General features: G+C 43.4%; 1 protein-coding gene and 1 pseudogene across 1 annotated transcript; one reads left to right on the top strand and one right to left on the bottom strand.

The window, feature by feature from the left end:
• Window positions 1-23,466: 23,466 nt before the first annotated feature.
• Window positions 23,467-43,522, bottom strand: LOC129403287 (GTPase IMAP family member 8-like). Its single transcript, XM_055129963.1, has 6 exons — window positions 43,461-43,522; window positions 38,827-39,460; window positions 37,700-37,733; window positions 31,551-31,721; window positions 30,194-30,814; window positions 23,467-24,260 (listed from the first exon to the last, which is right to left on the bottom strand). The coding sequence occupies exons 1-6, from the start codon at window positions 43,520-43,522 to the stop codon at window positions 23,467-23,469; spliced, it is 2,316 nt and encodes a 771-aa protein (XP_054985938.1).
• A 3,603-nt stretch (window positions 43,523-47,125) lies between these two features.
• LOC129403286 (uncharacterized) lies at window positions 47,126-64,760 on the top strand (annotated as a pseudogene).
• The last annotated feature ends 7,329 nt before the right edge of the window (window positions 64,761-72,089 follow it).

The raw sequence follows: 72,089 nt of genomic DNA, 5'->3' as shown, positions 1-72,089 counted from the left end.
GGGTAAACAAGTTGGCTTTCCCAGTTTGCTTTCTATTACAAGATAGGAGGGGAACAAGCAAGGGGTTACATACAAGCAAGCCAAGTATTGTTGGGGCCCAGTATAGGGATTCTTCTAGCTAACCTGTAGTATACATGCTGGGAGGCCACTGTTTAGTTCTAGTTACAGTAGGCTCAATAGGTCCCTGATCAAACACACATCCCAACATAGGTCATAACTGGCAAAGACCAAGGTTAATTTTACATGCCTCAATATCAAAAACTACCCAGTGCCAAAACTGGGTCAGGTAAGGAGCTCGCTCTACAGCTTCCACTACGAGTATACAGAAACAGAGAATTACCCATGTCCTTCCCATGGTTCCTTTAAGTCACTTTCATCAGTCTTATCTTGAGGGGGTCGTCTCCTGTTGTCTGGTCATGCCACTAGTCGATGTCATTCTGATTCCAAGAGGGGAGGCAGCCTTTTTGATTCCATCCTCCTTCAAAGCAGATGGTGTGTTCAGGATCACAGTGTGAAGACCTCTCCACTGAGGTTCTCGGGTGGCAGTTTTTATCACCTGATTCAAACCAGATGTCTCAATGCATACGGACGAGAGGTTCACTCTGGCAGTGTGATCCGAGCCACGCATGGAGCTGGACCTTGATACCTGTAAAGGCTAGTAATAACTGGAAATGAGAGAGATCATACATTTTGGCCTACACTTCCATTTCAAGGCTAAGTTGGAACAGTGGCAGTTGACCCAAAAGAATTCCAAAGGGAGCAGAATTCCTCCATTAATGGGGTTCACACTCACAACAGGGCAGTTGGGATTTTCAAGGCGGGACGGGCTTCCTTATTCTATCTTTCACATTACCCCAGAGATTCCACCACCTTTAATCCTTTAAGGGAAAATGGTCAAAGGTCCATCTTCTGGAACTGCTTCCTGCTGACACAGGGATGCTGACCCTGCCTGCACAAGGGGTGGAATCTCAGGCCGCCTTAGTTTTTAGTGGGCCCCAGGCAATGAATTTGAAAAATCACATCACTTAGTCTAGGAAATGCTACTTTGAAATGACCAAATCTTGGAGGCAGAAGAACAAATGACAAATGCTCAAGCACTCAGGGCACAGGAACCAATTATCAATGGCATAGGAGGCACGGTTCTGAGTTACTTACTTCTTACTGCCCTGTTCATCTCTTCAGTATTTCACCTTCTTAGTCTAGGGGTCTGTAATTTTCAGCGTCCCTTTGGAAGCCTTGCTCCAATACCTATTCTTCCTCTTCTGCAGGGTGTTCTGGCTTAGGGGAGCTATTCTGTAATGGGCTATCAACCCCATGATGAAACAAGAATTGAGAGCTGTTATGTATTAACTAAGAATGAATACTTAGAACTGATTTAGATCACCACTCTCAGTTCTTTAATCAATTTACAGGTTGGGAGAGGCAATTGATACTTTAAGCTGAAGTTCCCCCAGTTTGGTAAAGCTCTGGCTCCTGCTTTTCTGGCCAGACTGGTGACAGCATGCACAACATTGAGTATCTTTATAGACTAGACATCTTACTTACTAAATTACCCAATTATTCAATCACCTTTGTATAACTAGAATCTGATTCTCACGAAGGAGGCAAATTGCAGAAGCATGGTTTTCTCTCCTCCTCCATTTTAAATTTGCCAGACAGCTTAATAAATCTGGCTTGCTCTTTTGCATAAGCACAGCAAGATTTGAGAACTCTCCACTTGGGGTACCCCATTGCTTACTGAGAAGTCCTAGGAACTGGTCAAAGACAGAGCAGGAAACACACCAATAATGGCGTTTAATGTTCTTAACTCACGTCAGGGATACCCCAGGCTTGGCCATAAGATGTGAAGATCAGGTCCCACGATGAACTCAAAGGTAGAGCCTTCAGATTGAACAGAATGTGGCCTCAGGCCTCTCACCCTCCATAGGAGTATCCGGCAGTCAGGAGCTCATCCCATACATGGAGGGTGGGGCTCAGGCTGAGTCAGTCATTGCAGATATCCAGCTTCCTCATTTTCCATGGCACAGGGATGTCCAGTCCTTCCTTGAGCCAGCCTGCCATTAGGGTCTCCCTGAGGTTAGTAGAGCACTTGAAACAATAACTGTTAAATACCTGCTCCAGTCATTTAGACCAATCCCCTGACTCCTTCCCTGAAGGAGGGTTTTTGGGGTCCCATAGCTGGTTTTCCTGTCTGCTCCAGGATAGACCCTATTGCAGAGAGGAAAAACTCTTGTCTGGGTTTATGCAAACATAATACCTTAATGTTTCATGGCACTGAGGAGAGAAAAGCAAACATTTCCCTTACTCACGATGAGATCTATCCATTTACTATGGGTCCCAGTCAAATGAATGTTCTGTAGAGATAGAATATACAGTTTAACAACATCAGATATAACTTATTTAGTCCCAAATTAAAAGCCTTGATTTTCAATTATCTAAGAGCACTGTAACAGGAGTCTTATACTAGAACTATCCTTCAGATAATTTAAGTAATTTCTTATAACAGTATAGTTTGATTACAGTCTTCTTTCTTAAAACACAACCTCAAACCTACACACATATTTCTTCACGTACTCAAGCCTTCTACACATTCCTTTACATTCATTCTGTCCTGTTCCTCAAAACCAGTTTCACTTTTACAGGATTCCTTCCCCCCCTTTTTTTGTTTCTGTCCACTAATGATATCTCCATCCATCATCCTTTTTACTTTGAATACACACTTACATTCCTTCCTTGTTGTCATATCTCTCCGGTTTTAACCTTATTTTTATTGAACTTAATATAGTTAGATCTACCAAGAAATTTGGAAACAAGTTGCTAATCATTACTCCAATTACCATGACTAAGCTATACTCTGCAGTAATCTTTTAAAAGCATTCCATCAATCCCATAGATATTCAAAAGGTTCATAATTAAAGATCTTATAACATAGGATCCCAAATTCTTAAAATACAAGATTCATATATTTCATTAACCTAGATACTCCTTCAACCTTTGCCCACTTCATCACTTCCAGTGGGCTGCATTTTGTATTTCATTTTCTTTTAAATGACTCTAACCTCAATTTTTACTCTCTTTCCAGTACACAATTCAAATAGTCACATATGCAGTTTAAGCTTGTATTTTTAAACAATCCTTGAAAATTACAAAAATTTAGAGTAAGGGAACAAAATTTTAAATCATCTATATTTTTCTTAGTATGAAGGTCAAATATTCCTTTTCATAATTTTTGAGACAAAATTCTTCTGCCAGAATGCTTTAAAACTTAAATTCTTTCTTGCCACAAATACATATATATATACATATTTTGGATATTCCCAATTCAAAAAGCATTCAAAATTTTTAGCACTTAGATATTAACTTCCTAATTTCAAGACTGGAATCAGCATAATATTGTGATACATCACCATTCTCAGCTCTCACTTGCCTCAGCTGAGAAGGGGGAGGATCGGGGGCAGCCGCTTGGATTCACGTGAAAGCCTAATATCTTTAAACTTTGATAGGATAAAAATTTTGCAACCAATTTTGTAACTTTAGAAACTCACATTTTAAACTCATTACTCTTTAAACTTGTTTTAGTATACCACAATAATTTCTAGTCACATTCTGATAATACAGTATAAATACAAACAAATATATATACATTAACACACTAGCATAACAAAACCCTTAAACCATCATTTTTTATGAAGCATAGGAAAACCTTCTTTGGCTTAAGTTTAATAGTTCTTATACCTTAGTTACTTCAAATCATGAGCTTTCTAACTTTAACAATTCCACAATAGAAACATGCTTTTAGACACAGAAAGAGCCCGTTAGTTTTTTTTTTCTTAACCAAATACTTGGGCTGTCAATTTTTATGGAAACATAAGAAAACTGTTTATTTTGATGGCTTCTGTACCTCTGTTGATTGTAAAACAGCTAAATTCCTCCTTAAAATTGGCCGAGGCTTGAAAGATAAAGCCTTATATCCTCTGAACTCTTACTTCACTTTAGTTTTAGGCACTACTTCCACTACTTCTGCAGCTCTTCCTAGATAGTACAGATTCTTAATTTCAAAAGAATTACAACTGCTAATAGCCATTAATGTTCTTCCAATAAGAAATCTAGATTGAGAATTTTGCTTTCTTTCTAGGCTCCACATTCTGATAAGAAATCTTTGTTTAAACCTGGTCTAACAGGTTCCAAAATCACATAGATCCTTTAAATTGCTGAACTGCATATCACTCTGATCTCTTGAGATGATCCTGCTTTCCCCAGGCCTAATTTTTTCTACTGATTTTCACTCTGGCTCCAGCACTCAAGTGTTCCACATAGAGAGACAGACAGACAATGGACTGACTAAAAACACCACTACATGTGCACACATCTGCAGTTGATCCACCCATCTGACACTTCAAAAATGGCAGGGAAAAAACTGATAGACTGAGAAAGGAAGGAACAAGTCCCCAGGGCAAAGTTAAGCCCTGTCGGCCGATTGGGAACATTGCTCCCCGTTTCTCTGCCTCACCAGCCAGTTTCCTGCTTGTTAAAAATGGGTCAAGAAAGCGCTTTTGTTGATAGAAGCCGGCAAAACAATCCATGACAAAGTTGTTGAAACCTAAGTTGTCAGATGTTACAATTTTAAGGTCAAGACTACTTCTGAGGCAGGGAGCTAGTATCTTCTTATCAACCATGAGGATAGACCACCTTAGCGACACACATTTTCATTCCTGATATTATTAAACACTCAACCACATGATCTTGCATTTCCTGCCTTCTCTGCTCTGATAATAATAAGCAGAACTAAGAGAAAGATAATGAGACAAATATACACACACAAAGGGCACACGCACAAATCACACTCCTGCACTCGCTCGGACCGGTCCTCTTTCACTCGGGTGCGCACCCCACTCACCATGTTCACACTGAGACTCCCAAACCGCCCGATGGGCGTCCACGTGGTCCGAATGTTCAGTGGAGTCAGCCTTTCCAAATCAGCACCTGGCGCCAGGTTACCAAAACCAAATGAGGACCCAAATACCATCTGTCCTCTCAATCAGGGTTGGCCACTTCCCTGCCGCAGTCCAAATGGGGGCATCTTCCCCCGAAACCAAATGGAATATTCCCCAAAATTTAAGGACTCTTTCTGACCAGCTCTCTGGGCCCGTTTGCCGTTGGGAGATCTCGCTGGGGCCTCCAAATGTTAGGGCGCGGATCGAGATCTCCCTATAACGACAAAGAGACTCCAGAGACTGCAAACAGCAAGCAGGGTTTATTGTAAGACTGGCTAGCCAGGGTCCAGCCACCTACACAGACACGCAGGTCCAGCAGGTTGGGCAAAAGACCCCGAGCTTCTCCAAAGGAGATCTTATATAGGCCTCCCCCGGCCGTTACAGCAGAGCCCGCGCATTTCATAGCCAATAGATTTGTAATATTGCAAACTTTCTTAACCAATCCATTTAAAAGGACATCACTCCTTAGCCTATGGTTTTAGAGATCAGTATTCGTGCCAATATTCAGGAATGTCCCGGTTCTGGGGGCAGTCCTGGGTCTTGTGATACGGGTCATGTGATATGGGTCTGGTTATCTGGTCTGACCACCACCCTTCTTGCGAACCGGGGTGCCTGTATCTGAATTCCTTGCTCAGGGGCAGAAAATCAAGTTATTCTAGAATGCGGGCTCCTGTAAAAAGAGTCTTAAGAAAGCTAAATAGATTCCTGTGGTCTGTCCTGGGCTAGATCCCCACAACAATAAAGGTGTTGAGTGGCCATTGTGTTCAGACTCTACATTCAGCATGCTTCACCCTTCCCCCGCATGGCTTCCAACCACATTTTACTGGTGTTCCCTTCTCTATCTGAGTTGCCCTCTCCCCAGAACGTGAGGCCAGCTTCCAAGCCATGGAGTCAACCTCCTGGTACTTATTTCTACTATTCTTGGGTGTTAGTCTCCTACTCTGTTATTCTATATTCCACAGATGAGTGCAATCTTTCTATGTCTGTCTCTTTCTGGCTCATTTCACTTAGCATGATACTTTCCATGCTGATCCACTTATATGCAAAGTTCATGACCTCATTTTTTTTCTAACAGCTGCATAGTATTCCATTGTATAGATGTACCAAAATTTCTTCAACTAGTCGTCTGTTCTAGGGCACTCGGGTTTTTTTCAGATTCTGGCTATTGTAAATAGTGCAGCGATGAAAATATAAGTGCAAATGTCATTTCAACTATACTTTTTTGCTTCTCTGGGATATATTCCCAGCAGTAGTATTGCTGGGTCAAATGAGAGCTCAATTTCTAATTTTTTGAGAATCGTCTGTAAAAAACTAAAGAACGCCGAGGGGGCACGTGCACTCGCGGGCTCTCCGGGCAGCTCTGTCTCACCACCCGCGTTCGGTGCTCTGGAACCGCAGTGTGTGGACTGGATCGGGATGGCCGGTGGTCAAGGACAGTCGAAGGAAGAACGAGGACCAAGCTGGTTGCTGATTAGTTACCGTTTATTCAGTCTTCAAACTTTCTCATCTCCCGCACTCCCAGCTCCGGCCTCTCTCTGGATCTACTGCTCAACTGCTGCCTCTCCCTGGCTTCTCTCTCTCCTCCTCCTTGTCTCTCCTGGTGGATCTGCCCTGTGGATCCAGCCCCTGGAAAGAAGATACAAAACCAAAACCGAAGCCCTCTTTGGGCTGAAAGCACTCAGATTTACATCCCAAAGACCAGGCTGGGCTGCAGCAAGAAATCTACATGTCAATTACAAACTAGACAGCACCTGAAATTTACATCCCAAAGACTAGGCTGGGCCAGAGCCTGGAATCAATGTCAAGTCAAGCTGGCTAGCACCTTAGATCTGCAGGTCAAAGATCAGCTAGGTTTCTGTGACAAAAGGTTTCTGACAAAACTCCAGATGGCAGCTGGAAAAGGGGAAATATTCCAACAATCGTCCAAATTGTTTTCCAAAAGAACAGCCCTGAGATTTTAGCAGCTTCTTCTTACTCCTCTTTCCCAATGATTGGAGGCTCTTTCAGGGTCAGGCAAATGAGACCTGTGTTACTGTTTTTGGAATATCAAATACGCCACGGGTAGCTTGCCAGGTTCTGCTGTGCGGGCAGGATACTCTTGGTAGCTTTCCGGACACTCCGAGGGTATGTATATATGTGTTACTATATTTGAGATATAAATACTTCAGGGGGAGCTTGCTAGGCTCTCCCGTGGGGGTAGTAGACTCATGGTAGCTTGTCAGGTTCTCCAAGAGGGAGAACAAAGATATTAGCTTGGTCTTATAGTCTCTGGATATTGGCCATTGGTGGGATTACAGGGCGCCGGGGAGCAGTTGGTGGGTGTGGCGGCCAAGCTACTGGAAAATGGGGGGTCTGGGAGGAGAAGGCCCAGTCCCAATCCAAGCAGGCTTGGAGATCTCAGCCCCGGGTCCCACACACCTGGGTTCCTCTCCAGTCCCTTCATGCATGAGGCTCATCTGAACGTGTGGAGAGTGGCATTGGGCATGGCTGTGGCTGGGTTCCGGAGGTCTTCAACTGTCAAGGCTCTGCTTGGGGTGGGGAGGGAAAGGCTACCTGGCCCCTCCGAGGGGTCCCGGTGAAGACAGCAGGCACAGGGGGCAAGAGACTCTGGGTCTGTGTTAAGTATTTAAATGTTGAAGTCAGATTGAAGTCAGAAGTGGAAATCCTTGTAACTGGGCAAAAAGCCCCATCACAAAAGTAATCCAGGAAATATTAAAAGTTTGGGTGTTTTTGGAACTTTTTAGACAAAGATTTAAACAAAGATTAGATCGTGTCGCTTACAGGGAAATTGATATTCTCAATCTAAAATATTTTATTGAAATACGCTGCTATGAAGAAAGAATTATAAAGTTAGAGCATGAAACTAAGGTAAAAATTGTTAAAAATTGGTGTAGAAAGCTTATGACTTGAAATATCTAAGGTATAAGAACTATTAAAATTAAGTAAAAAGACATTTTTCTCATGCTTTGTAAAAGTGGTACAAGTTTTTATTATGCTAGTACATTTTTCTCTCTAAATATTTACATTATATTTTTTGTTTGTATCTGTATTGTATTGAGTTGTTAAAAAGAGAATTGAAATAATTGTATATAAAAACAGGTTCAAAAGGTACTGGTTTAGTTCAAAACCTGTTTTAAGATATAACAGGTTTATTATATAAGATTGGATAATATTCCATGCATATTTTATTGGAACATCTATGAAGTTTGAGAAGGAGGAAGTTTCTATTTTTACTTAAGGATGCCGGTGATTCTTCTTTGGTCATGAGAGAAGAATCTGACGTTATCAGGAATCGGGAGTGCTCCGGCAGTTACTGATTCTGGAAAAATCTGGACAGTGGAGATTATCCAGAAATGGCATGAAAGTGTTATTTTTGTTTAGAGACGAATTGCTCTTCATTGACAAATGTCTCTGAACCAGGACTAGAACTGGAATATTACTTAATATGTGTAAACTCTGGGGGCTGGAGCAATATCACAGCAGGTAGGGCATTTGCCTTGCACTTGGTCGACCTGGGTTCGAATCCCAACATTCCATATGTTCCCCCGAGCACAACCTGGAGTAATTCCTGAGTGCATGAGCCAGGAATAACCCCTGTGCATCGCCAAGTGTGACCCAAAAACAAAAACAAAAAATGTGTAAACTCTGTATTGTAAACTCTGTATTATAAAAGGAAAAATGAATTTCTGTAGAAAAAGGTCAGATTTTCTTAAAACGGCATTGAGGTATTGCTGGAAAGATTTGTGAGAATGTCCGTGTTGTTTGTTACTGGCCATTTTTAACAAAAAAAGGGGGAAATGTTGATGTTCAACATCTCACATCTTAGGCTTAGCTAGGCTTGGATATAAAAATTGTTTTTCCAGGGACGCTCCTTCACTGTTGGTGGGAATGCCAACTAGTCCAGCCTTTCTGGAAAACAATATGGGCAGTCCTTCAAAAACTAGAAATTGAGCTTCCATATGACCCCACATGCCACTTCTTGGAATATATTCCGGGGATATAAAAAAGCACAGTAGAAATGACATCTATACCTATATGTTCATTGCAGCACAGTTCACAATAGCCAAAATATGGAAATAACCCGAGTGCCCTAAAACAGATGACTGGTTAAAGAAACTTTGGTACATCTACACAATGGAATACTATGCAGCTGTTAGAAGAGATAAAGTCATGAAATTTGCTTATAAATGGATAGACATGGAGAGTATCATGCTAAGTGAAATGAATCAGAAAGAAAGGGACAGAAGTAAGGACTGCACTCATTTGTGGAGTATACAATAACATCACATGAGGCTGACAGCCAAGGACAGTAGATACAAGGGCCATGAGGATTGCACCATAGCTGGAAGCTTGCTTCATGAGCAGAGGGGAGAAGGCAGACGGAATAGAGAAGAGATCACGAAGAAAATGACGGCTGGAAGAACCAGTTGGGATGGGAGATGCATGCCGAAAGTAGATAATGGACCAAACATGATGACCTCTCAGTGTCTGTGTTGCAAGCCACAATGCCCAAAAGTAGAGAGAGTATGGGGAATATTACCTGCCATAGAGGCAGGGGGAGGGTGGGAAAGGGGAGAGTATACCCGGGATATTGGTGGTGGGGAATGTGCACTGGATGAGGAATGGGTGTTTGATCATTGTGAGATTGTAACCCGAACATGAAAGCTTGTAACTATCTCACGGTGATTCAATAAAATTAAAAAAAAAATAAGACTATGATCTGAGAGGTCTTCAAACCTATGTTGGCACCCAGAGTGGCTTCTGACAGAAATGCATCTGGACTGTGAGCTGTGCTACAACCCTGTGCCACGCGGGGAGGGATCTTCCCTGTCTGCCCTGTTTTTCTGCTCGGAAAATGGCGGCGGCGGCAACATCCACGTGGCAAGAGCCACCTCCTAAGACCCCCAACCCAGAGGTAGAACTTTTCAGTGATGTAGCTTGTAGGCGGTCCTGGGGGGAGGGGGGCGTTACTGGCACGCCTTCCGTCCAGATAAGATCCATAGCTGCGGTGCGAGAAACGGACCCTCTGCTCCTAAAGACTATGATCCAAGAGGTCTTCTAACCCATTTTGGCACCCAGAGCGGCTTCTTACAGAAATGCATCTAGACTGTGAACTGAGCTAAAATACCAGAAATCCAAAACCGCACAGCCGAGACATAGAGTCTTCACTCTCAGTAATGAAAAGAAATTATTAAATAATGGCTTTTCAGCAGGCTTAATCGTTGGGGGAAAATTCCAAACAATAATAGTGAGTTCTCGATTGAAATATTGAATGTATTCAAAGCATAGAGAAAATAAAGTAAAGATCATTAGCTACTTAGGTGGGGGTGGGTGGGAGGGGGTATATTGGGGTTCTTGTTGGTGGAACATGGGCACTGGTGAAGGGATGGGGGGTTAATCATTATATGACTGAGACTTAAACCTGAAACCTTTGTATTTTTTTCACGGTGATTCAATAAATTAAAAACTTAAAATATATACCTATATATAAAATTTAATTTGTTTTTACGGTACTGTAACTATGTTTCCATTTATATAACTGACTTTGATTCTGTTTCTGCTAAGTTAATTTACATACTCTGCCAATGTGGCTGAATATCATTGGTTAGAATATTAAACTGGTTAATAAAAAGGGGCTGAACAGGCTGCTCTGGATCACAACACCAGAGATAGTTTGTGATCCTCTGTAAATTATTTTTTTCACGTGCATATCTCAATGCCTCAGACCGCCCAACTAAATCATTAATTTACTCTAATTAGAGTAAACTTAGCCCTCCAAATGTTAGATATTTTAAACTCATATTTATCTTAATTTTTATAAATTTTTAGAGCATTACAAAGCAATTCATGATTGGATTTTAGTTATAGAGTACTCCAACACCTATTCCTTCACCAGTGTACGTTTCCCACACCAGTGTTCCCCAGTTCCCTCCCATTACCCCCCATCCAGCCCCTGCCTGCCTCTATGGCAGGCGCTTTTCTTCTCGCTCTCTCTCTCGCTCTCTCTCGCTCTCTCCTTTTGGGCATTTGGTTTGCAATATTGATACTGAAAGGTTATCAAGAATATCCCATATCGACTTTTTTTTTTTTGCTTTTTGGGTCACACCTAGCAATGCACAAAGGTTACTCCTAGCTCAGCACTCAGAAATCATCCCTAAGGGTGCTCAGGGTTCCATATGGGATGCTGGGAATCTAACCTGGGTCAGCCGCCTGAAAGGCAAGCACCCTACCTGCTGTGCTATCGCTCCAGCACCCCGTACCTACTTTTAACCCTCAGATCGTGTCCAGTGTGATCATTCCCAGCTGTTATTGACATAACAGTCTATTCTCCATCTTACCTACCCTCCAAGTCTTAGATTTTTTGTGTGATGGTAAAACTGTTTCTTCCTTTTATTAGTGCATTCTTTTAGATGTTTATACCATTTCCCTTGACAAACAATATTTTATATTGTAGGATATCAATATAAAATATTGACATTGATATTGATATCAATATCAATTAAAAACTAGTAGGACCATTCTGTTGTACAAGAAGGGAGACATCCACGACATCAGCAACTATCGCCCAATCTGCCTGCTGTCTGTCATCTACAAGTTGTTCACTAGTGTCATCCTGAATTGAATAGGCAGAACACTAGACGAAGGACAACCATGCGAGAAAGCTGGGTTCTGAAGGGGATTCAGCACAATAGACCATGTCCACACAGTGACCAAACTCATTGAAGTTTTGAGAGAGTTCAAGATGCCGCTCTGTCTAACGTTCATCAACTTAAAGAAGGCCTTCGATTCTGTTGAGACTGAGGCAGTCATCGAAGCCCTGGCCAAACAGGGCTTTCAAACTCAGTATATCAAAATCCTCCGTGAGCTGTATTGTGGATTCACCACCAGAATCTCACCATTCTACAAGGAAATGATCATTGATGTAAAGAGAGGGGTGCGGTAGGGTAACACCATTTCACTGAAACTCTTCAGTACCGCCCTTGAGAACATCATGTGATGACTGGAATGAGAAGGAATGGGAGTGAAGGTAGATGGTCAGCAATTACACCACCTCTGCTTCGCTGATGACAGCGTTCTCATAACACCAAACACTAGCCAAGCAGCACAAATGCTGACTGACTTCGACCACGAGTGTGGAAAGGTCGGATTGCAGCTAAATCTCAACAAGACGATGATCATGAAAAATGATCTGGTCCCTGAAGCTCCATTTGCTCTCATTGGAATGAACATACCCAAATGCAGCAACTTTGTATACCTGGGTCAAGAAATGAACATGAGGAACGACTTGGTGCCAGAACTGTGCAGGAGGAAGAGAGCAGCATGGAATGCATTCAAGAGTGTTGAAGAGGTGGTTAAGAGAAGGATGAACCTCCGACTCCGCACACATCTTTTCTATTCCGCCATTCTTCCTGCACTAACATATGCCTCAGAAACCTGGGCGCTACGCAAACAGAATGAGAGTGCTATTAGGGTATCCCAAAGAGGAATCGAAAGAGCTATGCTGGGAATATCATGTCTCACTCAAGTGAGAGAAGGAATCCGGAGTTCTGACCTCCATCGACGGTCAAAAATCATGGATTCTGTCTCATTTGCCAAGGCATCAAAAATCAGATGGGCCAGTTATGTAATGCAATTCAGAGACGACCGCTGGACTAGAGCTGTTACAGACTGGATTCCATGGGAGGTCAGAAGATCATGTGGCCGCCCACCAACTAGATGGTCAGATTTCTCCATCAAATCCCTGAATGAACAATTTGAGGCTCTTCCTATTCCTGGAGCAAGCAGTTATCATTGGGCTGCACTAGCTCAAAATAGAGCTAAATGGAGACATTACTGGTGCCCGCTCGAGCAAATCAAAGATCAACAGGACTACAAGTGATACAAGGATATCATTGGTTTGTCCTTCTCCCTTGTCACAAAGAGCTTATGTTTATCTGGTAATAATCTCTAAACGTTTTTTTTTGGCTTTTTTTGTTCACACCCAGCGATGCTCAGGGGTTACTCCTGGCTTTACACTCAGGAATTACTCCTGGCGGTGCTTGGGGGACCATATGGGATGCCGGGGATCGAACCCGGGTCGGCCGTATGCAAGGCAAACGCCCTACCCGCTGTGCTATCGCTCCGGCCCCTCTAAACGTTTTTTGACAACATTGGTATGTCCTGTTCTCCTTCCCACAAGGAACTTAAATATATCAGGTCACGCCTATCAAAGTGCTCCCGAGTCACTCCTATTCCTTTGTCTATCTGTAAACACTTCTCTATGCTCTCTTCCCCAACCTGTTAATCAGCTTTTCCCCCTAATCAGACTCTGTTAATTTGTAAGGTCAGACCTTTCTAGGACATTGAACTTGTAGTATTGTAAGTTAATATTGCCTTTCTCCTCTCCTTGTGTCTTTTGGATAGTTTACTTTAAAGCAATGTCTTTTCTTTTTTTTTTGCTTTTGGGTCATATCTAGCAATGCTCAGGGGTCACTCCTGGCTCTGCACTCAGGAATTACCCCTGGCCGTGCTCAGGGGACCATAAGAGATGCTGGGAATCAAACCCCGGTTGGCCGTGTGCAAGGCAAACGCCCTACCCGCTGTGCTATCACTCCAGCCCCAGCAATGTCCTTTTTGTATGGACAAAGAAAAACAGTTGTTAATATGCTTTTATGACATGGGATTTAATTGGCTTCGAATATTATTCACTCCCGGGCATCTGTTTTCTCAACTTAAGCCTCAGCTGCCCTTACTTCTTAGCACCCCAAAGGCAGGGTCCTGAAGAGGGACAGGACGGACCCAGGGCAAGCGGTGAGTTATGTGCTACCCTGGCATCGAGATGGGCCTGGCCAAAGTTCCTGATGCTTAACTATAAGTTAAGAGCTTGGCCATGGACAAATGCTGTCATGATCCAAAAGCAACGATGAGACTAGGACCCTGCTAGGGATAGGAAAGACTAATCTGCTGAGCACTGTAGTCTGAGATTGAGATGACCCCGAGAGAGCAATTCCATAAGCTTAATGCATTTCTTGCTGTGTCCATACAAAATGATTAGTATTATGAATACATATATGTTAGTTGGACAAGGAGAGGAGAAACACACCCATGGGATTCCGATCTTGGGTGGGTGTCCTGCGGAAAGAGAATCTGTCCTAGAAGAAGCATCCCCTGAGGCATATAACTTTAACCCTATTGATTGTGACCACACCTATGTGTAAGCCCCAACCCTTCATTCTTGCGGATTTAACTAGGCTGAAAGAGTGGGCTGGGGGCCAGTCCCAGGGCCAGATCTAGAGAAGCCAGATGGAGATCCAGATCCAGGGGCGAAGGAGAATGAAGTAGCCTGGGGGAGGAAGAAGCAGGAGGAGGATCAGAGGAGAATGGAGATGGGAATGGAATAAACTGCAACTGAGACCAACCAGCCTGGCCCTCGTTCCTTCCTTCTCCTGCCTCATCGCCATCAACCTCCCCGGGGTGGGGGAAAGTGGCTGGAGACTATCGAATGCGGGCGGCGGGAGAGATAGAACGCCGCTGCCCTGTGCCTGGAATGGTGCCCCCTTCCTTTTTATGTATTTACACACATACAATCTTATTGGAAATTTTATACTCTATACATGCACCTTATGGAAATAACATGATAAAAAACTCAAAGCCATTTAATTCTATGAATCAGTATGTTTTCCTTTCTGTCCAACTGAAATCATTCAGCACTGTTTTTTCCTATTCATAAGGAAAGACACCTGGTCCACAGGACAGCATTAAATTTCCCACTCTGTGTGTCTTGTATCTGTCTGTCTTGTGTCTAAAATGAGGACTGCACACATAGGCACTCAGAAGGGTTCTTCAGGGTGGGAGGAGTTCAGTGGAGATTGAAGAGGGGACAAATACTCGAGTTTTCTTTTGTTTCTATGTCTCTTCCTAGTTTGGAGTGGGTCAAAGAGTGGGTCTTGCTTTGGGGGACAGTAAACCCAATAAAGCACATCTATGAAAGTTCAATAATGATGATTTCTAGTTCCCAGATGCTTGGAAGTGAAGCTTATTTTATTTTTTCGAAGTAAACAGATTTTATTTAGAGGTTTATGAGGGAAGGAGTGATGTCAGTGGGCCCCACAGGTGACTTACATGAAGTGGGGAGGAGAAAGACGGTCACTTTCTCTCCAACCGCCTCTACCACCCGGGACCCAGGGTTACTGGGGTCTTGTCTCGCTCTCGGGAAAGAATTTCAGGAGTAGACAAGCAGTGAAGTAACAGGTTTTATTTTAGAGGGTTTTAGGGAAGGAAGAAGGGATAAGTGGAAAAGAAAAAAACAGCAGGAGTAACACGCTCAAGAAAGAACACGGGATCCTCCGAGGATGGAGAGAGCTCTACACACATCCTAGCACTGGACACGAAAGCACGAAAGTACACATCTCAAGGTGGGAGATGCGGGCGACACATGTGCTCGGGCACCACATGTGCTCGGCCACGTGGGCACAAGCAGCACATGGCTCAGGCAGCATATGCGCGCCAAAGAGACTTTCTTTCTTTTTTTTTTTTTTTGCTTTTTGGGTCATACCCAGCGTTGCTCAGGGGTTACTCTTGGCTTTGTACTCAGGAATTATTCCTGGCAGTGTTTGAGGGACCATATGGGATGCCGGGGATCTAACCCGGGTCGGCCGCGTGCAAGGCAAACACCCTACCCGCTGTGCTATCGCTCCGGCCGAAGCTTATTTTAAAGAACAACTTTTTTATGTTTGAAGGGAAACTATTTGGAGTGGCTGCCTGGGACTCAAGTAAAGCCAGTTCACTAGAAAAATTCATCTTATGAGCGACTTCAGTTTACATATTGCTGCAGGGTTTCTAGCATAAAACCAATGAAAAGGAACAGTTGCGGACCTGGCAGAATGGTCCCTCCCGCTGAGGTCACACACTTCCATGCCCACAGCTTAGGTGCAAGCTGCCAGGATTCAGGGAGAAAGTGTGAGAGGGAGATAAACCAGGGCTTCCCGCTCATAGGAAAGAGCAGATCACAAAATTCTTCACTGAGGAAGTCAGGTTGGAGGGGGGTGGGGATACAAAGTTACACAAATTTTAATGAGTTCAATCAGGCACATTTTTTAGACATGCACTAATATTTTAGAAACAATGTAAGAATAGTAAATGAATACAATGGTTAATTTTAGCAGACTGCAGAACAATCAAATGGCAAGGTGGGTCCAAGATACTCAGTGTTTGCTTTTTCATAATTACACTGTGGTAAAAATAGAGATGGTTTGAAATATTCTCACATAAATATTTTAATTTTTTGTTTTTGCTTTTTGAGTCACACCCAGCGATGCTGAGGGGTTACTCCTGACTCAGCACTCAGAAATTACTCCTGGAGGTTCTCAGGGGACCATATGGGATGCTAGGAATCGAACCTGGGTCGGCCGCGCACAAGGCAAACACCCTACCCGCTGTGTTATCACTCCAGCCCCTAAATATTTTAGAGAAAATTATAATACTGTTAACTATTAACAAATACTTTACACATCTCCAGAACCTCTTCATTATGTAGGACAAAATTCAGCACCCACCGAAAAGTAACTCCATATTTACCTCTTCCTTCCCTGGGACTCACCATTTTATTAACTGTTCCTATGCCTGACTACTATCAATGGTGATTTATTTACAATCCTGCAATAATTATCCTAAAAAACTGTCTTATTTCACTCACAATAATCTTCAAAGTTCACTGTATATTGTTGTGTGGGTCAGGATGTCCTTCTTTAATAAGCAAATAAGATTCCAATATGATGATATGTAGATATAGATAGATAGATGTGCATTTGCTTTATCCACTCATCTGTGAATAATCTTTTATGTTTTAACCTCTTGGTTATTGCAACCAATATGATTCAATGAACACAGGAGAACAGATATCCTGTGATTCTGATTTTGGTTCTTTTGGAACAGAGTGACTTTCATGATTGCTAAATAGGAAAGTGCTCCTCCTCTTATGAATTCCCCTTCAACAAAAATAAGTATCTGTCCATGGACAAAATCAGTTTTGTGTTAATTGTAGGACCGAAGAAAGAGATTGCGAACCACAAAGTAGTTGAAGATAGAGGAGGGTCACAAGGAAAAGTCAGACTCACACCCAGGCAGATGATTTAAAAACTGTGCTCTTAGTTACAAATTCAAAAATTTATCTGCTTGGTCCTGCCGGTTGTATCAAATGCAGAGAGATCTGGGAAGTTTCTCACTCACCTCTGAGTTGGGTGTTCGGAATACAGACCTGGGCCCCACCTGGAGTTACAGAATATCTCTGAAGTGTTGCATGCACCAGATCCAGTTCCTTTTGACCATTGTGAAAGACCCTGAGAAATATCAATCACTCACAAGGGCCAGAGATGGTATAGTGAGGATTCCTTGCACGTAGCTGACCCAGGCAGGTTCAATCCCTGACACCCCATATGGTCCCTAGAATTCACCAAGAGTGATTCCTGTGTCCAGAGTTCAAAGTAAGCTCTGAGTAGTGCCAGGTGTGTCCCCAAAACAACAACAGCAGTAACAAGAAAATCATTCACAGATGACCTTACTGCAAGAACAAGAATCCAGCTAAGTAAATTCAGCTCACTGGGAGAAAATTAAAATTTTTCTTTATTTTTCTGGAAATAAAAAAGGAACTGAGTAGGAGAGTAGGCGATTGGGTCTTAGTCCCCAGGAGAGGACATGAGAACAGGACCCTTCTTTCCAGGTCTTTCCTCACCCCCTCCCCATTTCTGGCCAAACAGCCAATCCAAGCTCTGTTTCCACCCTTGGGTGGGCCTCGGAGTTGTAAGGGTCAAGTTGCACTGGAAGCTTCAGCTTTGTGCCCAGTGTCGACCACTGGGGGAAGAAACCACCATGAATTTGAACCTGATGTGAATTGTGGTGTTGGTGGTGGTTGGCCTCAGCTCTGTGTGGATGAGGAACTTAGGACGTCCACTTGCTTTCGTACTATTCCTGATTGCATCCTGGTTGGCTTCGTGTCCAATCATGACCACCCACATAGTCACAGAGATTTTTTTGGAGATGCATTTTCCATAAACATAGAGACCACAAAATGACCGGAAGACTGTAGGATGGCATTACTAAGTCCTTGCTAATCAACAAATATTTTAAATATGAATGGGTGAAGTCCTCCAATAGAAAAGCAAAGAGTTATTGAGTAGATATGGGGAGTGGGGAAGACCAGACTATATAAGACCCTCATTTAAGCTTCAAGCACATAGATAGACTGAAGTGAAGAAATAAAAGTTTTAGTCCATGCAAAAGTTTTAAACAACGGAGCTGCCTATAATTGTAACAGATTTAATAGATTTTAACTTAAAATCTATAACAAGACATAATTGTTAGTGCTATTCTATTGTATTTTAATTATTGTATATTCCATTACCCCTTGTCATTTACCAAGAGTCAGTGCCAAAAGCCCTTTAAGTATAGGACATGGCTTTTGCCGCTACTATATTTAACAAGGACAAAAAATCTCAATAAAAAGATCTTTTTCGCATTCTGGCCACTTGTCCACTTCCCATGTAGAGCAGAGACTGAACAGCAACTTTGTATCCTATGGCCCCTGTCATCTCCGCAGCTTACCCCAAGTCCTAGGTCACAACTTGGACCCACCCAGGGGAAGGCTTAGTGTCCTGTCCTTCCAGCAGCGTTTTGAAGACTCAGGCCCTGGGCCATGTAAGTGAACAATGGTCTGAATTTCTCCCTGTCAGATGTTTATCTGCTCCTTGACTTAGAGAAACAAAACGCAGCACAGAGGTGACATAATAGTGGCTGCTGGGGCAGCTGGTGGGGAAGGAAGAGGCTGACTAGAAACAACCTAAGGATGGTGGTGGAGGGACTTTGACACTGGTGACAGTGAAGTGCAGTTTAGCAAAAGCATATTAACAATACGGTTAACAATATTGTAACCACATAACCTCAACCCAATACAATTTAAATTTATTCAAAGCTCACTAAATCCAGTTCAGTCATCCAATTCTGTCTCAACCCAATTCAAGAGCCACCAGACTGAGAAATTTTCCCACTAACATAAAGAACTATTTTTATAAATATCATCACTGTCATCACTGTTATCACTGTCATCCTACATCGATTTACTCGAGTGGGTGCCAGTAATGTCTCCATTCGTCCTGGCCTTGAGATTTTAGCAGCCTCTCCTTACTTGTGTTTCCTAATGCTGCCATATTGGAGGCTCTTTCAGGGTCAGGGGAATGAGACCCATTATGTTACTGTTTTTGGCATATCGGATACACCAGGAGCAGCTTGCCAGGCTCTCTGAGAGGCATATATATACATATATATATATATACATATATATACATGTGTGTGTATTTTCCTCTATATAGAATAGATATAAGTATAAATACAAGTAAATCAATTCATAGAAGGATATAATAGCAATCATTAATTTATGTGCCGCCAATATTGGAACAACCAAATCATTAAAACAATACTAACACATCAAAAGGTGTTAAAGGGGAGACTGAAAGAGAGGAATAAGAAGTTTCGTTCTTTAAAAGTTTATTTTGTTTGAGCTGACTTAACTGCGTCATTCCATAAATACATAGAACTTGCTGCAAGTGTCTGAAAGCCCGTCAGGGATAGCAAACAGGAACAATGGGCGGTGTCAAAGGGATATGGTTAAAGGTGACTAATTGTTTGCTTCATGTACTCCTGCCATACCCACTTTTTCTCACTTCTGTAACGCTTGAAAAGGATGTGGATGCTGGTGGGCAAAACAAGTTTTGCAGGTGCTTACAAAAGTGCTCGGGGGCCAGGATGAGGTTTTTTCTAATAAAGGGCCAGTGGTTCTGCTGTGAGGCTGCTGTTCCTGCCAACAGGACAGCCTGGTGTCAGTAAAGACTTCTCCAAATTTATCCCCACAACAAAGGGACAAAGAGATAACAGTACAACAACTGCAGGGAGGGGTTCCAAACCTGGAAACAGTCACCTAAACAATAAATGATACAGAAACATTGAAACGTAGAAATACTAGGAACATTTAGTCTGAGGTATGCTTCAATGTTTTGAAGCACATAACATATATTTTATATATTAATGTAATATATAAAATATATTAGCACTGTAGCACTGTCCTCCCATTGTTCATCAATTTGCTCGAGCAGGTACCAGTAACATCTCCATTGTGAGACTTGTTGTTACTGCTTTTGGCATATCAAATATGCCATGGGGAGCTTGCCAGGCTCTGCCATGCGGGTGGGATACTTGCCGGACTCTACAAGAGGGACGAAGGAATTGAACCCGGGTCGGTTGTGTGCAAGGCAACACTCTACCCACTGTGCTATCGATACAGCCTTTATATTTATAAAATATATTCATATATTTTGTACAATTAATTATATTAATTGTGTATATGAAATTCTACCCAATAGCAGCAAGACATTCTTCTCAAGCACACATAGTACATTCTCCAGGTCACATGCTGTGTCACAGGTAGATAGGGAAGGGCCCCATGGCAATGACATTCTTGGGAAGTAATAACCACTAGCCCTGAGGCTCTCAGGACCCACCTCATGTATACAAGATCTAATGCCTGATAAAACCTTTGTCTGGCACCAGCACAAACCCAGAGAAAGCTGCCCCCCCGCCCCCACTCTAAGAGAAACTGCAACAAAAAAGAAATTTCAAAGAAGATCATCAACTTCTCCCAATTCTACTCCCTTGACAACTACCCTAGCAACAGACTCTTACCTACATAGAAAGCCCCATGTGAAGAAGGTGGGGAGAAACCCTATACAAGCCAACTTGAACACAGGAAACATGTGCATATGCTGCCCGTGTTCACATGTTGTGGCCAAGCTCATGTCATACCCGCATCTCCCCTCTTGAGATGTACTGAGGCACTCTCCGCCTTTGGAGAAGCCCATGTTCTCTCTTGAATGCATTACTCTCTCTCCATTTCTTTCCCTCCTTCCCCTTCACTAAAAAACTCCAAATAAAATCTGTTTTTAGTTCAGTGCTCGTCTCCTCCTGAAATCTTTTCTGTGAGAAGGCGAAGGACCAAGCCAAGCTAGGCTAAGGCCTAGAACTGACTTTCCTTTCCTGCCAAGAGCAATGCCTAACCCCAGCCTGAGGCCACGGCTCCCTGAGAAAGCAGATGGTGGGGACTAACTCTTGTGCCCAGAAGACCCAGTGGACGCCAGGTGTGGCTTGAGCTACCCTGTGGGGCTGGTGGACTCAAAGTCCATCCCATGCAGGGGCTTATCACAGACTTTATCAGTCCTGGACTTCCCAGCCTGTCCTGAGATGGCAGGAGTGGGTCTGGAGAAGTGAAAATGGCATCTCTCCCCTCTCTGCTTCACATAAGTCATGGACGGGGGTGGGGCGGGGCAAGGGGGCACCAGCATCATTTTGAAATGAATAAAATGAAACATGAAGACATGAACTCTGAGCTTCATACCTCTTTATTTCTTCACTCAGCTGAATTTGTACATACATCCCTGAAGTCACCATATGAAGTGTTATGTAGAAACAAAAGTATTAATGGTGGAACTACATGTTCTTACAACTGGTTTAATCTTGAAGGGAACTTGATAGATTCTCCCAGAAAGAAGCAGATGACGTAGATCCTGTCCTCAACCAATGTGTAAAGTGTTCACACAGAAAACACCCGACACTCATCCTTGGGAGAAGATTTCAAGATTCCCTCTTCCACACCCCACCTGGAGGAGCTCTCCACGCAGTCTCCTTCAGCACGGAAACAGGACAGAGCTGGGAGCCCAGGGCCAACCCGCCCTTGACCACCTCGTCCTGGGCTCCCTTACATGAGAAAATGAGCTCCTGAGGAGGCCACACGTCATTATTGAGTTCTCTAAATCGTGACCTAATTTCTGGTTCTTAGGAATTTTTTTTTAAATGAAAGAGACAGTGTAGAGGAGAAATTTCATTTTTTTTCCAGAAGACCTAGACATGCACTTAGAATTTTTTGCATATGTATTTAATCTGGGCAATTTTACCATATTCTGATTTTTTTCCCTAGTCTATTCATGGTGGTGATGAGCAACAAAATCTTTCAAATACTCACAGACTCCTTTGTCCTTAACCCAAAAAAGGCAGGGTGGACTCCACTATCCCCTAGTCTTGGAATGAGAAGAGCGCTGGCTGAGGAGCAGCCATAAGAGCAACATGACCCTGCACCTGCCCGAGGCCAGAGGCGACTAGCCCTGGGTAGTAGGATGGCCACGGGAGTCAGGCTTCTTCCAGATGTCACTCTCAGCTCCTAGCTGGGTGTGGGCTACTTTCAAGCATTTATAAATGGCTTCCCCTGGTTATATGTAAATATCTTGTCCTTTGACACTTTGCCAACCTCTACTGGGTCATGGTGTCCACTGATTCCAACCTGCCCACATAACTGTTGTGACTCGTGCCTCTGATGACAAACCCTTGAACTCTGGTATGAAACAGATTACCCAGCAGTGGAGTGAGCGGGGAAAGAGAGAGAAAGAGACTAGAAATATCATAAGGACAGTGGTGAAGGGTCTTAGGCACTTTGATATTGGTGAGGTATTTTGTACATCAAAACTGTAAAAACTAACACTATTACCACTGTTACCTGAACTGCAAGAAAAATTAAAATTTAAAGGGGCTGGAGAGATAGCACAGCGGGTAGGGCGTTTGCCTTGCACGCGGCCGACCCAGGTTCAAATCCCAGCATCCCATATGGTCCCCTGAGCACCACCAGGGGTGATTCCTGAGTGCAGAGCCAGGAGTAACCCCTGTGCATTGCCGGGTGTGATCCAAAAAAGCAATAAAATAAAATAAAATAAAATTTAAGGCTGGAGAGATGGTCCAGGGGGTAAGGCAATTGCCTTACATGCAGGCACTTGCCCAGGGTTTGATTCCCAGAACCACAATGGTCACCTGAGCACCATCAAGAGTGATCCCTAGGCACAGAGCCAGGAGTAAGTCCCGAACACCACGAGTATAACCTAAATGCCAAAAACAGAAGACTGATTTTTCAGTTATGTAAACATAGGTCTATATAGCTTGGTTTCCGAAACATTTTTCTTGGTTTTTAAACCTTATTTCTTCCTTCCTTTCTGACCCCCTACTATCTGCCCTGCCTGCTCATTTATAACCCCCCAACAAACAGAAGGGTGATGAGGAGTGGGTGTCTGCCTCTCAAACTCTCCATGTCATAGACCTTCTTCCTTTCGCTACATTCTACCATGCCTGCCCCCAGCCTGAGGGTCTCTAAATTAAAGAGGCCCTGGCTATGATAGACACCTTTGGGAACTTCACGTTTTGTTTGTTTGTTTGTTACTTTATTTGGGGTGGCTACAACCATGATGCTCAGGAGCTACTCCAGGATGCTCCAGAAACCACGTGGTGGCAGGTATTGAAACTTGCCTGCTACCCACAAACATGTGCCCAACCCATTGGGTGATCTCTCCAGCCCCTGGTAACTGATTGGGGGTGGGATGGTCAGGGAGTCCCACGTGGCTATGCTCTGGGATCACTCCTGGCCATGCCCATTGGATTGAAATTTCCAGTTCTTGAGCTTACGAGGGTACCTGTAATTCGAACGTTCACCAAATATATTTGTGACCATCTTTTTGGGCCTATTTCTTGAATCTTGTTTCTGAGATTTGTTTTTGGACTTTTCCTGATCACTTCTCATGTCTTTAATTCTCTGGATGATCTCATCCAAAGTAAAAGAATATCCCCACCCGTTATGGCTCTTTATCAGTTCATTGGCCATTGTCAGCAGAGCTGTCACCTGGGTTTTCCCAGATTCACCTGACTCCCTGTTATTAAAGGCCCAAACTCGCCTTCCACACTTTTCAACAGTCTTCCTAAGAGCTTTGCAATCTACACTCTCAATGTAATCTTCGATGCTGTCACCCCCTAGATCTTCCTTCCGGGTGAACAGCACAATTGTGTATTCCTTAACTTTCTCTCCAAAGATGTTCTCTAACTGCACCAAAACACTTTGATCCACTTGAGTGAACCTTCCCAACTGGAACACCAGGACAAAGAGAATCTTGTTCCCTTCACAGTAATACAAACAGCGTTGGACCTCCTCTACTAGCTGGGATGGACCCTCAGTGTCGTTGGGTACCAGGAGGAGAGAGGGCGTGTCCACAACCACCACTTCCTGTTCCCCCCACTTCTCCTTGCCGCTCTGGCAGGTCTTGGTAACCGACTGAGCACTGAGATGTGAGGGGAACGCCGTCCTTCTGAGGATGGTGTTTCCAGTTGCACTCTTCCCAGTCCCGCCTCTCCCCACAAGGACAATGCTCAGGGTATCTGTAGAGAAGAAGAAGAAGAAAAAAAATATTTGAGCAAACTCCTCAAAGTATTATGCAGATTAAATGCTGTCCCTATAAGGATACCCATAACATTTTTCAAAGGAATAAACAAAACACTCCTGAAATTCATATGGAACTATAAACCCCCATGAATATCTAAAGCAGTCCTTGGGGAAAAGAAGACAGGCAGCACCACCTTCCCCAACTTCAAACTGTACTACAAAGCAGTAGTAAATAAAACAGCATGGTATTGGAATAGAAGCAGACCCGCAGAACAATGGAGCAGAGGACCCTCCGCGCCTATTGACTGTGATCCTGAGGTCTCCTAACCCATTTTGACACCAGAGCGGATGCTTGCAGCCATGCATTTTGACTGTGAACTGAGCTACAACCTCGTGCAGCCCGGGGGGGGGATTTTTTTCCCTCTCCACCCCATTTTTCTGAGCGAAAATGGTGGCAGCGGTAGCAGCCACGTGGTAAGAGCCACCCTCTAAGACCCCTCCACCAGGAGGTAGGACTTTCTTTAGTGACGTAGCCTGTAGGTGGTCCTGGGAGGGGGGGCGTTCCCGGCGCGCCTTCCGTCCAGAGATGAACCAGGAGCCGCGGCACGAGAAGCAGACCCTCCGCGCCTATTGACTGTGATCCTGAGGTCTCCTAATCCATTTTGGCACCAGAGCGGATGCTTGCAGCCATGCATTTTGACTGTGAACTGAGCTAAAATATTAGAAACCCAAAACCGCGCTGCCGCTATTGCTATTGCTATTGCGGCCGCGCGGACTTAAAGTCTTCACTCTTAGCAATGAAGAGAAATTAGATGATGCCTATTCAGCAGGCCTGATTGTTGGGATAAATTTCCAATCAATAATAGTGAGTTCTGTATGGAAATATGGAATGTACTCAATATATAGAGAGAATAATGGGAATATCATTAGCTACTTAGATGGGGGGTGGGGGGGAGGGGGTGCATTGGGGTTCTTGGTGGTGGAACGGGTGCACTGGTGAAGGGATGGTGGATTAATCAGTATTTGACTGTGACTTAAACCTGAAAGCTTTGTATTTTTTTTTCTTTTTTTCACGGTGGTTCAATAAAATATTTCTTAAAAAAATAGAAAAAAAATAGAACAATGGAGCAGAGTTGAATATTCTGACACAGACTCTCAAGCATATGATCATTTAATCTTTGATAAAGGAGCAAGAAATGTGAAGTGGAGCAAGAAAAGCCTCTTCAACATGAGGTGCTGGGAAAACTGGAAAACTACATACAAAAAAATGAACTCAGATCTCTGTCTAACACCAAGCACAAAAGTCAAATCCAGATGGATTAAAGAAATTAGTGTCAGATCTGAATCCACAAGGTACATGGAAGAAAATGTAGGTAGAACCCTCCATGATATTGAAGCTAAAGGCATCTTAAATGATGAAACACCACTGACCAAGCAGGTGGAAACAAACATAAACAAATAGGACTACATTAAACTAAGAAGCTTCTGCACCTCAAAAGAAACAGTGACCAAAATACAGAGAGAGCCCATGGAATGGGAAAAATTATTTACCCAGTACCCATAAGATAAAGGGTTAATATCCAGGATATACAACACACTGGTAGAACCTTTCTAGAAAAAAACTTCCAACCACATAGAAAAATAGGGAAAAGAAATGAAGATATACTTCCTCAAAAAATAAATACAAATGACCAAAAGGCACATGAAAAATTGTTCTACATCACTAATCATCAGGGAGATGTAAATCAAAACAACAATGAGGTAGCATCTCACACCACAGAAACTGGCACACATCCAAAAGAACGAGAACAACCAGTGCTGGTGCAGATGCAGGGAGAAAGAGACTCTCATTCATTGTAGGTGGATATGCTGACTGGTCCAGCTTTTCTGGAAAACAATATGGACATTCCTCAAAAAACTAGAAATTGAGCTTCCCTATGACCCAGCAATACACTTCTGGGAATATATCCCGAGTGTGCAAAAAAGAACAACAGAAATTACATTTGCACTTGTATGTTTATTGCAGCACTGTTCACAATAGCCAGAATCTGGAAACAACCCAAATGCCCAAGAACAGATGACTGGTTAAAGAAACTTTGGTACATCTACACAATGAAGCACTATGCAGCTATTATAAAAGATAAAGTCATGAAATTTGCATATAAGTGGATGGACATGGAGAGTATCATGCTAAGTGAAATGAGTCAGAAAGAGAGGGACAGACATAGAATAACTGCACTCATTTGTGGAATATAAAATAACATAATATAAGACTAACACCCACGGACAGTAGAGACAAGGGCCAGGAGGATCGCTTCAGTTTGGAGGCATGCCTCATGTGCTGGGGGAGAAGGCAGCTGGAATAGAGGAGGGATCACTAAGCCAATGATGGTTGGAGGGGTCACTCAGGAAGGGAGATGTTTGCTGAAAGTAGAGTAAGTACCAAACACAATGAACTCTCAGTATCTGTATTGCAAACCATGATGCCCAAAAGTAGAGAGAGAGTAATAAGGAAGGTCTCTGCCATGGGGGCAGGGGGTGGGATGGGATGGGGGTGGCGGGAGGAACACTGGGGACATTGGTGGTGGAAAATGTGCATCAGTAGAGGGATGGGTGTTCTATCATTAAATGACTGAAACTCAATCATGAAAGCTTTGTAACTGTATCTGACAGTGATTCAATTAAAAATGAAAATAAATAAATAAGAAATAAGAAAGGATAAAAGAAAAAAGAAAAAGTAGTTGACCTGAGTACACCTTTCCCAGTTAGGTCATGTATTACATAAGAGGATGCTCAGAACGCACAACCCCCCTCCCCCCTGGAAGCTCCAGCCCTACACATAGAAATGACTTGTATGTCAGAATGTTTATTAACTCAGAAGCAGGACGTGATACCCAGTCTCTGTCCAGTGTTAAGCCTGACAGGGAACTGTATCCCTTCTGCTTCTATTCTGGAATCTTCTCTGACTTCTTAGCATGCTGTGAGTGCTCTGGCTTTCTCATTCATCTCCTACTCATCCAGCTCCAGTCTAACATTTCATCTTTGTCCTCTCTTTTTTTATTACTTTGTCTTATTAAACTTTACATTTTTATTATAAAGCAAGTAAATTACACAGACTGTGGAAGGATTAATGCTTCCTTCAGCAGAATCATGCTAGCATGCATTTCTTATTTAAATCAACTTGGGGTCCAGGAGATAGCAGGCGGGTGAGGGCAAATACCTGGCCAGGCTTTCATCCCCAGCACTACATTGCCTCTGAGTACCAGGCATTACCCAGTGCAGCCCTGGAGGTCCCTGAGCACTGCCAGGGTGGCCACTGGGGTCCCTGGCACAGTAAGAACTTGACAGTACCATGTCCTTCCTATTGGTCAAGAATTTCTAAAAGAAGCCACAGGCCCCCTGAGCTCCACTTGGAAGGCAAGAAGAGCACTTCTTTAAAACTTGTGTTTAAAAATATGTTAAGTTAAAATTTCAACTTGTGTTTATTTGTGTCTTCACGATGAATCAAAAGCCATTCATGATCTTAATAAAGGATAATCCACTACCTTGGTTCTGTATGGTGTGGATGGAGAATAAATGTCCCTGTTAATAAAATGTGAGGTGAAAAGATCTTACAATATGTTTGTTAGGGGTCCCTGTGTCTTCGTGTCTGAGACAGACTGTGACCTGTACATCCATTAGACCTTTTTATGTATCTCCTCAGCCATAAAACCTTTGCCAAGGGACGAATATCCACCTCAACACATAAAGGAGAGACTTCTAACTAGGAGAAATTTTAAAATAGATTTTCCTAAACCTATAGTCTTATAATTATGTTTAGTGGATGAAAAGAAATAGACTGACCCTCTAACACCTCCATATTTGTCATGTAATTTAGTCTCTGCTTTCACATGAGGCTGACACCCAAGGACGGTAGCTACAAGGGCCAGGGGGATTGCCCCATAGCTGGAAGACTGCTTCATGAGCAGAGCGGAGAAGGCAGATGGAATAGAGAAGGGATCACTAAGAAAATGATGACTGGAGGAACCAGTTGGGATGGGAAATACATGCCGAAAGTAGATAATGGACCAAACATGATGGCCTGTTAGTGTCTGTATTGCAATCCATAATGCCCAAGAGTAGAGAGAGAGTATGGGGAATATTGTCTGCCATAGAGGCAGGAGGAGGGAGGGAAGGGGGGGATATACCCGGGATATTGATGGTAGGGAATGTGCACTGGCGGAGGAATGTGTTTGATCACTGTAAGATTGTAACCCAAACATGAAAGCTTGTAACTATCTCATGGTGATTCAATAAAATTAAAAAAAATTAATTTAGTCTCTGCTTTGTACCTTCAGGATGACATTCAAGGCTCTCTATCATTGATATCCCCTCTCATTGCCATTATCAAGAAGTGTGACACCTCCATCTACATAAAGATCGTCCCTTTTGTTCCCTACAAATGCTGTGCTCAGGCCACCACTTATATTCCAATTGAGTGTCCCAACAGGCACATTTCCAACTTCCCACACCTGCCCCCATACCCTACACATTCCCCGGACCCCACTGCAAGTAGTATTTTCTCCACGAAGGTTCTACTCACTTTCCCACATGTCCCTCCTTTAAGAGGCTCCCAGCGCCTGGCTCTCTCCATGAAGAACATGACAAGTCAATAAACAGATGTGTCTCAGACCCCGAGCCAATAGCAACCCTTTCTCCTCTGCTTCAAACATTCTCATCTGAATGAGGGAAAGGAATGTGTAAGGCTGAGTTGAAAGAATCTCCGACTGAGTGGTTAGAACACATAGGGAGAAGTATCTGAAGACTCCTGCCCAAGCAGTAGATATGACAGAGTGACGCGGATTCCAAAGCCCACCTAGTGCCATGTGACTCTTCCCATAAGAATGTTCAAGATCCCTGAGCTTATCAAGTCAAGAGATTTTCCTCCCCTCTCCGACAGAGAGAAAAACCAAGAGATTCTACAGAGAGTAATAAATGGATGGAGAGGCAGAGAGACAGAATAAGAGATTGAGAGAGAGACTGACATATGGGGAGAGAGAACTCAGTTCAAGAAAACAGTAGGAGGGGCTAGAGCAACTGTACAGCAGGGATAGCTCTTGCCTTGCATGCGGCTAACCCGGTTTCAATCCCTGCCATCCCATACGGTGCCCCAACCTACCAGGAGTGATCCCTGATTCCAGGGCTAAAAGTAAACCCTCAACATCACCAAGTATGGTCTAAACACCCCCCAAAAAGTAAGCCCTGAACATCACCAAGTATGGTCTAAACACCCCCCAAAAAAGAAAACACAGATTGCAGTGGGGAACACGAGGCTAAGTGTATGATTCAGACTATCTTCTCACCAGTGCTGAGTCCTCAGCAACAGACACACTGTGAGGAAAAGAAGGAATAAGGAAAGATCAACTCCTTCTCTCAAGACATTCGCACCCACTTGAGAGACGGGCTTATGGAAGTGACTAAACGCCAGGCCAGGATAGCACCTGCAATACAGACACTCCAGTAAATCGTGGGAAAGATGCATCGTCTCTGCTACTCACAGCACAACTTCTTGCTCGCTCTCTCTTTCTCATTCTCCTTACATTTTTTCTAAATAAAACTATTTTATTTTTAATTTTCCTGAACATCTGTCAATAGAATGAAATTGCCCTTATCTCTCTATGTCCTTCAGGAAATAAAAGTCCTTAATGTATTTTTTTTCTGCTCCTTTTTTATTCCTTTTTGGGTCACACCCGGCGATGCTCAGGAGTTACTCCTGGCTCTGCCCTCAGGAACCACTACTGGCGGTGCTCAGGGGACCATATGGGATGCTGGGAATTGAATCCGGGTTGGCCACGTGCAAGGCAAACGGCCTACCCTCTGTGCTATCACTCCAGCCCCATTTTCTGCTCCTTTTTAAAGAGTGTAGAAAGATTTTCTGTGCATTGCTTACCTTCCTTTACCATGGCACATGGCTTATTCGCATTCTGCTGTGTCAGGATCACGAGTTCTTGCAGGAGCTGATCCACCTGCTGCTGCTCCTCCTCCCCCACTGCTTTGTAGCTGGAGAATATGTATCGATTATTACACTCCTTGAGGAGCATACTGAGAGAATGATTTCTAGCCTTTAACGTTTCTGTACTCTGAGGTCTATCTTCTTCCCTGGTGAGGAGAATGAACATGTGCTCAAAGATTTTGTTTCCAAAACTTCTTCGAAGGGTTTCCAGCAGATCTTCATCTTTCTCGGAGTACGAGCCGACGGGAATCACCATCAGGATGACATGAGGGTCCCCAAGTGTGGGTCTCTGAAACTCCCACTTAAAACTATCCGGAGATGAGATATCTGGAGTATCGATGATCACAATTTTCCTCCTTTTCCAGACTCTACTCTGAGGCTGAAATTTTGTGGTCATGGGTTCTTCACTGAATCCGGTGTCAAAGGCCTGCTCCCCCAGAAGGCGATTTCCGACTGTGCTTTTTCCCGCGCCGTGCTTGCCCACCAGCAGGACCCTCAGTTCTGATGTCTCGGGGGCCAGCTCACTGCCGGCCGACTGCAGCTGCATCTCCTCGGACCCTGTAGTGCAAAACGGGCAGACTCAGAGTCTCTGCTTGCAGATGAATATGGAGATGACAGAGATTGATCCTCATTTTTGCCAATTTTTATAGACAGTGATAGCAGGACTGTGAACCCATAAATCTCTGACCTGGTCAGAAGATACCCAGTAGGTGGAAGCCGGGAAAGGGTGACAGGCAAATGCACCACTGCAGAAAGTGTGAGATTGCCCAGAAACATGACCATAATAGGCTTGGCCTTTGCTAGTCTCAAACCTTTAATTTCTCTCATTCCATTACTACATTTGATATGGAGCATGCTGGGAAATTCTACAGGTAAGGTTACAGATTCTCAAATCATGGTGATGCTGGTAACACTGTATTTATCAGAATGCTTGCCGGAAGAACTTAAACCTGATGCAGGAGGAGTACCCAGTTACAAGCCACAGAAAATCAGTTTCAAATAAATGGGCAGTGTTGGTTCATGGCAGCTTTTACATGAAAAACTCACAAATGCTTATACTCATTTGCAATTTGTAACTGATGTAACAAAGCCTGTGCAGATTGAAAACACCATTGATCAAGAGGTCCAGACATTGTCTGGTGGGGAACTGCAGCAAGTAGCTTCTAGCCCTGTGTCTGGGCAAACCTGCTGATGTCTATTTAATTGAGAAATCATCTGCCTATTTGAATTCTGCACAGAGACTAAGGGCTGCTCCAGTTGTCAAACGTGTCATCCTACAGGCAAGGAAAGCAACCTTTGTGGTGGAGCATGACTTGGTCATGTCCACAGACCTTGCCGATCCAATCATCATTTTTGATGGTGTTCCATCCAGGAACATACTCGCAAACAGTCCTCAAACTCTTTCGGCTAGCATAAATAAGTTTTTGTCTCAGCTTGAAATTACATTCAGAAGGGATCCAAACAACTATTGGCCAAGAATAAACAAACTGAACTCCACTAAGGATGTAGAACAAAAGAAGAGTGGAAACTATATTTTCTTGGAAGATTAGATTGCAAGAGCATTCATAAGCCATTTGTTAAAAAGAAACATTAGGACTCTGTTATCAAAGCAATCAGGTTTTATGCCTCACACTGTGGATCTTGAAGGATAATTAATGTAAATTTAGAAGCCAGTTGTGTTGCTAATTATAGTCTGAACATAAAAAATCCCACTTTTCCACTCTTAATGACTTCTTTTGTGTGTAACATTCTAAAATGAAGACATTTCCGCCTTTAAAACTTACCTCCAAGGTTCCATGATGTGAGAGAAGAATTTCAGTAGGTGTGTTATATTCACTTACCAAATCCTGACCAGCAATGCCCCTTTTTTAAAATCTTGGGAAAAAGTTTCTGTGCTTTTATGCTTCATCAATGATGCCAGATCATGAAACTGCCCTTATATTTTAAAATCCAGTTGAAGACACCATTGAAGAAGTTTGACAAATAAACACTAGGGTTATATTTGTTATTTGTTTTAAGCCTTTTGCACCACATGTGTTTTCAGTGTCTTTAACTTAAAAAGGAAGATTATTTATATAAATAACCACTGTTGGAAATGGCTATTTGTTACTAACATTAAGCATTCTTTTATAATGTATTTGGTGCTTTTGATTATCTTTCTCAGAAATCATTTCACCTCTATCTTCAGAAAATCCCTAGCTTGAATGCCCCGCCACAGAGTTGGGGCAGGGTGGAGGTGACGGGGTGGGGATGGTGGGAGGGATGCTGGGACCACTGGTGATGAAAAATGGGCACTGGTGGAGGGATGGGTACTCAAGCATTGTATGACTGAAACACAAGCACGAAAGTTTGAAAACCTGTAACTGTACTTCACGGTGATTCAGGAAGAAAGAAAGAAAGAAAGAAAGAAAGAAAGAAAGAAAGAAAGAAAGAAAGAAAGAAAGAAAGAAAGAAAGAAAGAAAGAAAGAAAGAAAGAAAGAAAGAAAGAAAGAAAGAAAGAAAGAAAGAAAGAAAGAAAGAAAGGAAAGAAAGAAAGAAAGAAAGAAAGAAAGAAAGAAAGAAAGAAAGAAAGAAAGAAAGAAAGAAAGAAAGAAAGAAAGAAAACATTTCTAAAGCTTATTTGCTTCCCTTAAAAGTACAAGTTCAGAATCTATAGTAAGTGCCCAGATGTCTATATTTTGTAAACTGCAAATTTCAGATGGGCAGCAAAGACTCTGAAACACTTCTCTGCAGACAACACTAATACAAACATGACCTCAGACAGCAGACTCTATCCCTTACTACCAAATGTCGACAGGAAACACACTATCTAAATCTATTTGACATTCTCAAGTTCTGTGTTAAGAGTTCCAAAACTTGGAGCTGGAGCGATAGCACAGCGGGTAGGGCATTTGCCCTGCACAGAGCCGACCCGGGTTTGAATCCCAGCATTCCATATGGTCCCCCGAGCACCGCCAGTAGTAATTCCTGAGTGAAGAGCCAAGAGTAACTCCTTTGCATCGCCGGGTATGACCCAAAAAGCAAAAAAAAAAAGAAAGAGTTCCAAAACTTGATCAAGTTCCTGAGTTGAAGCAGCAGGAGGTTAATAATGTGAGAACATCAATATTCTGACTAATGCCCTGAACTGGGACTCACATCTTCCCTGAGTGGGGCAAGCATGGTGGGGGATAGGAGGGGGAATTACAAATTAGACTGACTTTTAAGCTTTATGGAAATGATAGACAACAGTAATATGAAAATAATGGATAGAAGTATGGTTAAGTAGGTCTCAGTCCAAATATTTCCAAAAATAACCTAATCCATTAATGATTGAGGTTATTTTAATATATACAAAGTTTTCTTTTTCTCTTTTTTGCATTTTTTTTGCTTTTTTAGGTCACACCTGGCGATGTACAGAGGTTACTCCTGGCTCATTAACTCAATAATTACTCCTGGCGGTGCTCAGGGGACCATATAGGATTCTGGTAATCAAACCCAGGTCGGCCGCATGCAAAGCAAATGCCCTACCCGCTGTGCTATCACTCCAGCCCCTAAAGGGTTTTTTTGTACATAAGTGGGATTATACTAAAATAAACAGAGCCTATTTTTAAGGATAGTGTAAGTCTTTGAGTTATTTCAAATATATTGAATAAAATATGAAATATAATTAAAATGCTTTTTAGTGGTATATTCACGTAATAGTTCAGTGGTTAGGATGTTTCCCCTGCAGGTGGTCAACTCAGGTTTGATTCCCAGAACCCCATATGGTTCCCTGAGCTCTTCCATGGGTAATCCCCAAACACAGAGTCAGGAGAAAGTCCACAGAATGACCATATGTGGTCCCCCAAAATAAATAAAGAATAAATGATATGCAACATAATGAATCTCAAAAACATTTAAAAAAGAACGAAGTCAGACATAAGACCACAAGTTGTGTGAGTCCATTATAAGACATTTAATAATAGTCAGATTATACTCTATTGATAGAATTTGCAGGTACTTTTGAGAAGAAGCAGCAAGAATATCCAAGTGATAGAAATGAAACATCTTTATCTAAATGGTGGTCAAATATATAGACATGTCAAACTTCATCACACTTATCAAATGTGATCATACATTGTTAGATTATATTTCTAAGCTTTTTAAGAAGTAACATTGGTTTTTCCTCCCCCCACCCACAGGAAGCTTAGGTTTATTGACTTATACTCACCACAGTGCTCCCGAGGCATACCAAAACTCCTTGGGGCACTCCCAATTATCTGTATTCATTTTTCACCTCTCCTTTGTGCTCATCTTCCTGTCTGTTTATCACAAATATCCCCCAATCAGACCCTGTAATCTATAGGTCAAATCTTCTGAGGGCTCTAGGTTTTGTATATGCAAGTGAAATACCGCTTTTCTCTTTCTTTTATGTCCTTTGCATAGTTTATTTTAGAGCAACATCCTTTCTGTATAGACACAGGAAGACAATTAATGCTATGCTTTTGTAACATGGGAGTTAATTTACTCCAAATCATATTTACTCTTTAGTGGACATAAGCCTCAGTTGCCCTTAGTTTCTAACACTCCACAAAAGGGTCTCACCGATGGACATAGATAGACCAAGGGCAAATATGGCATCAAAAAGTGACAGGCTAAGCACTATAAGAAGTATAATAAGTTAAGAGCATGGTCAGGGAGCAAACTGACATAACCCAAAAAAAGTGATTGAATAAGGACCCTGCTGGGGTTAAGAAAAACTAACCTGGTCTGAGGACTGTAGTCTGGGATATATAGCGAGATGTCCCCAGGAAGAGCCACCTTTTAAGCTCAATATATCTCTTACTATGTCCATACAAAATGACTAGAAATATTGTTAAGAGGTAAAATTTATATGATTGTCTAAGTGGATTATTAGCAAAGGAATGGAGAAAACAATAGTCCTTAGATGAAATTCCACCCTTGGAGGATCTACTCATAGGAATCAAGAGCCCCTAAATGAGATTCTGTCCTTGGGTAAATATCCTAGAATAACTTCCCCCGAAGGAATAACTTCCCCCAAAGGGCTTTACATCTGTTCATAGTTTATGATAATGTTCAACCACACCTATGTGTAGTTGCTACCCCCAGCCCTTCATGATTTCTCTATAACTGATACTGTAAGACTTGGATAAATGGCCACTGATTACCAACCAAGCCCTGGCCCCATTCCTTCTTCCATCATCAGCTGGCTGGGGGACAGTGACTGGCCCTGGACATACCTGAGGATCCCCAGGTCACCAGGGGACAGTGACCCCCAAGCAATGACAATACATGCCAAAAATCTTCATACTTAATGGTGATTTTATCTAAATTGTAACTTTATCTAAATGTTTATCTAATACTTTCTCTAAATGGTGATCGGGTATATAGACATGTCAATGTCTTACTTATCAAAAGTCACCATACATGTCAAAAGCCATGATACTTAAGACTATCATAATATGCCATACTTAGGACTATCATGATATGAACATCTTATTCCATACAAATTACACCTCAGTGAATTACTGTGAAATCCAAACAATAGGGACCAGAGAGATTGCACAGGGCATAAGCAGTTTGCCTTGCATGAGGCCAACCCTAGTTCAATCTCCAGCACTGCCAAGTGTGATTTCTGAGCACAAAGCCGTGACTAAACCTTAAGTAAAGCTGAGTGTAGCCCCGAATCAAAAAAAAACATAGAATCACACATATATTTCTTGGGTCCAGAGAGAGTACAGGGGATAAGGGGATGTCTCGTACACAGGCAACACTGGTTTCATCTCTTGCATCTCATATGGTGCCCAAGCACAGCCAGGAGTGATCCCTCAGCCTAGTGCCAGGAGTAAGCCCCAAGCACTACTGGGTATGCTGAAACACACACACACACACACACACACACACACACACACACTTTCCATACATCTCCTGTCCCAACTACCTTTCCCAGGAGCTACAATCAACACCAAGTCAATAAGCTAAACAAAGTACAGGTAGCATCTCGATGTGGTCACTGAGTCTGAGTCCTTCAGGCCCTATCATGAGGGTCTTGTCTCTAGGTCTGGGAGAGGAAACAGATATGCACTTAAAGTATCAGCTGAGGAGCTGGTACAGCTGGTAGGGCATTTGCTCTACACGTGACTGACCGGGGTTTGATTCTCAGCATCCCATATGGTTCCCCGAGCACCACCAGGAGTAATTCCTGAGTGCAGAGTCAGGAGTAGTTCCTGTGCATCGCCGGGTGTGACCCACAAAGCAAAAACAAAAAACAATAAGTATCAGCTGGAAGGCTACTGATACCACAGAACCTATTGAACACAGTTCACACAAGCCCACATCCTACACACAGTCCTTTCTTTCACTCCCACTCTGAGACTTCCCATGGTATTCTATTGTCTTCTTGCCAATAGTCAATGAACCCAACTCTGTTCAATGATAACTTTGTATCTGGGGAGTGAGATTGAAGGGCATTAATGTTGTATGTTGGCAGAATTTGATTGTCCATATTTCTGGTTCAATTGGCTCATCTGGGGGCTGGAGTGATAGCACAGGAGGTAGAGCATTTGCCTTGCACACAGATGACCCAGGTTCGATTCCCAGCATCCTATGTGGTCCCCAAGCACTGCCAGGGGAGATTCCTGAGTGCAGAGCCAGGAGTAACCCCTGAGCATTGCCAGGTGTGACCCAAAAAGCTAAAAAAATGGCTCATCTGTAAAATGAGAACATTGGTAATACCATTTTTCTTATAAGGGTTATTATGAAGATATTTTATATACTCTAAGTATTTAATAGTATATAACACCCTATTGAGTGACATATTTAATTTCTCAGTACATAATGTCTCAGCTTAAATCACTATCATTATTTGGTTAATAACTTTGGTTATTATTAGGCATGAGGACAGAGAAGTTATCTATTTTTTTCACCATTAAATATTTACTTATGGCACAGAGCTGGTCCATAAATAACCTGAGAGCTGATCAGTGAGGCGATGGCCAAATCAGCTGAGTTTGCCCCTATTTGGACACAACTCCAGCAACTACATAGAATGAGGTAGATCTCTGCATACTGACAAATCCAGTGCACGCAAGAAGTGCCACTATTGGTCACCATTACATTAGAGATTGGGCTCTAGGGGCCAGAGTTACCCAAAGTAACTATTTCTGTTTCTTCAGAAGGAATCAGAAATGGATCGTGATTAACCAGGACCCAGAAAGAAGAGGCAGAGTCAGGCCCAACTCCATAAGATTTCAGAGGAGGTCAAAGGTTCTCTCATCACACCCTTGGCTGGTGCTACACCCAGTGCACACATGAAAAGTCCCCTGGGGAACCGACTGCGGGCCTGATCTGGGGAAGGCCTTCAGGGTGCATTTCTGTCCTGACTAATCTACTTTCCATTTTAATGTGTAATGCATTCAAATGAATACAAAAATTGAGCTCAAAAGAGTTAAAGATCATCTTACCATGTGAATTGTCACGTCTTTCATTCATGGTATCCTGGAAAATAAAGGCAGAAATTACAGACAGATCGGTGCAACCATACCTCTCTACTAAGTGTCTGGAACTTAGTAGATGCTTCATAAACTCTGGTTTTCCTCTCCCTTCCTCCTGTTGGGGCATCAAACTCACCCATTCCAAGAAGTCCCACTTTGACCTAAAGCAGCCCCCTGTAATGAGTTTTTACTTGTTTTACTTGCTCCAGTACTTAAATTCATAGAACTCCCTGTAGCAATATTCTCTTAGAGAAAAGCAGAAATACCTTTGTTTCCATGCAGAAATCACTCCAATTGAATGCAAGCTCCTCAGAAAGTCTGCAGTTGTGTTTAGTTACAAATGCCTTTTCCATTAAATACTGGATTGAGGAGTAGGGGAAAAGGGCAAGTGAGGGTGGAGCGATTGGAAGGCTCTTGGCAAGACAGCAGGGATGAGAAAACAGCCTGACAGGACCAGGGGGTGGCAGCAGGAAAGGAGAGAAGTAGGTGGGTGACTTGACTTGGAGGATATCTGAGGTGAGCGGGCAGTGGTCTGACGCTGACGTCTGGGTCTAGGTTGGATGAAAATGGCGAGCACCCGACTTGAGAGGAAAATCGAAGTATTACAGAGTTAAGATGAAAACCCAAAAGTTTTGAATGTCAAGCTTGAGGTCCTCTAAGGGAGACACCCAGTAACTTGGTCAGAGTCAGCACGGGAAGAGGGGAGGAGATGGAGTCACCTCAAAGCTGTATTAATGCGGGGCCCAAAGGGAAGAGAATTGAGGAAGGTGAGACTACATCGAAAATGCCAGTGTCAGAGCCCATGAAAAGACTCGGTGATTTCCGGGGTCCCAGGAACAGAAGGTAGACACCAGAGTAGGTGATTTTATTGAAGCCAAGGGGACAGAGGGCGGAGGAGTGACCACTAAGTCCTACTTTGCCAACAGAGTCCCGAGGGTACTATTTAAAGGACCCTACTCTGAGCCCCTCTTCCCAGAGTATGGTAACCATCCGCTAAAGGAAACCTCTCTTCCATGAAGTCCCACGTACTCGCGCCTCTGTTGTCCCACTCGCTCTAGCATCACAGTGGTACTGGAGACATGGGCATGAGTTCTCACCTGCAATTCACTGTGCTCGTTTCCGAGGTCCAGGCAATAGGGCTGTTCTCCGTTCTGGTCCACCAGACCCTTTACCTTGCAGAGGAGCTCGGACACCTGCGCGTCCCTCTCCGCCCACGAGGCCTTGTTGTCGATAGCGCAGTACCGGTCCCTGCAGTCCTGCACCAGCGCCGTTAGGGCCTCGTCGCTCTCCACGAGCTCATGCAGTGAGTCCTCCCCCAACTCATCCTTCCTGGTGAAGACCACGATGCTATGCTTCCCGGTCTCCCGTCCAAACCTGGACTTGGCACGATGGAAGGTTTCCGCGTCCTCTTTATTGAAGTTGCCGATGGGGATGACCAGAAGCAGCGCGTGGGGGCCGGGAGCTGAGAGCTCCGCGCAGTGCTCGAGGTGGCCACGCTGGGCCTCGGCGCTGACGCTTGAGGAGAAGAGGTCGGGGGTGTCTATGACCACGAGCTCCATGTTCCGCACAGTCCCGTGCGCGCTCTGGCACTCTCTGGTGACCGCCTGCGCCCTGAATCTGGACGCAAACACCTCCCGGCCCAGGATGCTGTTCCCCGTGGCACTCTTCCCCGCGCCGTGTTTGCCCAGGAGGAGAAGCCTCAGGCCCGGCTGCCCAGTGCTCCGGCTGCTCCTGTTAAGAGGCAGAAGCAGCACGTGGACCTTCCCTTCCCAGCGACCTGCAAGGGACCCTCTCTGGGAACCCGACTGTCCTTGGGGCCCTGCACCCTGAGGTGCCTGGGACGGGCTGGGAAACCATCTCTGCGCGCTTCCTCTGGGGCAAACCCAGCTTCCCGGGGTTCACTAAAGGCTTGTTTTGTCGTTAGGACCCACCAGCCCTTATACTTGCACGTTCCTCACTCTCTCTCCAACTGTGGCCGCCTCCAAACTGTGTTTCCTTCCTGGGCCTGCCCTGCCCTGCCGGACGGCCCCCAGCCTTGTGCTGTGGTGGCACATTTATGTGACTTTATTACCTGGGGCCCTCTGTGAATATCCCAGAGTCCCATAAGTGAGGCGGGGGTGCCCGGGGGGGGCATTTCTCAAGCCCTGACTGAGAAATGTTGGCAAATAGCAAGGGACAGTGTTGGAACTATGGATACAGTAAAGGACAGATGTTCAAAGTGTGGATTTCTGGTATCCAACCCAGACCTACCAGATCAAGACCACAAAGGAAGGAGACCTACAATTGGTGCTCACCCCATGTGACGAATCACTCCATGCAGCCCTGGGGGACCCTGAGCACCCTCGGGTGTGGCCATTTGCAGTCTATTCAACTCTAGATAAAGGCTTATATAAAAATAATTCTCAAAATTTGGGGCTGGAGACAGCCACAGACATACTACAACAGGAAGGGTGTTTGCCTTGTATGTGGCCCACCCAAGTTTGATCTCTGGCATCCCATATGACTCCCCAACTCCCATCAGGAGTGCTCTGTGTGCAAAGAGCCAGGAGTAACCCCTCGACACCACTTGGTTTGCCCAAAAACAATGGGAACCAGAGCGATAGTACAATGGGTAGGGCATATGCTTGCATGCAGCTAACCCAGGTTCCATCCCTGGCATCCCATATGGTCCCCCAAGCACTGTCAGGAGTAATTCCTGAGTGCAGAGCCAGGAGTAACCCCCCCCCAAGTGTCACCAGACGTGATCCAAAACAACATTATTCTCAAAATTAGGCAACTAATCCTGCAAAGGGCGTGTAGGGCATTTGCCTTGCATGCGGCTAACCCAGGTTCAATTCCTCCATCCCTCTCAGAGAGCAGGGCAAGTTATCAAGAGTATCCCACCCACATGGCAGAGACTGGCAAGCTACCCATGGTGTATTCTATATGTCAAAAACAGTAACAAGGGGCTGGAGCAATAGTAGAGTGGGTAGGGCATTTGCTTTGCACGCGGCCAACCCGGGTTTGATTCCCAGCATCCCATATGGTCCTCTGAGCAATGTCAGGGGTGATTCCTGAGTGCAGAGCCAGGAGTAACCACTGTGCATTCCCAGGTGTGACCCAAAAAGCAAAAAAAAAAAAAAGTAACAAGTCTCACAATAGAGACATTACTGGTGCCCACTGGAGCAAATCCATGAACAGCAGGAGGACAGTGCAGTGCTACAGTGCAATCCTGCAAAGAATGCCAAGCCAGTGAATCTACACAGGTCCAAGCTGAGAATTCTGGGGCTTTCTCAAAATGGGGGTAGGAGACACCCCCCTCCTCCTGCTGGAGGACCAGCAGCTCCCATTATCACCGTCTTCTGGCATAGAAACGGCCCAGCTGCACAACTGAACCTCTTCAACATGCCAAGCCACCAAGTTATTGCGGGTCCTGGAGCACACGACGTGAGACACCTCCAAATTTCATAGCACTGACAGCCCAGTGGAATCACCGCAACTTGGATGAGAAAGCTGCACACAAGCCCACCGACCTTAGTGAACAAAAACAGTAACACAGAAGTCTCGACTAGCACCAACCAGCTCTGTGCATCCTCAGACAAGGACCTTAGTGACACCATGTGAGTTACAACAATTATCACAAATTGGCTTTTATGATTTATTTTCTGACAGGTCCTTGTTAAGTAAGCAATATAAAGCAAATACTGAGGCCAGAGGGATGGTAGGGCAGGAAGGGAGCTTGCCTTGTATGTGGTTGACCCAGGTTTGATCCTCAACACCATGTATGGTCCCCAAAGCATGGCCAGGAGTGATCTATGAGCACTGTTGAGTGTGTCCACCCACCCCTGGAAAAAAGGTATTAATATTTTCTGACTGGTAAGAACTGGTTCCTTTCTCCACAGGACTTTCCCCACAAATTGCAAAACCCATCTCTTCTTTCTCCTCCTAGTAACCACAACGATTGTGACTAAAATCCAATGAATTCAAAGAAATACAACCTACAATCAGTCCCAGGTCTAGGCAAAGACCTCAGCAACCCCAACCCGTCACCTTTACCCCATACAGCCCCTTAAACAGACAGGGGGCCCACATGTGTGATATGTAAACCCCACAGAAAGGCCATTTCCTGCTAACTAGCAGCATTTCTGCCGCGAACACGCACCCCAGCTGCCCGGTTCCCTCTCTCCTTCCCTGCTCGCTCACTGTGCTCCTGTGTCCGTTCTTCACTTACCCTGCGTGGGGAGCTCCAGAGAAGCACCCTCCCCCCCACCCCACCCCACCTCACCCCAACCCTGCTCTGTGCCCTGGGCCCTAACCCCGGCCTGCACACAGTGGTGCTCAGTGAGTGCTGATGGGAAACAGCAATACGGCAGGTGGCAGGAGGGTAGCAGACAGCTCTCAGGGCCCTCAGGTGTGGAGAGGGGACTCAGGTGGCCCAAACGAACAGGAACACACAAATGCTCCCGTTATAGTATCCTGAGGAAGTGAAGTGGGACTTTTGGGAAAAGATTTATTTTTCTTTTTTTTAGACTCCAGTGGGTAGCACTGTAGCACTGTAGTCCCCGTTGTTCATCGATTTGCTGGAGCGGGCACCAGTAATGTCTCCATTGTGAGACTTGTTGTTACTGTTTATGGCATATCGAATATGCCATGGGAAGCTTGCCAGGCTCTGCCAGGGGGCTGGGAAACTCTCAGTCGCTTGCTGGGCTCTCCGAGAGGAACAGAGGAATTGAACCTGGGTCAGCCACATGCAAGGCAAATGCCCTACCCGCTGTGCTATCGCTCCAGTGAACTCCAGTGGGTAAGAAAGCTAAAAGAAGCGTAGAAAATCTAACAGGTCTGAAAAAGTAACTTATATTCCAAAGAGGCAGCTCTCTCTCTCTCTCACACACTCTCTCTCTCTCTCTGTCTCTCCTCTCTCTCTCCCTCTCTCTCTTCTCTCTCTCTCTCTCTTTCTCACACACACACACACACACACACGCTGGACCCATGTCGTTTTAGCCCCTCCAAGGACACACACTCCTAGTGGTCCCTTGTCTTCTAGCACCACAAACACACACATGCACACACAGAGAGAAACACACCGATTCTCTCTCTCTCTCTCTCTCTCTCTCTCTCTCTCTCTCTCTCTCTCTCTCTCTCTCTCTCTGTCTCTCTCTCACACACACACACACACAAACACACACTTGCCCAACCCAAGCACAGAAAGGCCAGAACAGAGACAACTGCCCTCCCCTCCCCTCCCCTCTACTTCCCTCCCCTTCCTTCTCCTCCCCCCTTTCATCTCTCCCTCCACCCAATCCCCCTCTGACAAGGCTTAGCAATGGGGAGAAATAACTGATTCTCTCCAGACCTCTGGCAGAGGCTTTCTCAGATATTCCCCGGAGGGCGCTTCAGCACCCACCCAAGTTTCCAGGGTGTCAGGATTGTCCCTGAATTCCAGCTCAGGGGTCAGAGAAGCTGCTGGTAAGCCTGGTCCCCCAGCAGGACAGACTCCCTTCCTGCCCTCCGCTGGCCTCAGGACCTCAGTCCCAGGGTCTAAGACCCCAGGGAACAGGACCCATCAGCAGGACCCCAGGCTGCGCCCCACACTGCTCCCTCCCCGCGACCTGCTTCCCCAGAATCACAGGGCCCTAAGCTGGGGCCAGAGGACCCAAGGGAGCCCCTGAAATCCAGCCCTCGGGAGACTCCTGGCCCTTCTCTGGCTGCAGCCCCCCAGCCCGCCCCGCCGTGTCCGAGCTGACCCCCTTACCTGGGCACTGCGCCCAGGCCCCTGGCAGCCTCCGGATCCCCAGGGACCCCCGACATCTCCATCTCGGCTGCTCCCGAGGTCTGTTGGCGAGCTGGAGGGGCGGGCGAGGCAGCGGGCAGGGGCAGCGGGCAGGGGCAGCGGGCAGCGGTCAGGGAGAGCGGGCAACGGGCAGCAGGCAGGGGCAGCGGGCACGGACAGCGGGCAGGGGCAGAGGGCGCGGCCCCGGGTTTCCTGGCTGCTTCTCTCAGACTCGGTTCGGGCAGCTCCTGACCCGGCCTTGGAGTCACGCACTGGGGGCCGTGCAGGCTGGGGACAGGCGCCCCGGCTCAGCTCTGGCCACGCCCCTGGGCTGGGCGCCAGTGGGGACTGGACGCTGCGAATCCCGGACGGGTTTGACTGGGTGAGACCGTTCCGGGCCGGGCCCGGGGAGGAAGGACGGGCCGCTCCTGCCCCCTGGCGGCCAGTCCCCTCTCCCGCCGGCCCTGCCCTGGGCCCCCACGTCCAGGCTCTCTCTGCGCGGGTCGGGTCGCGGGCCTTCAGGGTCCACCAAGCCGGACCCAGCGTGGGGAGGCGCGGGCACCCGCCGGCAGGTGCCCGCGCCTAAGCGGTCAGTGCGGCAGGCGCTGTCCAGCAGGGCCGCAGCCCCGGACACGCTGGGAAACCTACAGGCCGGCGCGATTGCAATAGACCCGCCACCGGGCCCCCTGGCAGGGCTGGGCAGGACGGCGTGGTCACAAGGCCACAGGCAGGGAGAGGCCGCACCCCAGGTCACTGCCCGCCCAGGGTCCCCCCAGAGGAAGAGTAACCGAGGCCACCGCATGTGGTGCAGGGAGCGGCCGCGCAGACACGGGTCAGGGAGGGACGGCGGCTAGAAATAAGGACGAGGCTGGCCCAGGCGCCTGGACAGCGGAGAGAGCAGATGTGCGCGGGGGCCCAGGCGGGAGGCCGAGCAGGACAGTCCAGGGAGACCCCGGGGCTGCTGTCCTGCTCAGGAGGCGCCTTCCGAGGTGCTGCGGCTCCCCAAACCTCTGGTGTTTCCTGGGGAGGAAACGTGTGTTCCCCACCCACCTCCAGGGGCGTTGGCAGCACCCTGTGTCAGAGTCAAATTTGTATTTTCTGACAATTTTCTGATGGAATAAAATATCTAATCGGAGTACCCATTTTTATAAGGATGACAGGGATACAGTTTTGTTTGGGGGCCACACCGGTGATGCTCAGGGGATACTCCTGGCTCTGTGCTCAGGAATTACTCCTGGACATGCTTGGGGCCAGTGTGAGAATCTGGGGACCAAACCCTGGTTGGCAGCGTGCAAGGTAAACGCCCTCCCCGCTGTACTAACTTTCGGCCCCTCATGTGAAATTTTTAACTTAAAGCAGAAACACCAGGTCAAAATGGATTAAAGACCTCAACATCAAACCAGAATCCCTAAGGTACATTGAAGACAAGGCCAGCAAAACCCTCCACGACATTGAAGACACTGGTATCTTCAAAGCTGACACGCCACTGGCCAAGCAAGTGAAAACAGAGATAAATAAATGGGACTATCTCAACCTAAGAAACTTCTGCACCTCAAAAGAAACAGTGACCAAAATACAAAGACAATCTACAGAATGGGAAAGGATATTTATGCAGTACCCATCCGATAAAGGGCTGATAACAAGGATATACAATGCACTGCTTGAACTCCACAAGAAGAAAACTGCCAACCCGATAAAAAAATGGGGTGATGAAATGAACAGAAACTTCCCCAAAGATGAAATACGAATGGCTGAGAGGCACATGAGAAAATGTTCAATATCACTAATCATCAGGAAGATGCAGATCAAAACAACAATGAGATATCACCTCACACGACAGAGACTGGCCCACATGCCAAAAAACAAAAGCAACCAGTGTTGGCGTGGATGTGGGGAGAAAGGGACTCTCCTTCACTACTGGTGGGAATGCCGACTGGTTCAGCCCTCTTGGAAAACAATATGGACGATTCTCAAAAAGTTAGAAATTGAGCTTCCATTTGACCCAGCAATACCACTCCTGGGAATATATCCCGGAGAGGCAAAACGGTATAGTAGAGATGGCATATGCATTTCTAAGTTCATTGCAGCACTGTTTACAATAGCCAGAATCTGGAAAAAACCAGAGTGCCCCAAAACAGATGACTGGTTAAAGAAACTCTGGTACATCTACACAATGGAATACTATGTAGCTGTCAGGAAATATGAAGTCATGAAATTTGCATATAAATGGATCAACATGGAAAGTATCATGTTGAGTGAAATGAGTCAGAAAGAAAGAGACAGACATAGAAAGATTGCACTCATATGTGGAATATAATGTAACTGAGAAGTACAAGTTAGCAACGATGCAACTTCTGGCAGATATCTCTCTGAACTTAGTTACTTAAATACTAAAATACAGAAACCCAAATCTGAGAGGCCGCTAAGTGTGGTCACTCGATATCATACCTCTTCATCCTCAGCAATGGAAAACAAATTATCTAATGCTTCCTTTTCAGCAGGTCTGACTTTAGGGGAGAGACTCTCCAAACAATAATAGTGAGTTTTGTTGAAATATTGTATGCAATCAAAGTGAAAGTAAAGTGAAATTTATTAGTTACACAGGCGGGGGGGGCTAAGGGTGGGGGGGTTAGGGGTGTGGGTGGGCGGGGTGGAGCTATACTGGGATTCTTGGTGGTGGAATATGAGCACTGGTGAAGGTATGGGTATTCGAGCATTGTATAACTGAGATTTAAACCTGAAAACTTTGTAACTTTCCACATGGTGACTCAATAAAAAATTAAAAAAAATACCATGTAGTTGACAATAGATGAAATAATATTTTTTTCTAATGTGAAAATTTTAAACTGTCTGGAAAGAAAACAGATCGTGCTGCAAATGTTTTAAATATGTTTTGTTTCATAAAAGACATAATAAGGTTTTTAGAGCTCTAGATATTAATAATCAGAATTTGTGTGATTCAGTTAAGGCAGATATTTCGGTTTAAACTTTATGACATTGGAATATAATAAAGAAATAAAAGCATGAGTATATGTATTTAGTGAAAAGGAAAGAAATAAAAGTTATCAGCAATATGTTAAAGTCTGAAGCAATAAGGAAGAAATAAAAAAGTCAGCAATATCTGTATCTCATAAAATAAGCAAATGATCAAAAGAAGAACAAGGTACAATGTGATGGAAAATAATGGTGAGTCATATAAGGATAATCAGCTTGCACAAGTATTTGATATGTAATGCCAACATAGTATATGTAAAAATCTCTTAGAAGAAAAAGTAGCTCAGTTAATAAAACCCCAACTACTGTTGGCTAATGACTAACCTCAGTAAAAGAGTGCTTGACTTTTATGTAGCAAACACAGATTTGGGGGGATTTTCATCAACCCCCAAATATAATAAGCTCTTCTGCCATAAGTTAAACTGCCCACAATTGGGATATTTGAAGGATATAATTTTATGTATGCTTACAACAGTAAAAATATCCTCACTAACAACAATAAAGTTTTGTCAGATACAAAACTTTTCTCATGCCTCTTTCTACTCCCCATTCCACTCTCTCACTAGGTGACTCCCATGCATAGTTCTCAGATATGCAGGGAAACCAATGTGTCCTTGTTTAAACATATTTGTGACTCAGACACATAGTCAGAAATGAAATATCAAGATTTTTACAGAGTAGATGATGGTGAAGAGGAGGAGGAGGTGGTGAAGTACTATGGTGATGACAATGATGATAATTTCATTACTATGATATTCACCTTCTACCTCATATTCATTCCTTGATTTCAAATATCAGAGAATGCAATACAATTTGATGGTTAATATAATCTAATGTTTTAAATGAATGGGAAAAACTTAAGAACTATGTGACTTGGAGAATCTACCTTTTATATTTTTGTAAACAAAGAAGAGACTTCCATTTGGAGACTTTTCAGAAATGATGTACTTTGGCATTTACATTTATTAGTGACTATTCAAATAATCTTTGCATGGGCATGGTCTATGTCCATGGTACTTTGTAAGTGATTACTGTCTTTAATCTTTGTTCAGGTTTCAATACCTCTGGATCTCCTCTGGTGCAGTCATCTTCAAAAATACCATCACAATGGAAAACACCCCAAGATATAGCTTCTTACTTTTTCCTCACATAAACGTTTCTTCAAGATTAATCAATCACTCTATCCACCAGAATACTTTGTCAACAATGATATTAATTCTCAAAAGGTCAAATTTGGTATAAAATGATCAGGAGTTTTTCATAAGCAAAACAGAGTATTCCATAAAGTATCCCATGTGGTGACCATCATGCCCATTTACTGATTGCACTTTACCTCTGACCTCCTGCTACATATAGACAAATACTCTCTGATAGTATTGTGGCAATTTCCAGTTTCTGTGAAAAACCTGGATAAGCAAATTAATTTACTATTAGAAGATAAGGACCGGGGCTGGAGCGATAGCACAGCGGGTAGGGCGTTTGCTTTGCACACGGCCGACCCGGGTTCTAATCCCAGCATCCAATATGGTACCCTGAGCACCGCCAGGGGTAATTCCTGAGTGAAGATCCAGGAGTAACCCCTGTGCATCACTGGGTGTGACCCCAAAACAAAAAAAAAGAAATAAGAACCGAATATTTATTTTTATACTTCTAGTCATACCTCAAACCCCAAAATAACATTTTTAAAAGGCAATATACATGCCTGTGTTTATTATAGCACTTGACACACCAGTCAGGATGTAGAAAAATGTTCCAAATGCCCACTGGCAGATGATGGATAGAAAAGCAAGAAGCTGCTGTGTATATACACAATGGAATATTATACCATCAGAAAATAAGTTGAAATATTTTAGTTTGCTATAACTTGAATGGAACTGGAGGATGTCATGTTCCAGAAATTAAGCCAGAGGGAGAAAGACAAATAACACATAACTCACTTATGGTAAATTGTGAAGGAAAACAAGGGAATAGCCAGGATCAAATAGTAATAAAAACTTTCTCCTTGGATTACCAGATTGACAAAATCAAGAAAGGTAGGTGTGTGTGTGTAGATTGTAGTAGATTTTAAGTATTATAAGGACATTGGAGGAATGTCTCTGGGTCACTATTGTGGTGATAAGGTAGGCAACTGTATGTATTAATACTAGAGCATCAATGTTACTATACAGAAAGTTAAATAAAAATGTATAAGAAAGAACTATAAACTGTTGGTTTAAATTTCCCTCATAAAACAGTTCAGGAAGTAACAAACCCGAATTTAAGACATGCACAGAGGATATATGCCTATACCCAATTTATTTTCAAATCAGAACATTTTTCTTCTTATTTTAAATGTATTTATTTTTATCATAGTTTAGGTAGTAGGGTTACAATAGTACTCAAATTTTGAGTGCTGATGTGAAAAGATATAGCCATCCCTTGCCACAAAAGTTCCCATAACTTTTTCACCATGTCTATGTCACCTCTGGTCCAATGCATCTTCCCTCCTTTCCATCCCCATTTTTTATTAATTGATAACATTGATTTTGGTGTGTGCTAGTAATTCTCTCTGCATTGCCCATGTGCTTGAGATCATACACCTATGTTTCTAAGCTACTTCCAGTAAATCCAATCATTCAACTCACCCCTCTCCTAAACTGGGCACTCTCATGTCTGTGTATGTCTATTCCAGTTTCAAAGTTATTAATAGTATTCCTGCCCTTTGATCTCTGTATTCCATTTATGAGTGCTATAATGCTATATTACCTTCTTCTTCCAGCTTATTTCATACAGCTCGATACTTTTTCTTCACATCCATGTTGATTTGATCTGCATAACTTAATTTTTCTTCTTGTGGTCCTATAGTTTTTCATTGTGTACATATCACATAACTTATTTATCCATTCATATGTTGTTGAACATTTGGCTTGCTTTCATTTTTCTGGATATTGTACTAAGAGTTGAAATATACAGAGCATGAATACATCTATTCTAACTACTACGTTATCTTTTTTGTGCCACACCTGGCTATGTTCAGGGTTTACTCTTGGATCTGTGCTCATGGATGATTCCTATAGTTGCTCTGGTACTACAAATGTGGTTCTAGGGATAGAATCTGAGTTGGTTTTGTGCAAGACAAGAATATTAGCCACTGGTGGGTAAGGTGGCATAGCTGGATCAAATGTGAGCTATACTCATATACATATATTTTTGAGAAATAACATTTTATCTGTGAGGTCAGGGCAAGCAACATTTCCTCCAATAGTGAAGAACAGTTTCTTTTCTCCACACCCCAGCTGACATTTGTTATTTTCATGTTTTTTGATATATTCCGTCCCGCTGATGTGAAGTAATTTACCATTGCTATTTTTATTTTTCCCTCACTTATTCTAAGTGATAGCACAGCTGTAGGGCATTTGCCTTGCACACGGCCAACTCAGGTTTGATTCGTCCACCCCTTTTGGAGAGCCCGGCAATTTTGCCCGCAGGACAGAGCCTGGCAAGCTACCTGTGGCATATTTGATATGCCGAAAACAGTAACAACAAGTCTCACAATGGAGACGTTATTGGTGCCCCCTTGAGCAAATCAATGAGCAACGGGATGACAGTGATGACAATGACAGTGATGACAGTGATTCTAAGTGATAATGAATCCTTTTTCATATGTGTGCTGACCATTAATATATTATTTCTGAAAGTACTTATTTGTGTCTTCTTCCCACTTTTCAATGAAACTGTTTTCATTGTTGAGTTTTGTGAAATTTTAAATTGTCCCACTGTCACTATTGTAGCACTGTCGTCCTGTTGTTCAACGATTTGCTCAAGCGGGCACCAGTAATGTCTCAATTGTGAAAATTGCTGTTACTGTTTTTGGCATATCAAATATGCCATGGGTAGCTTGCCAGGCTCTGCTTTGCGGGCAGGTACTCTCAGTAGCTTGCCAGGCTCTTCGAGAGGGACTCAACCCACCTTTCTCTTCAGATAGTGTAAATCTTAGGAAAGCGTAAACCGTACTAATTCTGTAGCAACAATTGTTCTTTAAAAAATCCATCTTCAAAATAGGCTTAGAAGGAACTTTCTTCAAGATAGTTGAAGCCATCTACCACAAACCCATGGCAAGCCTTATCCTCAATGGAGAAACACTAAAGGCCTTCCCTCTAAGATAAGGCACAAGACAAGGATGCCTACTCTCACCATTTCTGTTCAACATAGTACTGGAAGTACTTGCAATAGCAATTAGGCAAGAAAAAGACATTAAGGGTATACAGATAGGAAAGGAAGAAATCAAGCTCTCACTATTTGCAGATAACATGATTCTATATCTAGAGAATCCTAAAACCTCCACTAAGAAACTCCTAGAAACAATACATTTGTACAGCAACGTTGCAGGCTATAAAATCAATACCCAAAAATCCATGGCCTTCCTATACACAAATAACGAGTCAGAGGAAAGTAACATTAAAAAAAATCCCATTCACAATTGTGTCCCAGAAGATCAAGTACATAGGAATCAGCCTAACTAAGGAAGTAAAGGATCTCTACAAGGAAAACTACAAAACACTACTCAATGAAATAAAAGAGGACACGAGGAAATGGAAACATATTCCCTGCTCATGGATAGGAAGATTTAACATTGTCAAAATGACAATACTCTCCAAAGCACTATGCAGATTCAATGCGATCCCTATAAGGATACCCATGAAATTCTTCAAAGAAATTGATCAAAGACTCCTAAAATTCATATGGAGCAATAAACGCCCACGAATAGCTAAAGCAATTCTTGGGAAAAATACGATGGGAAGCATCACCCTCCCCAAATTCAAACTTTACTACAAAGCAGTAACAATTAAAACAGCATGGTACTTGCTAAGTGAAATGAGCCAGAAAGAGAGGGACAGACATAGAAAGATTGCACTTATCTGTGGAATATAAAATGGCAGAGTAGGAGACTAATACCCAAGAATAGTAGTTTATAATACTAGGAGGTTGTCTCCATGGCTTGGAAGCTAGCCTCACACGCTGGGGGAAAATCATCCCAGATATAAAAGGGAATACCAAGTAATATGTGATTGGAAACCCCGAGCGGGGAGGAAGGTGCACGTTGAAAGTAGACGAGAGACTGTACATCATGGCCACTCAATACCCCTATTGCAAACCACGACACCCAAAAGGAGAAGAGAGAGAACAAATTGGAATGCTCTGCCATAGTGGCAGAGTGGCGTGGGGGTGATGGGATAAGGGGGTGGGAGGGATACTGGGTTCATAGGTGGTGGAGAATGGACACTGGTGGAGGGATGGGCTCTCGAATATTGCATGAGAGTAAAACAAGCACGAAAATGTGTGAATCTGTAACTGTACCCTCACTGTGACTCACTAATTAAAAAATCAATAAATTTTAAAAAATATAAATAAAACAGCATGGTAATGGAACAAAGGCAGAGCTGCTGATCAATGGAACAGGGTGGAATATCCCTACATGCAACCCAAAATATATGACCATCTAATCCTTGATAAGGGGGCAAGAAATGTGAAATGGAACAAGGAAAACCTCTTCAACAAATGGTGCTGGCATAACTGGACAGCCACATGCAAAAAAATGGTCTTAGACATCGACCTAACACAATGCACAAAAGTCAGATCAAAATGGATTAATGACCTCAACATCAGACCACAATCCATAAGGTACATCGAAGACAAGTTCAGCAAAACCCTTCACAATATTGAAGCTAAAGGTATCTTCAAAGATGACACGGAACTAAGTAATCAAGTAGAAACAGAGATAAACAAATGGGACTATATTAAACTAAAAAGCTTCTGCACTGCAAAAGACACAGTGACCAGAATTCAAAGGCAATCTACAGAGTGGGAAAGGATATTCACCCAGTACCCATCCGATAAAGGGTTGATATTAGCGGTATATAAAGCACTGCTTGACCTCTACATAAAGAAACATCCAACCCAATCAAAAAATGGGGCGAAGAAATGAACAGAAACTTTCTCAAGGAAGAAATACGAATGGCTAAAAGGCACATAAAAAATGTTCTTCATCACTAATCATCATGGAGATGCAGATCAAAACAACTATGAGATATCACCCCACACCACAGAGACTGGCTCACATCCAAAAGAACAAAAACAACCGCTGTTGGCGTGGATGTGGGGAGAAAGGAACCCTCCTACACTGCTGGTGGTAATGTCCACTGGTTCAACCCTTTTGGAGAACAATATAGTCGATTCTCAAAAAATTAGAAATTGAGCTCCCATTTGACCCTGCAATACCACTCCTGGGAATATACCCCGGAGAAGCAAAAAAGTATAGTCAAAATGACATCTGCACCTGTGTGTTTATCGCAGCACAGTTTACAATAGCCAGAATCTGGAAAAAAACGAATGCCCGAGAACAAATGACTGGCTAAAAAAACTTTGGTACATCTACACAATGGAATACTATGCAGCTGTTAGAAAGCATGAAGTCATGAAATTTGCATACAAGTGGATCAACATGGAAAGTATTATGTTGAGTGAAATGAGTCAGAAAGAAAGAGACAGACACAGAAAGATTGCACTCTATGTGGAATATAAAGTAACAGAGAGGTACGATGCAACCTCTGGCAGAAATCCCTCTGGACTTAGTCACTAAAATACTAAAATACAGAAATCTAGAACCTCACAGCCGCTACTGTGGCCACACGACCTTATATCTCCTCATTCTTAGCAATGGAAAACAAATTATCAAATGCTTCCTTTCAGCAGATACGACTCTGGGGTGAAACTCCAAACAATAATAGTGAGTTTTTTTGTTTGTATGTAATCAAAGTAAAGAGAAAGTAAAGTGAAATTTATCAACTACACAGATGGGGTGGGGGGCTGGAGGGAGGGGGGTGGGTGGAGGTTTACTGTGGTTCTTGGTGGTGGAATATGTGCACTGGTGAAGGGATGGGTGTTCGAGCATTATGTAACTGAGACTTAAGCCTGAAAGCTTTGTAACTTTCCACATGGTGTTTCAATTTAAAAAAAGTAAATTAAAAAAAATTCATCTTCTGTTCCAGTCTCTCCTTTCTGCTACAAGGTACTGGAGATCAGGGGCTGTTTCAGACACTCTGCTCCCCGAAGTCTAACACAGTCTCACATAGGGCAGATATATTGCACAGAGCTGCTCTGAGTAGGGGAGAGGACTGACCACAACAACCGTTCATAATTCTCTTTCCACACAAAACATTTTAATAGTCATGATGGGGGCTGGATTGGAACTCCTCCTGGCACTTTTCTACCTGGTGCTTCAGTGGTAGGGTTATATCTGGTGGTGTTCAGGAGGCTACATGTCCTGTGTATCTAAGTCAGGGCCCTGAAAACAATGGGTATGAACATGACCACTTGAGTTCTCTTCCCCACTCCTTATCTAAAAAATCCAATAGGATGCATCTTTTCCATAAAACCACTACCAAACACACCAACAGGGACACAATGGACAAGTCATACACAGCCGCATCCTGAAGGTCCCACGTGTTCAGAAAGGTTTTTTTCCCAAACTCTCTGAATAGGGAAGGGCAAGACACAGAGGGGTAGGGGAGGGAGAAGTCTGCTGGAGCCGCCTGCATTTCTGAGGCAGTAGATGGTGAAGAGTGGTCCTATCTCTGTTGGAGAAAAAAGCAATTCCTCCTGAGTAAGGAATTACTGAGGGTTTGAATTTTATCCTGCGTGCAAGAAGAGTACAATCATCTTGGCATAGCGGAAGGAGCAACAGCACAGTGGGTAGGGTGTTTGCCTTGCACACAGCCAACCCGGGTTCGATTCCTGGCATCCCATATGGTCCCCCTTGTGCACCGTCAGGCGTAATTCCTGAGTGTAGAGCCAGGAGTAACCCATGAACATCACTGGGCATGACGCAGTATGTAATAACAACAACCCCTAAACTAAAAACAATCATCTTGGGGGTAAAGGACACCAAAAACATTTAAAAATGGGCAGGGCTTCTTCTCTTATTTAGGGAGATGACACACTGTGAATAGCTCTGCGGTGTTCAACACTTGTGAGGAGATGGTCTGTCTGCCAATCGTGTGCCCATGTCTAGAAGTGGGTGGCACAGGCCCAGCTGGACCTGGAGATGACAACATTATCCTTGGCCAGTAAGCCGGACTCAAAACTTGTGAGGAACAGTGAGCCACGACCTGACTCCTGACTCTCTAAGTGAGGAAAAGAACCCAAGACTGCTGTCTTGAGCTGTTAAAAGTGTGTGTGCACATGCGCGCACACACACACACGCACATAAACATACACACACGTATGTACAGATTCAGGTGGGTAAGATGATATCAGAGAAGTGACAGAGAAGGTGCGGGGGTCCTGAGAATCTGCCCTTCCATAAAAGCCACTACGAAGCTGGCAAAACCAGAGAGCAACATTTTAAAACTCAGAATCTAATTTTAAAACCTTACAACGAGTAGGAGAGCACTTAGTGAATGAGATTGCTAATCTTCAGTAAGAACGGACAGAGTGCCTCTGCCTAGGAACTCCATTTTCTACCAAGGCCAAGGTGTGGATCTGGCAGTGCGCTGGGGCCAGGGGCAGGAGAGACCTCGCCCCCCAAATAGGCTGTGCCTTCTGACCTCTCTGGTGGTTCCTGGGCATCAGTGCAGGGGTGGACCTTTGCTCTTCTCAACTTTAATCGGGAGTGGCTTTCCAAGTGGTGCCTAATAAAAGCATGTGTCCTGGTCAGGGGAGAGTGGGTGGAGTAAACAGATTAAAAAGTCTGGAAGGAGGAATCTGAGGAGGGGAATTCTTGAGGGGAAAGGGGATCCGACAGTGTCCTCAGGTATACTGGGGAATCCACATGCTGGCACATTCCTGAAGGGCTAGGTATGTGCAAGCTTGCATCCGTGGCTAGTCTTTGGGTTCTGGCTGGGAACGAGGTGAAGGCTAAGGCCTCCCAATTATATGGAGCCTGGTCTAGCCTTCAAAGAGTGCCCCTCTTCAGAGCCAATCTGCAAGTTTTCCTTTTAAAAAAATTAAAATCATTAAATGAATTTACTTCTTATTTTTCTCCTTCTGGCTCCAGTGGTTTAATGTCCTATCATGTCACTTGATCAGAGATGTACTGGTAATCACACAGGACAAGAAATACAGTCTGGAACTGGAGAGAGCACAGTACTTAAAAGACATGCCTTGCATATTGTCTACCCTGGTTCAGACCATGGTACTACATGACCCCCACATCTCAGCATTACTGGAAGTTTTGGAGGCCCCTGTGCACTGATGAGGTGCCTCAGATTATCTCAAAGCACCACATTCTTGGGCCCTTGTATTGAGCTGCTGGCCCAGTTGGCCCAGAAACTTTAAGGGTTCCTGAAGTGCTAACTGGAACCCCCTACTTGCCTCACCCAAAGAAATACAGTCCCAGGGTCAGAATGATAGGTCAATGGGAAGGACATTTGCCTTGCCTGCAGCTGACCCAGGTTTCATCCCTGGCAGCCCAAATATTCCCAGGAACCTGCCAAGAGTGATCCCAGCCTGAGTGCAGAGCCAGAAGTAAGCCCTGAGCACTGCTGGGTGTGGCCCCCCAAGCAAAACTACAAACAAACAAAAAAGAAATGCAGTCTCTGTGAAAATAAGGAAAGAAAGCAGGGAGACAAATTTCAACGATCATTTCTACTGAGTGTTCTCTCTCTGGTCCTCTGGGAGTCCATGATGCATATGATGGCATGCTTGCTCATGCTCTACAGCTCCCTTAGATACTGTCTTCATTTTTTGCTTGCATTTTGCCTAAACCCATCCCATCAACATTTCATTTTGGCTGTTGTGCTCTTCAGCTTCTGATTTTCTATTTGGTTCTTTCTTAGAATTCTTTCTATTATAATGTTGTATCTAGCAAGACATTGTTTCCTGGTTTCTTAAGTTTTTGGTCCTGGTTTCCTTTAGTATTAATATTTAACTTGATACCAGGAATTGAACAGAAGGTCTCCTAAGTGCGAGACACTTGATCTCCATGCCCCAGCTCTCCTTTAGTCCTTGTTCTGTGTTTAAGACACTGCTGAAAGTGTTTCTCTTTCATTTTTTTTGTTCTTTTTTGGGGGGAGCATACCTGGTGGTGCTTGAGGTGTACTGCTGGCTCTGCACTCAGGGTTCAAACCCAAGTCAGCCTGATACAGGCAAGTGCTCTACCACTGTACTGTCTCTCCAGCCTTGAGTCTTTCTTTTTAAATACATTATCTAAAGTCCTCCTTTAGTTATTTATTTATTTTTATTTGTTAGGAGGGGGGCAAAGCCACACCCAGCAATGCTCAGAGGTTACTCATGGCTGTGTGCTCCTGGCTGTGTACTCAGGAATTACACTGGGCTGCTCAGGGGACCCATACAGGATGCTAGAAAACAAAACCCCATTCTGTGTGTGCAAGGCAAACGCCTTAGTCACTGAACTATCTTTCTGACCCATCTTCTCTTTTGAAGAGTTGAGTGTCTGGCCTTTAAAGCCATTTTCTGTTACTTTTTCCTATGAGTCAAATATTCTTTCTTATATCTTTGATAGGTAGGTGAAAAATTGATACTCTACCTTTCTTGGGGTTTATTGTTGACTATCGTGGACTACACTTGTCTATTTAGTGGGTATTTTTTTCCAAATTATTTTAAACGGGGGACTCCCAAAGCACTGCTTAGAAAACATGAGCACCACTTCCCAGCTATACTTGGTGCTCCCAGAGATTTGCTACTATTTGATCTCATGGTATTAGGGACCACCAGGGCCATACCCAACAGTGCTATGGGTGGTAGGGCTCATAGTCAGGATCAAGCCTGAGTACTGTGGATCCATATAGAAAACCAACAGATTTTTAGGAAAATTTTATTTATTTATTTATTTATTTATTTATTTATTTATTTATTTATTTATTATTTGTGTTGAATCATTGAAGCACATCACAGAGCATCAAACCATTCATTCAGGATCTTGACAAAGAAGTTGCTCTTCGTGTTCCTGGAGCGAGCAGATGGCACTGGGCTCCACTAGCACGTGACAGGGATGAATAAAGATGTTACTGGCGCCTGCTCAAGCAAATTGATGAGCAACGGGAGGACAAGTGATACAAGTGATTGAATCATTGTCAGATAGAGTTACAAAGATGCTCATGATTGAGAGTCATACAATGTTGCAACACCTTTCCCTACACCAGGGTATATTTCCCACAGCAATGTCACCAGTTTCCCTTCTGCACCAGCCCTATCTGCACCCCCACTCCACCTGCTATATAGCAGGCACTTATCTTCTCTCTCTCTCTTTCTCTCTATCTCTCTCTCCTTTTATGGCATTATGGTTTGCAGTACAGGTACTGAAAGGTTATAATGTACATCCTATTACAAGTGACAAGTGGCATTACTTACTTTTAGTGTTTAGTTAATGTCCAGAGAGATGATTCCCAACTATTATTGTCATAACTGTCTCCTCTTCTTCCTAACTACCTACTGATTCCCTCTCCCCATACACACATACTTGTTTTAGGTTTCTAAACTTTGACCAATCCTCCTGCTCCGTGTTTTTTAGTCCTTGGATATCAGTTTCATCCTATGTTCTTTTTTATATCCAACAAATGAGTGCAATATTTCTGTGTCTGTCCCTCTTATTCTGTCTTATTTCACTCAGCATGATACTCTCCATGTTCACCTATTTATAAGCAAATTTCATGCCTTCATTTTTCCTGGTTCAGCATAGTATTGCATTGTGTAGATATTAAATAGTTTCTTTTTTTTCTTTTTGGGTCACACCCGGCAATGCACAGGGGTTACTCCTGGCTCATGTACTCAGGAATTACTCCTGGCGGTGTCCAGGGGGACCATATGGGATGCTGAAAATCAAACCCGGGTCTGCCGCATGCAAAGCAAACACCCTACCCACTGTGCTATCGTTCCAGCCCCATCAACAGTTTCTTTATACAGTCATCTGTTATTGAGCACTCAGGGTGTTTCCAGATTCTGGCTATTATGAAGAGTGCTACAATGAATATACAAGTGCAAATGGCTTTTCTGCAGTATGGTTTTGGACCCCCAGGGTGTATTCCCAGAAATGATATGGCTGGGTCAAATGGGAGTTCAATTTCAAGATTTTAATTGTGGTGAGAGTGGCTTCCTGAGCAGCGACTGTGCTCAGACTGCATTGGTACAAAAATACAGAGGAGCATGAATAATGTGCCAAAGGATGGAGGCAATTCCGAACTAGGACCACAAGCTACACGGACCAAATACCTGAAATTACAGATCAGAGGACCAGTGATGTGACTTCTTGAGTTGTGGCCATTGTGGCTGGAGTTAATCTACCCCAACATATGCCACAAGAACCACAAATTAGCCTCTTGTATGGAACTCTCTCTGGGGCATCTTGACTGCCCAAACCACCTTATGCCAATAGTCCATTAGCGATCACTCCAGCTAACAGTACACCAAAACCACAAAGGCAACAGGGAGTGGAAGAATCCAAACTGCAAAGGTCACAATGGTAAGGGAACACAGAAAACCCACCAGACTTAGTGAGTGAGGATGCTAGCCAAGTGGACCCAACGAATTATAATGAGATTTATAACCTCTCTGATAAAGAATGTAGAAAGGAATTGTTGAGGTGCATAAAGAGCTCAAAAACAGAAAAAGAAAAACAATGAAACACACCACTAATAAAATAAAAGAGGACGTGAGGGCAGAAATGAGAAAAAATACAAACGAAAAAACAAGCAAAATGATAGATCTGAAAAACCTGATAGGTGAAATGAAAATCTCACTGGAAGGGCTCAGGAGCAGAGTAAAAGCTGCTGAGAACAGAATCAGTGAGCTCCAAAATAAGGTGCAGCTAATATTCAGACAACGGTAGAATATGGGGAAAAGCCTCAAAATAAAATAACAGCTGACAAGAGAACATTGGGATAAAGTTAATAGGAACATCATAAGAATCACTGGGGTTGGCCCACATCTTAAAGAGCAAAAGCAACCATCTGTTGGTGTGGATGTGAGGAGAAAGGGACACTTCTACACTGCTGGTGGGAATGCCTACTGGTTCAGCCCTTTTGGAAAACAATATGGACGATACTCAAAAAATTAGAAATTGATCTCCCATTTGACCCAGCAATACCACTGCTGGGAATATATCCTGGAGAGGCAAAAAGGTATAGTAGAAATGACATCTGCATTTCTATGTTTATTGCAGCACTGTTTACAATAGCCAAAATCTGGGAAAAATACAGAGTGCCCAAAAACAGATAACTGGTTAAAGAAACTTTGGTACATCTACACAATGGAATACTATGCAGCTGTTAGAAAAGATGAAGTCATGAAATTTATATATAAGTGGATTTACATGGAAAGTATCATGTTAAGTGACATGAGTCAGAAAGAGAGGGACAGAAATAGAAAGATTGCACTCATCTGTGGAATATAAAATAACATAGTGGGAGATTTGTAGAGATAAGGATTAGAAAATCTGCCCCACAGCTTGGAAACTGGCCTCACATGCTAGGGGGGAAAGGCAGCTCAGATAGAGAAGAGAACACCAAGTAGAAGATGTTGGGAGGATCCATTCAGGTTGGAAGATGCGAGCTGAAAGTAGACTATAGACCGGACATGATGGCTACTCAATACCTCTAGTGCTAACTACAACACCCAAAAGGAGAGAGAACAAAGGGGAATGCCCTGGTGGTGGGGGATGAGGTGGGGGTGGTGAGAGCGATACTGGTATCATTGGTGGAGGTGAATGGGCACTGGTGGAGGGATGAGTAAATGATCACTGTATGTGTAAAATGCAAACAAAAATTCATAAATATGTAACTGTACATCACAGTGATTCTCTAATAAAAAAATTAAAAAAGAGCCACAGGTTGCAGCTCTATTTGTTTTAAATGTAGAGTGCAATCATTACAGTTTAAACCTCAGTTTACAGCTTACTAGCTTTAGTAACTTGGACAGAGTACCTCTCTACTTCAGAATTCTCACCTGAAAAGTACTAAATTAAACCCTACGTTGTTGAGTTTTAGGAAAACTCAAGTTATAAAAAGTTTAAATTATTCTAGTAATGCCTAGCATTTAGTATGCACAGAATTTATGTGAATAACAAGTAAATAAAGATGAATTCTTGCCTCATAAAGGTAAGAATAGATTTGCATATAAACACCTTCCTTTATTAGAAAGTGGTCATTCTCACAGAGAAAGAAAAAGATATTTACATAATCAACAACTTCAGATGACAATTGTTTTGCTATTATACATTAAAAGTAATATAGGGGCCAGAAAGATAGTATAGAGGGTAGGGTGCTTGCCTTGCAAGTGGCTGACCTAGGTTAAATTTCTGGAATTCCATAATTGTTCTCCAAGCACTACTGGAGGGATCCCTGAGCAGAGAGTCAGAAATAGGTCCCCAGAAGCACTATTTGTGACCAAAATCAAAACAACTTCCCCCCCAAAGAGAATATAATACAATGGGGCTGGAGCAATAGCACAGCAGGTAGGGTGTAGGCCAACCCGGGTTCGATTCCCAGCATCCCATATGGTCCCCTGAGCACCGCCAGGAGTGATTCCTGAGTGCAGAGCCAGGAGTAACCCCTTTTTGGGTCAGGTGTGACCCAAAAAGCAAAAAAAGAGAGAATATAATACAAGTTTGATTGTCCTACAAATAAATGTTCGCTTTATCACTGTAAAAAAAAAGAATCACTGGGGTCTTAGAAGGGCAAGAAGAAAACCCTGATGAAGAAGGAACTGTCAAGATCATCATTGCTGAGATGTTCCTAGAGCTATAGAGTGCATGCACCCAAATCCAGAAGGCCAGAAGGGTACCAGATAAAAGAAATCCAAATAAAAATACCATAGATGCATCCTACCAGAATGATAAAAGCATAGAGATAGAATACTATAAGCAGCGAGATTCAAGAAAGAAACTGATTATAAAGAAACATCCTTAAGATTCACAACAGACTTATCTGACAAAACCCTCCAGATCCAAAGTCAATGGTGTAATATAGTGAAAAGACCCAATGATGGGGCCGGAGCGATAGCACAGCGGGTAGGGCGTTTGCCTTGCACGCGGTTGACCTGAGTTCGATTCCCAGCATCCCATATGGTCCCCCAAGCACCACTAGGGGTAATTCCTGAGTGCAGAGCCAGGAGTAACCCCTGAGTATCACCGGGTATGACCCAAAAAGAAAAAATAAAAAGAATAAAAGACCCGATGAAATGAATGTCTAACCAATAATACTTTGGCCAGCCAGAATTTCATTTATATTTGAAGAAAAAATACATAGCTCCACAGACAAACAACTCAGACACTTCATAGACTCAAAATGCTTTTAGAAGAACAATGAAACCAGGGCTACTTTAAGATATTTCAAGCCTCTCAAACACATCAAATCCCTAGAGAAAGATGGCCAAAACTCTATAACAATAATCTTTCTCAAATTCAGTAGATAAACACAATTAAGATATAGAGCAAGGGCGACATATGCCATAACCATGCAGGCCAACTCCACGCCAGGCTGTTTCATTTGGAGCGCCCCAATGGGGGTTGGATGAGACCCCTCCTTTGCCCAAAAGATCCAGCCCCAGCAGATGAAAACCTCGATAATTCAACTGTTGCCATACTCATGACTGCTCTCCACAGAATCGGGCCGAGGCTAACCCACAAGTGAACATACTGTTGGAACCTACAACTCATACCTTACACCACCCATACTAGAAGAGTATTGCACCACAGTTGATGGGGTTTATAGTAAGAGTCAACCAATCTTAGAGGGAAATATTTTACATATATATGTATATATATGCACATAAGCACACAGGGCTCAACTTTTAACAATATGGTAGTGATATCTTATAGAAGGGTTTAATGGCCTCTGTGTGAAATAAAATCTTCAAACTCTTTCCTCTACGGAAGCTCTAGTGTAATATTTTTAGCAGTTTTTCATAACAAACAACACAAAATAAATTGTCTGGTTCTGCTTTGGGCAGGGGTTGGGGTTCAGAATGGAAATATCAGAAATATGTTAGTGGGAAGGTATAATGGTAGTGGTATTGGTGTTCAAATATTACATGTAATCAAGTATTGTGAACTACTTTATGAAATAAAATTAAGAAAATTAAAAAAGATCTTGTAGATCTTTATATTATAGATCAGAGAGGCAGTATAGATCAGAAAATTAAACCCAACAGTCTGATATCTGAAAGACACACCCTCTAACAGCACAAATACAGACTCAAAGTCAAAGGCTGAAAAACAGTTCTATAAGCAAACAACTCCCTCATAAAAGCAGGGGTGGGCATACTAGTATCATACCTCATAGATTTCAGGCTGAAACATTATAATTGATAGTAAAGGTCATTTCTTAGTGATCAAGAGATCTATACATCTAGAAGTATTCGCACTCCTAGATGCACCTAATGAGAAATCCAGCAAAATACTTTAGAAAACTATTTTGCTCACAGATTTGAATAAAGATATTCATAGCAACACTAAAATAGTTGGAGACTTCAATACCACTTTGTCACTTTTCTATAGATCAACCTGATTAAAGCTCAGCAAGGATATAATTTATTTGAGGGAAGAAATTAAAGAGAACATTAGTAGATATATATGTATATAGGCTTTTCATCTCCCCAAAGCTGAATCTACATTCTTCTACAGTGCTCAAGGAGCATTCTCCAAGATAGATCCACTGGTTGTTCTGCAATGAACTGTTTAAGTCCCAGGTGTTTTATTTGGTTCTCCATTTCTGTGCATGATTATCTGTTTTCAGTGCACAATGGTCTGAAAAGATAGTTGATATAATTTCTATCTTTTTGCTTCTATCGAGGTATGTTTTGTGGCACAGTATGAGGTCTATCTCGGAAGATGTTCCATGTGCACTGGAGAGGAATGTATAGTTGGCTTTGGGGGATGAAAAGCCCTATATGTATGCATATCGGGGGCTCTTTCGGTGACAGGTAAATGAGGCCAATTGTCACCAAAAGAGCCCCCAATACAGAAGCGTTAAGAAAGATGAGCAGGGGCCAGAGCGATACCACAGCGGGTAGAGCGATTGCCTTGCACGCGTCCGATTCGGGTTTGATCCCCGGCATCCCATATAGTCCCCCAAGCACTGAAAGGAGCAATTCCTGAGTGCAAAGCCAGGAGTAACCCCTGAGCATCACTGGGTGTGACCCAAAAAGCAAAAAAAAAAAAGAAAGATGAGCAAAGAAAGGCTGAAAAATATCGGGGACGAACTAGACTGCCAAAACGAAGAGAGACTAAAGTGATTGTACTTTCAACGCATGGACACTGGCATCAGAAGCATCCGCCGAGGACCTGATGGTGCAAGCGCAGAAGATCAAGTACTACATCATTGGTCTGACCGAAACGAGGAGACATCAATCACATCACGCCATTTTCGACACTGGAGAAGAATTGTTCCTCAGAACATGCGAAAACAAAGGTGTTGGTGGCATTGGTGTCCTTGTCAACACGAACTTGGCAATGAGCATCGATTAATTTGAATGCCTAACAACCCGAATTGGGCGATTTCGCTTGAATAGTTGTGGCTCACAGCCTGTAGTTTCTATCTTCATTGTCTACGCACCAACTTCCAACTACAATGAAGAAGAAATTGAGAGGTTCTACATGGAACTGGAGAAGCTCTATAAAGAAGACCACACCTTATACAAGATCATTGTTGGTGATTTTAATGCCAAGATAAGTCCGAGGTCGACCGAATAACTCCACATTGGGACACATGACCAAGAATGGAATGATCAGGGTGAGAGACTGAATTCATCATGTCCACCAAGACCATCCATGGTAACTCACAGTTGCAGAAGGCTGAATCTAAACACTGGACATGGGAGTCTCCCGGTGGACAGTTCCACAATGAACACCATATTCACCACCATATTCCACACCAATTCCACACCATATTCAATCGAAGGTTTTGCCTGACCAATGTCGCTTTTGTCCCAAAATTCCAAACGAGATCAGACCACTGTCTCCTTCCTGCGAAATTCTACTTCAGAGAGTGGGGAGAAAAGTCTGCAAAATTTAAGTCTAAGAAGGCAACTCCCAGAATGACCACTAACTGGGAGCTCTTTGGCACTATTGCAGCAACGTGGGAAGATGCCGTCCTTGACAACATTGACAAGGAATACAATCGACTGGTTCAGCACCTCCATGTCTGTGCAAAGAATGCCGAGAGTGAGAAAGCCACAAACAAATGCCTGTCTTCGAAAACTCTGGAGCTCATTCATCAACATGGTTTGGCGCGAGCCTCAGGCAACCACAAGGTAATGTCCGAGCTCACAAAGCTGTGCAGAGTTGCGATAAAGGAAAACCTCAAAGAGAGAAGAGCAGCAGTGTTGGCCAGTGCAGCAGAAGGCCGGAAAAGTATTTGCAACGTTTGCCTGTCCTTCGCCGACTACAAGACCAAGATGGCTGCCCTCCAACATCCCGATGGATCTATCACATCCTCCAGAAAGGCAATGGAGAAAATTATTCACGACTTCTACTCGGATCTCTTTGACAGCCATGTCCACCTGCCCACATACCAAATTCTGCAGGATGGATATGTTGTTCCCAACATTCTCCCTTCTGAAATCCGACAGCCATTTCACTGGTAAAGACTCGTACAGAACCTGGTCCGGATAAGGTCAGACCCGAACACCTGAAGAATCTGTTGCCGGTACTCATCAATACACTGGCTCGACTCTTCACTCACTACCTGTCTGAATGCAAGGTTCCATCCCAGCGGAAAACCAGTAGGACCGTTATGTTGTACAAGAAGGGAGACATCCATGACATTGGCAACTGTTGCACAATCTGCCTGCTGTCTGTCGTCTACAAGTTGTTCACTAGTGTCATCCTGAATAGAATAGGCAGAACACTAGATAAAGAACAACCATGTGAGCAAACCAGGTTCCTAAGGGGATTCAGCATGATAGACCATATTCACACAGTGACCAAACTCATTGAAGTTTCACGAGAGTTCAAGATGCTGCTCTGTCTAACGTTCATCGACTTAAAGAAGGCCTTTGATTCTGTTGAGACTGAGGTGGTCATCAAAGCCCTGGCCAAACAGGGCATTCAAACTCAGTATATCAAAATCTTCCGTGAGCTGTATTGTGGATTCACCACCAGGATCTCACCATTCTACAAGGAAGTAATCATTGATGTAAAGAGAGGGGTGCGGCAGGGTGATACCATTTCACCGAAACTCTTCAGTGCCGCCCTTGAGAACATCATGCGGCAACTGGAATGGGAAGGAATGGAAGTGAAGATTGACGGTCGGCAATTACACCTCCGCTTCGCTGATGATATCTTTCTCATAACACCAAACATTAGCCAAGCGGCACAAATGCTGACCAACTTCGACCACGAGTGTGGAAAGTTCGAATTGCAACTGAATCTCAACAAGACGATGTTCATGAAAAACGAACTGGTCCCTGAAGCTCCATTTGCTCTCAATGGAACGAACATCTCTGAATGCAGCAGCTATGTGTACCTGGGTCAAGAAATCAATATGAGGAACGACTTGGTGCCAGAACTGCACAGGAGGAAGAGAGCAGCGTGGAATGCATTCGAGAGCATCAAAGAGGTGGTTAAGAGAATGAAGAACCTCCAACTCCAGGCACATCTTTTCGATTCCACTGTTCTTCCTGCACTAACATATGCCTCAGAGACCTGGGCCCTATGCAAACAGGATGAGAATGCTAGTAAGGTATCCCAAAGAGAAATTAAAAGAGCTATGCTGGGAATATCATGTCTCACTCAAGTGAGAGAAGGAATCCGGAGTCCTGACCTCTGTCGACGGTCAAAAATCAGGGATGCTGTCTCGTTTGCCAAGACTTCAAAAATCAGATGGGCCGGTCATGTAATGTAATTCATAGATGACCACTGGACTAGAGCTGTTACCAACTGGATTCCATGGATCGTCAGAAGACCTCGTGGCTGCCCACCAACTAGATTGTCAGATTTCTTCGTCAAATCCCTGAATGAACGATTTAGGCTCTTCCTGTTCCTAGAGTAAGCAGATGTCATTGGGCTGCATTAGCACATGACAGGGACAAATGGAGATGTTACTGGTGCCCGCTCGAGCAAATTGAAGATCAATAGGACTACAAGCGATACAAGTGATACAATTGATATATGCATATATATAGGTATACATACATATATATATATATATATATACTTTTCCTTTCTCTTCCATTTCATCCTTCAGAGCCAGTACGTCCTTGCTGAGTTTTAGTTTTGTTGATCTATTAAGCGGTAATAAGTCAGTGTTGAAGTCTCCAGCTACTACTCTGTTGCTACCAATGTTTTTGAGTCTATTAGCAATTGTTTTAAGTATTTTGATGGCCCCACATTTGGTGTATAGTGCAAATTCTTTGTGATGTACATATCCTTTGATTATTAAAAATGGCCTTCACTGTCTCTTCTAATCTTTTTCAGCCTGAAATCTTTGTTCTCCAATAATAGTATGGCTACCCTGGCTTTTTTGATGGAGTTGGTGCTTGAAGACTTATTTTTTGTCCTTTGACTTTGAGTCTGTGTTTGCTACGACTGCTCAAATGTGTTTATTGCAGGTCAAAGAATGCTAATTTCAGTATTTTTAGTGTTTATATATCACTAATATATCACCAGAACAGTGCTGGTGTGGATGTGTGGAGACAGGGACTCTCCATTAGTTATTGGGGGAAATGCTGACTGGTCCAGCCTTTTGGTAAAACAAAATTTGCATTCCTCAAAAAAACTATATATTTGGGCTGGAGTGATAGCACAGTGGGTAGGGCGTTTGCCATGCACGTGGTCGACCTGGGTTCGAATCCCAGCATCCCATATGGTCTCCGGAGCACGGCCAGGGGTAATTCCTGAGTGCAAAGCCAGGAGTAATTCCTGTGCATCGCCAGGTGTGACCCAAAAAGAAAACAAAAAAAAAAACTATGTATTTTTTACATTTTAGTTTAAATTTTTTTTCAATTATATTGAAGCACAGTGTGATACACAATTGCAAAGCTTTCATGATCAGGTTTCAGTCATACAATGTACCAACAGCCATCCCTCCACCCATGTACATTTCCAACCATAATGTCCTCAGTCTCCCTCGAACACAGAAGTTTTGTAACTAGCTTATGGTAACTAGCTTTAGTCTTCCACAGCTGTATCACTGTCATCCCATTGCTCATTGATTTGCTCGAGCAGGCACCAGTAACATCTCCATTGTGAGACTTGTTACTTTTTTTGACATATCGAATACGCCAAGGGTATCTTGCCAGGCTCTGCCTTGCAGATGGGATACTCTCGGTAGCTTTCTGGACTCTCCGAAAGGGACGGAGGAATCAAACTCGGGTCAGCCGCGTGCGAAAGGGACGGAGGAATCAAACTCGGGTCAGCCGCGTGCAAGGCAAATGCCCTACCCGCTGTGCTATCGATCCAGCCTGTAATGGTAAAGTGCCTTGTATACATTGTGCCTTATCTAAGAGACACTGCTTAAAGTTTTACGGCATTGAATGCTATGTTGACTATGGGTTTGTTGTAAGTGGTGTTACTATCTTTAGGAATAATTTATATTTTATCTATACCAATTCAGTTCATTTGAATTCTTTTAAAAAATCATAAATGGTATTACATTGATTTATTTGCATATTGAATCATCCATGCATACCAGGGTGATTCCTCCCTGATCATGATGTATTAAATACATTTAATATGTTCTATTTATTTATTTATTTAATGAATGAATCACCATGAGATACAATTACAGACTTACAAACTTTCATGTTTATGTTTCAGTCATATATGATCGAATACCCATCCCTATACCAGTGCCCATTCTCCACCACCAGTGTTTCCAGTATCTCTCCTGCCACCCTTCAATCCCACCCTGACTCTGTGGCAGGCACATTCCCTTTTACACTCTCTCTCCTTTGGGGTGTTATAATTTGCAATACCGGTACTAAGTGGCCATCATGTTCAGTACATAGTCTACTTTCAACACACATCTACCATCCAGAGCGAGCCCTCCAAACATCATTTACTTGGTGGTCTCTTCTCCATATCAGCTCCCCTCTCACCCAGCATGTTAGCCTGACTTTCAAGACATGGAGCGATCCTCCTAAACTTTATTTCTATTATCCTTCAATGTTAGCCTTCCATTATGTTACATTATAACCACATATTAGTGTAGTCATCCTATGTCTCTCCTTTTGTCTCTGACTCTTTTCACTTTGCATGATACTCTCAATCCCGATCCATTTACATGCAAATTTCATGACTTCATCTTTTCTAACAGCTGCACAGTATTCCATTCTGCAGATATATCAAATTTACTTTAACCAGTTGTCTGTTGTAGGATTTTTTCTTGATTTAAATATTTAAGGAATTCAGAGTGTCTTTATATTTAGCAAAAAATGAAATTAAATATTACAGTAAGTTCGTCTCATGCAAAAACGAGAGTGATCTGTGTAAAAAATTCAAAGGTGGGTGTGAACAGGAGGGAGTGATGTGTGTGTGTGTGTTGAGTTCTGTCGTTCGCGGACTCTTGGGGTGGCACACTCTCTCACACCGCTCACATTCGGTGCTCTCACGCTGCTTTGTATGGACTATATTGGATTGGCTCCTTCTTTGTGCTCCTCCTTTGTGCTCTGCTTCTGTATGTGTTCTTGGGCACTCAGGTTTTTTAAAGATTCCAGCTACTGTAAATGGTGTTGCAATAAACATACAAGTGCATATGTCATTTCTACCATACTTTTTTGCATCTCTGGGATATATTGCTAGAAATGATATTGCTGGGTCAAATGAGAGCTCATTTTCTAGTTTCTTGAGAACCGTCTATATTGTTTCCCAAAAAGGCTGGACCAGTCGGCTTTCCCATCAGTAGTGAAGGAGAGTCCCTTTCTACCCACATCCACACTGACACCATTGTTTTTGTGCTTTTGGATGTGTCCCAGCCTCTTGGCATGAGATAATATCTTATAGTATTTTTGATTTGTGTCTCCCTGATGATTAGTGATGAAGAGAATATTTTTTATTAGTTTATTTTTAATTAGAGAGTCATCGTGAGGGTACAGTTACAGATCCATACATCTTTGTGCTCATGTTTCCCCCATACAAAGTTCGATAACCCATCCCTTCACCAGTGCCCATTCTCCACCACCAGTAAACCCAACATCCCTCCCCCCCTCCCCAGTCCCGTCTCCCCCATCCCACCCTGCCACTATGGCAGGGAATTCCCTTTTGTTCTCTCTCTCTGATTAGGTGTTGTGGTTTGCAATAAAGGTGTTGAGTGGCCATTGTGTTCAGTCTCTAGTCTGTATTCGGCCCGCATCACCCTTCCCCCACATGACCTCCAACCACATTTTACTTGGTGGTCCCTTCCCTGAGTTACCCAGAATGAGAGACCAGCCTCCAAGCCGTGGAAACAATCTCCTGGTACTTATTTCTACTATTCTTGGGCGTTAGTCTTATAGTCTATTATTCTATATTCCACAGATGAGTGCAATCTTTCTATGTCTGTCTCTCTCTTTCTGACTCATTTCACTTAGCATGATACTTTCCATGTTGATCCACTTATATGCAAACGTCATGACCTCATTTTTTCTAACAGCTACATAGTATTCCATTGTATAGATGTACCAGAGTTTCTTCAACCAGTCATCTGTTCTAGGGCACTCGGGTTTTTTCCAGATTCTGGCTATTGTAAACAGTGCTGAGGTGAACATATAAGTGCATATGTCACTTCGACTATACTTTTTGGCTTTTCTGGGATATATTCCCAGCAGTGGTTTTGCTGGGTCAAATGGGAGCTCAACCTCTAGTTTTTTGAGAATCGTCCATACTGTTTTCCAAAAGGGCTGAACTAGCCGGCATTCCCACCAGCAGTGTAGAAGGGTCCCTTTCTCCCCACATCCTCTCCAACAGCGGTTGCTTTTGTTCTTTTGGATGTGTGCTAGTCTCTGTGGTGTGAGGTGGTATCCCATGGTTGTTTTGATCTGTATCTCTCTGATGATTAGTGATGTAGAGCACTTTTTCATGTGCCTTTTGGCCATTCGTATCTCTTCCTTGGGAAAGTTTCTGTTCATTTCTTCGCCCCATTTTTTGATGGGGTTGGATGTTTTCTTCTTGTAGAGTTCAACCAGTGCTTTATATACCATTGATATTAACCCCTTATCTGATGGGTATTGTGTAAATATCCTTTCCCATTCTGTGGATAGTCTTTGTATTCTGGTCACTGTATCTTTTGCGGTGCAGAAGATTTTTAGTTTAATGTAGTCCCATTTGTTGATCTCTGTTTTTACTAGATTGTTTAGTTCCATGTCATCTTTGAAGATACCTTTATCTTCAATATCGTAGAGGGTTTTGCCGACCTTGTCTTCAATGTACCTTATGGTTTGTGGTCTGATGTTGAGGTCTTTAATCCATTTTGATCTGACTTTTGTGCATGGTGTCAGGTCGAGTTCTAAGCCCATTTATTTGCATGTGGTTGTCCAGTTGTGCCAGCACCATTTGTTAAAGAGACTTTCCTTGCTCGACTTCACATCTCTTGCTCCTTTATCAAAGATTAGATGATCATACATTTGAGGTTGTGTGTGGGGATATTCCACCCTGTTCCATTGGTCTGCAGCTCTGCCTTTGTTCCAGTACCATGATGTTTTAATTGTTACCGCTTTGCAGTAGAGTTTAAGGTTGGGGAGGGTGATGCCTCCCATCATCTTTTTCCCAAGAATTGTTTTAGCTATCCGTGGGCGTTTATTGTTCCATATAAATTTCAGGATTGCTTGCTCCGCTTCTTTGAAGAATGCCATGGGTATCCCTATAGGGATCACATTAAATCTGTATAATGCTTTTGGGAGTATTGCCATTTTGACTATATTTATTCTCCCTATCCATGAGCAGGGGATATGTTTCCATTTTCTCATGTCCTCTTTTATTTCATGGAGTAGAGTTATATAGTTTTCTTTGTAGAGGTCCTTTACTTCTTTAGTTAAGCTGATTCCAAGATATTTGATTTTCTGGGGCACAATCGTGAATGGGATTGCTTTTTTCATGTACCTTTCCTCTGTCTCATTGTTTGCATATAGGAAGGACATGGATTTTTGGGTATTGATTTTATAGCCTGCGAATTTACTGTATAGGTCAATTGTTTCTAAGGGTTTCTTAATATAGCTTTTAGGTTTCTCTAGGTATAGCATCATATCATCTGCGAATAGTGAGAGCTTGATTTCTTCCTTTCCGATCTGAATCCCCTTAATATCTTTTTCTTGCCTGATGGCTATTGCTAATACTTCCAATACTATATTAAAGAGAAGTGGTGAGAGTGGGCATCCTTGTCTTGTCCCCGATCTTAGAGGAAAAGCCCTTAGTTTTTCTCCATTGATGATAATGCTTGCCCTAGGTTCGTGGTAGATGGCTTTGACTATCTTGTGAAAAGTTCCTCCAAAACCCATTTTGGTGAGAGTTTTTATCATGAATGGGTGTTGGATCTTGTCAAATGCTTTCTCTGCATCTATTGATATGATCATATGGTTTTTATCTTTACTTTTGTTGATGTGATGGATTATGTTGATTGATTTCCGAATGTTAAACCATCCTTGCATCCCCGGGATGAATCCCACTTGGTCATGGTGTATGATCTTTTTGATCAGTTATTGGATTCTATTTGT

The sequence above is a fragment of the Sorex araneus genome, chromosome 1 (assembly GCF_027595985.1).
Source record: "Sorex araneus isolate mSorAra2 chromosome 1, mSorAra2.pri, whole genome shotgun sequence".
Lineage (NCBI taxonomy): Eukaryota > Metazoa > Chordata > Mammalia > Eulipotyphla > Soricidae > Sorex > Sorex araneus.
Note: the sequence above shows the minus strand (reverse complement) of the source record. Positions and strands in the feature narration are given on the sequence as shown.

What these genes read in the sequence shown, in the direction of transcription:
- LOC129403287 (XM_055129963.1), bottom strand. Translation starts at nt 43,522, where the DNA reads ATGGAGATGTCGGGGGTCCCTGGGGATCCGGAGGCTGCCAGGGGCCTG. An exon ending in GGCCTGGGCGCAGTGCCCAG is followed by an intron (nt 39,461 to 43,460) that starts GTAAGGGGGTCA and finishes GCCTCTTAACAG; the next exon opens with GAGCAGCCGGAGCACTGGGC. An exon ending in ACGAGCACAGTGAATTGCAG is followed by an intron (nt 37,734 to 38,826) that starts GTGAGAACTCAT and finishes TTTATTTTCCAG; the next exon opens with GATACCATGAATGAAAGACG.